This window comes from Lathamus discolor, chromosome 3, assembly GCF_037157495.1.
Source record: "Lathamus discolor isolate bLatDis1 chromosome 3, bLatDis1.hap1, whole genome shotgun sequence".
Lineage (NCBI taxonomy): Eukaryota > Metazoa > Chordata > Aves > Psittaciformes > Psittacidae > Lathamus > Lathamus discolor.
The window spans coordinates 63,470,948-63,537,677 of record NC_088886.1 but is presented as its reverse complement, the minus strand read 5'-3'; the positions used below and the strand labels follow the sequence as shown (position 1 = coordinate 63,537,677).

Here is a 66,730-nt window from a genome sequence, read left to right as displayed (position 1 = left end):
ATTTGGGAGCCTCTGCCCCACAGGAGTCAAGGAGGCTGTGTTTTAATTCTGAGATATGTTTCTCCAATTCTGCCTATTGGTGTGAAGCCACTGTGGCTCATAGAAAGAGCAGGATGTTTGTAAGGATATCAGGGGCTGCATCAACAGCGAGTGTGAGCAGCAGATCAAGGGAGGTGATTCTGCCCCTCTACTCTGCTCTGGTGAGACTCCACTTGCAGCACCATATGCAGTGCTGGTGTCCTCAACAACAGCAGGACATGGAGCTGTTGGAGCAAGTGCAGAGGAGGCCATGAGGATGAGCAGGGGACTGCAGCACCTCCTGTATGGAGACAGGCTGAGAACATTGGGGCTGTTCAGTCTGGAGAAGAGAAGGCTGCGTGGAGACCTCGGAGCAGCTTCCAGTGTCTGAAGGGGGCTACAAGGATGCTGGAGGGGGACTCTTCATTACAGACTGTAGCGATAGGACAAGGGGTGATGGGTTCACACTGAAACAGGGGAAGTTCAGGTGAGATCTCAGGCAGAAGCCCTTCCCTGTGAGGGTGCTGAGGCGCTGGCACAGGGTGCCCAGAGAAGCTGTGTCTGCCCCATCCCTGGCAGTGTTCAAGGCCAGGTTGGACACAGGGGCTTGGAGCACCCTGCTCTAGTGTGAGGTGTCCCTGCCCATGGCAGGGGCTGGAGCTGGATGAGCTTTAAGGTCCCTTCCAACCCAGACCAGCCTGGGATTCTATGATATTGGCAATACACAGAGGTGTCGTAATTAGCCAACACCATAGTGTGCTCACAGAAAGGATGCTTGATGTTGCAGTCCAAGCTCCTGCTGCCAGCATCTGTGCTGCTGTGGTGTTTATTCAATACCTAGGAATTTTAGTTCAGATTATTTCAGCTCTCTGTCAGTGAGAAGCCCTTGAATGTGTGATCCAAAGCTTTGATTTCTTTCTTCCGATGGGTATTTCCCAACCTGAAAGTATCAGTGAGAGTTTGTTGCTCACCCCTCCTGCAGGAGCATGACCAGCCCTATGAAGAGCTTGTCTGGCTTATGGGACTCTTAATAAATCACCTAAATTTTAATACATTTACATGACAGAATTTTTTACAAGGTTGTATTTTCTGTGGCATTATAGAAATATGTATTTGTTCCACCTTACTCCACAGCCTGTAACTGAGGTTTCCTCAGTGCGTTGGGGCTAGTAATTTTACTCCTTTGGCAGCATTTATCTGACCTTCAAAATGGGCCCTGATCCTGAATTGAAAGGAATTTATGGTAAGATACCACATAATCTTCCCAGGAAGGGGATAGGACTTCAGTCTCAGAATAAGGAATAAAAGATATAATTTCCCTCGTGATTGATAAGCCTCATTTGTAAATGAACTTGCTTTGTGGGAGGGTGAAAAATGGTTGGAACAGTTAAAACATGGATCGAATATGGAGAAAATACTTTCCCATCAGAAAGATTATAAATCTGTCTTTCTGTGGAATGTGGAATACGAAATGATTTTTAGACATTAAATTAACAAATTAATTTGGCTGACACAACCTCCAATTTACATAGCAACTATTCTTTCTATTTTCCATGTAGACCATTTTCTGTGTTCTGCTGTGACTGAGGGAAAAACAAAGCAGATGAGTCCTTTAAGGCAAGAGGAAAACATCCCACAAGTCATTTCAACTCATTCCAAGAGTTGTGCAGTGGGCAGGGATTCAGGGAATGACAAAGGCATGCACAGTGATGCCAGGGTAACAGCTGGTATCTGAAGAAGCCCAGTTTACTGTTCCCTTTAGGATGCTGTATGGAGCCGTTTGGCTCTAGCAAGGATGCTGCTGTGGAGCTGCTGGTCTGACACTCGCGGCTTGGTATGTCCCAGCTGATTGGGATCAGGACAGCAAAATCAGATCCTAACCCCACACTGCCATGGAGAGGTGAAAAGCCAGGTCTGGGTGGGAGTGACTGCACCAAGGAAAGGTCTGTGTGCGTGGTGGGCTTGTTTTAGTCCTGCTTGTATGGTAGACATATTCACTAATAGGCGGACACACGCAAGCTCATCTGTGTTTGTCTGTCTCTTACTGATGTGGGTTAGGGATGGCCTTGGCAGACAGCTGGACTTGATGATCTTAAAGGTCTTTTCCAACACATCCCAAAGCTGAACAGCTGGGGAAGGCCAAAGATCCATGTTTAAGGCACCAGTTCCTCAAGCAAAGCACAGCACAGTTACGTAATGTGAGATGATAACAAAGTCCTGCAACTTTTGACACAGGAGGAATCAGGTGAATGTCTCAGCAAGTGCAGCTCATTTGCACAAGCAGAGTCCAGCCCCCCACTTAATTTAACTCACTCCTGTAGGGACATTTCAGACGGAGGATAGGGAAGGATCCATGAATCCAAAAGACAATGTATGAAAAGTCTAATAAATATTTCCAATTTCTTCCACTAGCAGTTTAAGGAAAAAAAAAAACCTGTTCCATAGCTCTGTGCTGCTTGACATTGAAGTTCAGCAGCAAACTATGTGAAATCAGCCATTCACATTTCCTGTAGCCAGAAATGACAGTGTGAAGATACTGAGAATAGAGAAGCAGAGATATAGGTTGCCCATTCTCCTTCCTTTCATCCCTTGCAGTTTGGCAGAGATTTTGGGAAGGGGCTTTTTGTCTCTTCGGGGAGAGACGTAAACTTGGACCACGCAGCCTCAAACTCTGCCAGCTTGTCATTCAGCTCATGCATTCAAGATGTTGCATATTAATAGCACTCCCTGATGGCTGGTGGATCGGGGTCTCTCCACCTATACAAAACAAGCCTTTTGGCACAACAAAGTACAAAAGAGGCCCACGCAGGAAAAAGAAGGTTCACTTGAGATCTGGTTTGGAGAAGTTCTGCACAGATGCTGGTGTGCAGATGCATATTTCAGATGTTCTTTTCCTGATTAGCATGCAGCAACCTCACCTGGTTTGCTGCTGAGAGGAGTCACGCTAGAAATGGAGAAACACCTGCATGAGTTCAGTTCTTTCCTCCTATGAATATGATTTCCACAGCACCCTCTTTCAATTGCTCTTCTGTGCAGCCACTGTGTGCTCTTCAATCTCCTTCTTGGACGTGCCTACTCCAGCAACCACAGGGTAGTACGTCAGGATGGAGACTAAGCAGGGGACCGCACGCCAAAAAGAAGAGAAGGGAAGTGGTGGGTGGACTGGTCGCATCAGCTCTTACTGTACTGAGCATCACTAGGGATGCTTAAGCCAGATGGGTTCTGGCATGGCTGGGAGAGGAGGATGAGCTAGTCAAGTCCAACCGTTCCCCAGCACTGCCAAGGCCACCACTGACCCATGGCACTGAGGCCTCGTCTCCACGGTGTGTGCACACTTGCAGGGACGGTGACTCCAGCCCTGCCCTGGGCAGCCTGTTCCAATGCCTGAGCACCCTCTGGGGAAGGAATTGTTCCTCAGCTCCATCCAAACCTGCCCTGGTGCAGCTTGAGGCTGTTTCCTCTTGTCCCATCCCTTGTTCCTTGGGAGCAGAGCCCAGCCCCTCCTGGCTCCATCCTCCTGTCAGGCAGTTGTAGGAGTGATAAGGTCCCCCCTGAGCCTTCTCTTCTCCAGACTGAACCCCCCCAGGTCCCTCAGACGTTCCCCATCACACTTGTGCTCCAGGCCCTGCACCAGCTCTGTTGCCCTTCTCACACTGAGCTCTACAGGCAGCTCCTATGTATGCCAGTGCAAGAAATCTCCTTTGTGCTCTGCTCCCTTGAAGCTTACTCCAGTGGCAGAAAGCACAGCTCTGTTCTAACCATGTCCCATGTTCAAATGAGCCGCAGGAGGAGAAGGCAGGGAGAGGATTACTTGTACATGTGTATCTGATGCTCTCCACAGTGTGAGCTACATTTTGCCGGGTATTTCAGCGTGCACTGGGAATGACACTGAGCACTCCCAGCTATTTTCAGAGCTGACAGGTTTGCTTTTCACTCCAACAATCTCTTCTTCAATACGCTGGAGTATGCAAAGTGCTTCAATAAACTTTTCATTGGAAGTACCCGTGAAACTAAGAGGAAGCTTTAGCCTAAACAACGGCTGAGCTCAGCTCATACCTGTTCTGAAGCTTTTTAATATCTTAAAAGAGATCTCACACCTTGGCGTTGGTTTCTGGCAAGGCAGAAAGCAGGAGTCCGCAAACAGCCCAAGAAAGATTAGGTTTATGGTACTCTTGACCCAGGAGAAGCCTGCTCTGTTGGGAGCCATGGGCTAGCGCAGTCTGGATGTAGCATGCTCTGAGTTTAGGGATTTTCCTAAACCAAACTATTCCAAATGTTGGAGGCTTTTAAGAAGCCTGAAATCTCAGCTCCTCACACCAGAGAACAGATTACAGGCAGAGGTCTCCAGGTAAATCTAGGATGGATTCCGCTGCAGCGGCTCTTTCATACTCTTTGGCTGAAGCCTGCTGACTGACACCAACAATGTGAATAAGCAGTGGAAGGGGTCTCCCTTTTTTCCTAAGCTGTCTAAATCAATTCAGTGTTTGAGGCGTGGTGGTGTGTTTCCTGGGAACTTCCTTTCTTTCTGCTACCCTCCTGACAAAAGTAGCTGATCCCTTTGGAGTTTGCAAAGGAATATGCGCCCCACAGAGCTAATGTTGTGTGCGCTACATGGGGAAAAGGTGCATCTAACAAAAGATGAGACGTTATGGATCAAATAATGCTGCGGAAGCTACTCTCACAAACAATGAAGATCATTCTGGATGCACTCCAAATATTGTTACTATTGCTTAATTTCAACTCCAGTGCTGCATCTGCTTAAGATAGTGTCAAAGATGATAATCTCACCAGACAGATACAAAGCACGAAACTGAAATGATGTTGCTCCATTATTTTATTTAGTAGTGGTGTGAAACTCCTGGTTTTGTCTGAATCATGCAGGAGGGATTAAACTCCCCTGAAAATGCAGCAGTTTAGCATCGGCACCTATTCCTTTCCAGATTACGCCACATGAATGAGTTTGATCGAAGTCACCATGGTGAGGAAAAGATAATGGAATTTCAGGTAAGAATTCTTCATAATGAATTCCTTCCTTACCCCGTATTAACGCCCACACACGGAATTAGGGACCTTTGTAACACAATGCAACAATTTATTAGACAGCACAAAACACCAATTATAGAATTGGACTGAAATTGGCCGCCAAATCCTGCCTTCCCTGGTAAAGGAAGGATAGGTGAAGTCATGCCAGCACATTTTAACTCCTTCCTAAAAATCCACTTGGGACCATTGTGTGATTTCTCAGTGATACAGAAGTAGATTGACTGCAGTGCTATGTATATGATATGAAGTGCAAAGCAAAACAGAAATGGATAGGTCACGAACAGCGGTGGATATGAACTCAATTTGGATCATATTTATTTAAATAATCACAACAGAGAGTTAAACTTGGAGAACCTTCTGATTTACACAAGGGGAAAAGGAAAGAGTCAGCTCCTATATTGTATGTTTAGCTTGATAAAAGCAAGGCAGCCTGTATGGATGAGGCATGCGACTGAGGTTCCTCAGCTGATATTTGATAAAAGCACAATTAAATGTCAGTGTTTTACAAAGAACTCTTGAATCCTCAGACTGAATGTTGTCTGGTTTTACTGGGAGCAGCATACCAAAATGTAAGCAGAACTGAGCAGGATCTGACTTTCCATCACAGACAGTTAATAATTAAATCAAACATTATATTCAACAATAGAACATATGCATCAGCTTCTTTCAAATTGCATTTCCTTCCTGTTAGATCCATTAGTGTAAACCAGACTGCCTTTAGAAAACCCCTTATTGCTGCTGTCTTTCAGCACAGTTCCTGAAATGGATAATGTGGTGCATATTATGGGCAATTACATAGAACTCCCTAGTGATAGGGTTTTAGAGTTTTAGAATAAAACAGCTGGAACTACAGGGCTGTAAACTACTCTGAAAAAGAGACAATAGTAAGACAGTTAATGCACATTGTTAGAACATGGACAAAGATGAGATGTGGAATACTACGTTTCACCATACCCGTGGCATCACACAGCATCTTCTCTGCAAAATCCTGTTTAACTCTTGAAAGGCAAAGCAGCCAAAAGGCAAAGGTTTTGCCATGAGAAAATGCACCCACAGCTGTATATCCCAAGCTAATTGGAAACATGAAAGAAAGAAGTCTTGATCCAGAGCCCTGCTTTTCTCCTAATGGCAGCAGAGTTTGACTCAAATCCAGAACCCTATTAAAAATGATAATTTATTAATGAATGCATAATGAATATACACCTAGATACACTAAGAAGCTATGTCTCCCTCCCTCTCTTACTGTTTCAATATGCTCTGAAAATGTAGCATTTGGGATGCAAAAATTGGACACATCAAGACTACTGCTCCAAGACACTGCACTTGGTCCTCCATCAGTTCAAATTGACAGCAAAGCTCCCATTAATTTTAGTGATACAGCAGTGGATTTTTAGGAGAGCACATGCATCATTTGGAAGCACAATGACCATGATTACATGTGTAATCATAGTAATTGTGCACACAATTACTGGTTGGGTATCTCACTGCCTTTTCAAATCACTTGCTCCACTTGCATGTCTACTCACAGCAGTCGCTTGTGCAAATACAGCGCAGCCCAGAGCATCCCTACTCTGTGCTCTGGGAAATGATACAGGAGAGAGCTCTGTCTGTGGCAGTATGTGGGGTAGGGAAGCGTACGTTTATGCTGTGGTTGTGTGAGCAATAAATAAGAAGGGAAGAGAAATGGCTGCAGTGTCTCTTTGGGGAAGGAAAAATGTGAAATCCCTTCAACTAATTTTTCAAAGGGACAGAGACTGATTTTCCCCCGGCTCCTTTCTTGTGAGGCTCCTTATCAGCAGGGGCCAGCAGGCATCAGCGAGTTGGCGTTTTGTAATGCTGTGTCAAAATGAGCAAATAATTGAGCAAATAACAGCCCCGTGCTGCAGTAACGCAACGAATGAAACAAACAAGCAAACAGAACCCAAAGCTGGGTAAAATTGTGCGGCTTCAAAAAGTCAGAAAACCGCTTTTCCACCGAGTTTGCTGTGAGTTTCTCACATTGCACAACCTGAAAGCCAGTGGTTGTGGCGAGCTCCGGTTGAAAAGGTGACTCCTTTTGCTCAGAAGATTGATTTTTGTACTCATAGCTGTATATAAAAGCACATCCTCTGTAGGCAGTGATAAGAATTCCGGATCCATCCTTTTGCACAGCAAAACGGTAGCAGGACAAATTTGACACAAAGCATCTTATTCAGCTGTCCCTTACAATCCTGACCTCCCTCCTTCCCTGGAGACCGAAGAGTCTGTTTTCCTTTCCCAACAACAGCTTTACCACTTCACATTCGAGGGGAACAAGGAGCTGGGGTGGATGTGATGGTTACAGATGACACATGCTGTCCAAATGAGATTTGTATATAAAAATACCAGCGTGTCCAGCAGTATCTGAGGTCTCAACTTCCCTTGGTTTAGAGGCTAAAAATTAGATGCTCATCCCCATTTGTGGGTTTTAGTCCATCAGCCCCTCATGTCAGGGTCTGGGAAGTTTGGCCCTAGGCTCTGATACACTGGGGAGATGATGAATGCACAAGCTCTGTCAGGCAAAAGAGGAAACAGTGTTCAGATGCTTTGAAAAATGTTTGCTCTGCTACCAGAAATCTTCAGCACATTTCCACCAAACAACATTAGCTTGCTGCTGAACAAAAGGCCAGGGAGCACTGTCCTGTGCTTCCCAGTTTGTCAGAGCCCATGGTCATATCGGCTTGACAGGTTTGCAAAATAGCTCTGAGTGAAGCTGGATGCTGTGTTCTACTGCCACAAATAGCTGCTAAACAACTGCTTAAAACTTTGTTGTAGTACTTGCGCAGAATCCCAGACTGGTTTGGGTTGGAAGGGACCTTAAAGCTCATCCAGTCCCAACCCCTGCCACGGGCAGGGACACCTTCCACTAGAGCAGGGTGCTCCAAGGCCCTGTGTCCAACCTGGCCTTGAACACTGCCAGGGATGGGGCAGCCACAGCTTCTCTGGGCACCCTGTGCCAGCGCCTCAGCACCCTCACAGGGAAGAGCTTCTGCCTTAGATCTAACCTGAACTGCCCCTGTTTCAGTGTGAACCCATCACCCCTTGTTCTATCGCTACAGTCCCTGATGAAGAGCCTGGTTCTCTACAAGCATCCTGCTGCTAATTGAGAAAGTTTTGTTCTTAGTTTCATTAGAGCAAACATGAGGTAACCCCACGGAATTCCAACCAGAGGGAACATTGCTTTGAGTCTGCAGTCTTGTATGCAGGAGCTGTGCATGTGGCCTGAATTCCTTATGAAGCGTCGAAAGCTGTCTCTTTTGTAATTAACATTAGAGAGCTACAGGAAGTGTTGAAGCTAAGAAATCCCACAAGCCCTGTAGAAAACATTTCTTTATACAGATCTGAATGAAGTGTTATTGAAAGGAAGTCACCCTAAAGGGTGGACAGCTGCTGGGATGTGAAGAGTGTAAAGCTCTACAGGTTCTTGTGTGACATGGTCTAGTGGGATGTGTCCCTGCCAGTGGCAGGGGGTTGAAACTGAATGACTTCAAGGTCCTTTCCAACCCAAACCATTCTGTTATTCTATAATTCTAAGGCTGTAGGTTGGAGAAACGTTCCCTCAGAAGCATACATTTAGTCTCTGATACCTTTGGTGGTAACGTGCTGCCTTGTCTGCCACCTCTGCAAGTGTGGCTTTACTTTCGCTGTTATTGCAACATGCATCAAGTGAAATGAAAACAGGAATTTGGGCTAGGATATAATTAACCTACTTGTGAGTGCTAACCTTAAATATCATGCTAATTATCTCGCTAATTTAATTACTGCAGATCTCAAACTTGTTTGTTAAATACTGAATTCTGCAAATCGTTTTTGATGCTGAGGTGTGGGGAGCTTGCTGGGAATGTAAGTTACTCTCTGAAACTCCTTGCGAAGCCATTGTATGTGAACAAACCCCACTGTCAACAAGACTTTGAATGGAAATCACAGAAACCAGGCCCTGAGGCTAAGAGAGACAGTGTCCTCTTATTTGAAAACCTAATGAACATGTTGTGCAGGGAGTAGACACGGGTAAATTTCTGCCTGCACATCTTCATGTTCGTTTCTACAGGAGTCTAGACTGGAAAGCTTTACTTTTCCTTGTTTCTCTGGTTGCAATGCAGCTGTAGGGTTGTTTCTGATCTATTCACCTCTTGATTACTCGAGTAACTCAGCAAATTATGTCCTTGATCTTCAGCCCTCCTTATCAAGTGACTATTTTGTGCTGAAAGTAACCTAAAATGTGTTTAGATGCTCCAACACCGCCCAAAGTGGCTCTAATTATTCCTGAGAGGAAGCTTTTGAATTTGGGAGTGTTTGTGGAGAAGATGAAAGCTGGGTGTTTGTTCCTGCCTCCCCAATGGGAGGGGGCCATGCTGGCACAGCCTCCTGCAAGCACCCACGAGGCTCAGCCAAGCACAGCTGGGGCAGGGGCATGGGAAGAGGTGATGGGTGCCAAGGAACAGCCAAGCCAGGATGAGCCCTGGAGGCTGGGGGTACCCTCATGCTCTGTCCTATGGGAATGTGGGGGCTCTGTGCTGTGCAGCCCCATGTTTCAGGCTGTACTCATGTGGCAGTATTTCTTCAGTAGTATTTTCTTCATTTTTGTGGTATCTGTCTCCTTAATTGAGGAAGGAGGTGCAAGGCTGGGGTTGACATTGTGTTTCTGCACTGTAATTCTCCCTATTATCAGAGGAAGGTGCTAAATACAGGTGATGGCTCACAGCAGACCTCTGAGAGAGGCTATTTGATTAGCGAGGTGTCCATATAAATACCTATTTGGGATTATATTGTTACCTTCTCATATATTATTCAGAATTTCCTCCTGATTGCCCGTATTTATTTATTATGATCTTGCACACACAATTCATCCTGTTTAGTTCATCCCTGGCAATAAGAAACAAATTTCTGTGAATTTAGCTGAATAAAGCTGTGTTTGTTCTTGTTAGTCATCAGAAGTCTGGTCCTTTCTATGCATTATCTCAATTTCTGGGCATTTTTACCCTTCATTTACTCCCCAAATGACTTCAATACTAATGAATACTGAAAGACAGCCAAGACAGGATGAACTTTTGGACAATTTATGCAAACAAAACAGATGAGAATAGATTTACTATAAACATGTCAGGCACAAAAGACTTGACTGCTTTTTAAATACAGATACTGGAAGAGATTTATGGATATTTTCAACTGTTCATTAAAGAGAAAAATATTTCGAAACTATAGGCACTCTCCTTTTATGCAGTTTTGCCTTCGAGGCTCAGTTGCAAACCTTTGATGTTTTCTTCACCAAAAAATAAAAGTAGTTCTGAATTTATTTCTCCCAAGCACTTTCATTTTTGTGTCAATTTACAGTTTTTATTACATAGCTGGCACTCCATACGATGGTGTTTGGAGAGCAGTTAGAGTCCACAGCTCAGAGTGTTCTCAAAATAGGGATGAAGTTCACTTAATGAAGCTTTCTGGCCAGTGTCTTTCTTCTCCTCTTTTTAGTAATAAAAGGTTAATAAAATCTATGAATACTTTAACTGCCTGCCAGAGCAACCGACCAATTAGAGGTGATTCTAATCGAAATGACTGGAAGCCGCTTGAATTGAGAAAGTTAACATGCGATAGCTAGAACCTGCTGGATCAGATTCACGACATGGAAAGGCTTAGACATGGAAATAATGCATAAATGTAGTCCCTGCAGGAGGCTGAAGCATCAGTTCTTGCAGTCAGACAGGCATATATTTAACAGTGTATGTTCAGAGTCTGCTTCTGTGCCCTTACGAATCAATAGTAAGCCTTGCTTTCAGCACCAGTGCAACTGAGGTTGTTGTCGGTCAACGATTTTGCAGCATGGGATTGAGACATTGGAGTAGTTTCATGGAATTACTGGATTCTTTCTCTCTAACATAGTTGTCCTGGGTTTACCAGGAGCCGTTTTTCTCCTTCTTAGTAGCTGGTGCAAGCTCTGTGTTTTGACCTCCAGCCTGGGCAGAGAGCTGATAACACCGATTGTTTTTAATTGTTGCTAAGTAATGGTTATTCTGGCCAAGGACTTTGGGTCAGGTGTCCTGTCTCTGCTTCCTCCCGGCCTCCCCTCGTCCCCAGCAGAGCATGAGACTCACAAACTAGCCAAAGAGGTATTCCATACCACAGCACGTCCTGCCCAGGGAGGTAACTGGGAGTTACCTGGAAGGGCATGGTCTCTCTTCGGGGGGGAGTCAAACTCGTTTGGCAGTGGTATTGTATTCTCTTCTCTTGTTATTTTCTCTTATCAATATTATCATTGGTGGTAGCAGCAGTGATTTGTGTTACACCTTAGTTACTGGGCTGTGCTTATCTCAGCCCGTGGGAGTTACATTCTCTCGATTCTCCTCCCCATCCCTCCAGGACGGGGGAGGGTTGGGCGGGGGGGGGGGGGGGGGGGGGGAAGGAAAGAAAGAGGGAGAAAAAGAAAAGGGGGGGGGGGGGGAAGTGAGTGAACGAGCTTTAGTGGTTGGGTTTAAACCACGACAATAGTGTTAAACTCATCTAGGTAGCAAGGAATCTCAATGGGAAAATATGTGCCCTTGCATTGCTTCTTAAAGAAATTGTATCTTGTCAAATCTCCCATGAAGTCAAAATTGCACCGAAATGGTAGCAGGGAGGACTGTGCAGTGCTTGAAGAAATAAACCTGCATACTTACAGTGCTGATTATGCTTTGGCTCTTTGAGAAGGTGGAGAAAGAGCAAATTTGGGTGGAAAAGAACACAGTTTTCATTGCAACCTTAGGAAGACATTGGCAATTTTGTAGCAGAATGATTTGAGCGTTGGGAGACCCTTCAAAAGAAGGCAGGAAGCTCAATAAAGGCTTCATTTTGGAAAATGGGGTAGCTGAAATGTCATGTTTTAACCATTTTTTAGTGGACTTGCATTTCCAGCCTTTTTTATTTAATTGAAGAGCCACAAACCAACACACATTTATAAATAACATAATGCAGTTGGAGATAATGCAAATGTCTTTATAAATAACACAGTATCACTTAAATCATTATTTTTAATGCCTCTATTTTTTGTTCGTATATGAACAGGTCTGCTCTGGTCTGCATTAATTAAATTTAAGTAGGATTTCTAAGGCCAGATCATCATTACTTCTGTGTCCCTGATTTAAATCTGCAGTGAAACATTTCTCCATTTAGTTTGGTGCTTTTGTGTCATATTTCATACACTAGTTGTCTCTTAATTAAATCCATGATGGCCCACCAACACAGACTATTAAAATAACTATACTTTGCACTTGACATATTTATGAGACAGATTCATAAGAGTATAGACTGATACTTGAACTACTCACTGAGAAATGCTAATAAGATTATGATGAAGGTAAGATTAGAACATTCGTCTCCTTTTCTCTTCTCCCTTCTTTTTAGGAATTTATTTTTATAACTGCAATTCACTACTTCTATTTCAGGCTCTTTGATGTTGTTGTATACACCAACAGTTCTTTCTGTGTGGATTTATTGTGTCAATGAAGAGTGGGGAACTGCTAATTCATATCACACCACTAAAGCGCATAAGTATTGTGGTCCATGAAGAATGAATGTTAGCAGATGTCTGTAAAACCTTCACATGGGATTGACATGTTCAAGATAGTGTATATTGAGGAGTTAGTCTACATAAAGGTGAATTGGGTGATGTGAAATATGGATTACCATGAACTGCTGCACTGTTTTACCTTTATTGCCTTATACCTTCAGTGGTCCTGTTGGCTCGATCTGTTCTTGCATGAGGGAGAAGGCAGTGATCACTTGCTGCACGATGTTGGGGCAGGCAGGATGTGGCCTTATCCATCTCTCAGCTTCAGCACAACGTGTTGGCATCTCGTGGACTGTGCAGTTTGCTCTGTGTGGTTTGACTGTCACTGCAGTGTTGGGAATTGTGTGGATGAATGGTCTCAGTGGTTAAGGAATACAGACAAGAAAGCAAATCTACAAGCATATGGCTTGAAAGGTTGCTTTGCATATACGCTGAGATTTGATCATTCACGTTTATGAATCTGACTTCTTGCATCTAAGATGCTGCATTGGACAGGGCTTGGAGCAACCTGGTCTAGTGAGTAGAAGGTGTCCATGCCTGTGACAGGGGGTTAGAGCTAGATGATCTTTAAAGTCCCTTCCAACCCAAACCATTCCATGCTTCTAGGATTCTAGGATCTTGAAATGACTTCTTTGAAGCATTTATTGACAGAGTTGTCGATATCTGCTTGATAATTGTGTTAATAACTTGGATGTGGAGGGTTCAAGAAACTCCATATTTGAGAAAAAAAGCTGTTAAAGTTTTCTATCACTTTCCAGGACCAAGACATTCACCTCTCAGGGACCTTTTCCCTTCCTTCTTCCCTCCCTCCCTCTTTCCCTCTCTCCCTCCCTCCCTCCCTTTTTTCCCAGTCACATCCTTTCACGGAAGGGCTCCTGTACATCACTGCATTAAAGGTCCAAGTGTGGGTATAAATGTGGAGGGCTCTAAATACATGCAGTTTGAAGGGTATTTACATTACAAGTGTGATGTATTTCTATGTATAGAAGCCCAAATCTACGTGATGTTCAGTTTTTTAGATGATAATATGTTACTATGCTTCATATGGTATTCTCTATGAAAGCAAAAAAAGCATCAAATGTTGGGATTTCAATCTTAGAAAGTAAGAACAATAAAGATACATTCAATATTTCATCGTCTACAGAAATAAAGCAGCCACAGTTCAGGGAGCTTCACTAAACACATTAAGTCTAATAGAATCGCCTACACGTCCTCCTGACACTAGTAGTAATTAAAGTAACTTGTCTCAAAAAACTGGGCCTATACATGAATACTTATTGGCAATTATTTCTAAGTTCTTCAAACCAAAGCTAACATAATTTGATTCACACACAATGTTCTTGTAAAAGTAGTTCATACTGAGGTTTATATGCAGCTTAGGACTCTTAATTGCCATTCGGAGCCTCACAGTAAAATAGAGTTCAATGTGTCGCTTTGGCTGAAGTATTGAGAAGTGTTGGAGAAACGCTTGTCTCAGGCCAATCAACTGCTGAATAATTTATTCCTGAGCCCTACTTTTCAGTACGAGTAGATCTGACTTTTCTCAGAGCTTTGAAAGTCGAATCAACTTGTTACATTAATTTCATTAATGAAATCTGTAATGAGCTGGGATGGGTCTTGTACCAACAGGCTCCTTTGGTTGTGTAGAATTGGCCTATGCTCGTTGTGAATGTGGTGGCAGTTTTTTATACTGACAGGTAGCTTTTACTAAACAAATCCATTCTTTTTTTTGCACAGGTATAGGTCAATATGAATGAAATATAAACTGTTTTCTGAGCTGACCCAGCATCCAGATCCCCTCATACATACAGCTGTAGCTTCCAGGCAATTCTCAGTTCTGGAAGGGTTACAAGTGTTCTTCTGTGCTTTAGAGAGAAGGAAGGTAGAATCAAGGTGTGACATACAAGAGTGTGGATAAGAGACTGCCTTTGTTCAGTCAAAGTTCACCTGAAAAAGGTCATCCCAGTAGAAGATTAAAACACTGACACAAGCTTGTGGTCAGGATCCACACACCATGGAGTATGTGGAGGGGTGAGCTAAGGATGCTGAGGGTAAGTCCAGCCTGAAGAAGTTTTTTCTCATTTCTCTGAGTAATCAGCATCCTTGGAAGGAAATAGCTGGTAAAATAAAGGGCTCATTCCTCGTATATGCATCTTTTATATATTAACTTGCAAGTAAATGTTTACAAGTCCATCATTCCTCCCATCATTATGTGACATAAGGAACATCTTTTATTAAAAACAAAGAGAGATGCTGTGGGGATTGACGCATCGGTTTTTTCTCCTTATGCTCAGACAAACTCTTCAGCCTCAGAGAAAAGGTCTTTGACCCTGGCCTAAAATACTGTCCAGTGCTTATGGGGTGTAGTAATATGAAAATCATCAGACTGTCCTTGGCAGGATGTTTCTTTCCATTAGTTGATTAAAATGGTTTATTGTTGCCTACAGCACCGTTGCTTTATATGTATTTTTGTTACACAGAGCAGATGTGCCCAGGTTCTGCACTGCTTCTCTTTGTGTGGTTTTTGATGAATACAGAAGTGAAATCACAACCTGGGCAGATCCCCCTCCCCGGGAAGAGGGAAAAGAGGGAAAGGTGAGGGGCTCAGTGGTGGAGCTGGGGTGCCAGCTGCATGGGGAGCAGCAGGGGAAGGCTGCACTCGTGTTGCATCAGGATGAAAACCTTCCCTATCCTTCTGCTATTACAAAGAAAACAGGAAAAGTCCAAGTCTTCAGGGTGAATCTGATGTTTCTTTGTTTTCTTGTTCCACCCATGCTTGATGGGGAAGCTGGACTCTCAATACAAATGCTATTTCCAAGTCCAGGTTAATTTCAAGCAGTAGCTTTGACACAAGTACCTTTCCATACCACCCCCCTCACCCCCAGCACAGGTTTTTCTAAGGCATGTTGTCGTGTAATAGTAATATGGTCTTTCATTACAGAGTCACAAATCATTGGGCATGTGATCTTATACTCAATAAATATTTATTTGAGAATGATAGGTTAATTAATTTCCATTGTTTCTGGTTTAATTCTATACATGCTTATACTATACAATTAGAGAAAAAACACAGAGAACCATGAGTAAATGCTACTCATGCAAAATGTTTCCATTATCCTTTACTTTTAAAAGCATTAATAGATTATTATGAGATATAAACATAGGAGACCATGGATCATATTTGCATGTTAATGAAATCCATGAATTATACATTATTTGCTGTGGAGAGTACTAGAAACAGTATTCCTCCTTTCTAATAGCTATAAAAGCTGGCGGTTTCCTGGAGCACACATCACATCCCCTCTGCAATACCTTCTAATAGAAAAGAAAGAAATCCAGCTCTTCAAAGCAATCTCTCTCTAAATGAAATAGATTTGTTTGTGTTGCTTTGCAACACACCAATGTGACAGTTCATTTTTAAACAAAATAGTTTTAATAATGTCATTACTAATATCTATTTGGTCATCTCACTGAAAAATGGTCTTTTAATAGGAATGTTTCATTTTAATAAATGGCAGAAGAGGCAAGCTCTGCCCTGAGTCAGCAGGAAGTGGATATACACCAGAGAACAGGCTGATTGTGTTAGATTCATCCAGAACATTGAACAGCACACAGACAGTCCAAGAAAAAGCAACTGCCTTTATTCAAATGATTAGTCTTACTGCTACGCTGTAGCACAGATTCACACATTCTTCTATTATTCCTTGACCTTGTGCCAAAACCTCCCACTTGAAGTAATAATTAGAATTAGTGTTTCCAGTGCATGCTTCCATCTTCCTCACAAACAGTAATGAAATGTGGCTTTTACAAAATATGCAGTTAATTAAACTGGTTTTTGGAGCATTGTTTGATTAATACAGTTCCCCTGTGCGAGCCCCTCATTATGCCCAGCTACCTCTACCTGATATTGGTGAGATGGAAGAAAAACACCATTGATGGGATGAGGGAAAGTTCAGAAATATGCACTTTAAAATTGCTTGTGGGGTTGGTTTGGTGTGTTTTTTTTCCGTCTTGTTTTGTCTCTGTCATGGAATAAACTGGAAAATTGGTCATTATTTGTAATCCTGTCTTTTAAGCCGAGGACAGTATGTGTATTCTCTCCAAATACCTTCAGCATGAATATGTAGAACACATATATCAAGTGATACGAGGTAATAAGTGGATTTGGAGGCAGGATTCTTGCAAAGGTGGCTCAGCATTGTATTGCTTAATAACACCATGCAAATAGAAACTCGGATTTCATTTTTTCTTTATTATTATTTCATGCTTTTTTACTGTCTCCCTTAATTATCCCAATGCTGAACAAGTGCAGTCTTTTGATTGATGAGAGTTCCACCCCTTTACCCACACCCCTGGCAGATATGAGGCTCCACAGTTTAGTACCATAAATCACTGTGATTGTATAACTTAACTACTGTATGATCAGGAGATCACACACAGCGTTAGCCTGAATATGCATTCATCCTTCGTTATGGATGTTTTAGGGCTAAATTTATTCGGGATGTTTGGAGCAATAAGACATTTCTGCACAGAAGAAAGCAATGCATTTTAAATAAGCAATTCTTTCAACAACTGGAAATAATCAGAAAAGTCTTCTATTTGCAATCTTCATTAATGTGAGTTATGTCATCACATTAGGAGAAATCCTCTCTGAGAAAAACAACAATTCAGCCCCTTCACTTCCCTCCCCCAGGTTCTGACAGCTAAAAATCTATGGATCAGCCAGTTTAGTAATTAACCACAATTCCTCTGATTTGTGAATTTCCAGATGATAAGGCAGGAAGCAAGTTATATATCGGAGAAATTGCCCTCAGGAGAGAGGAAAAAACTACTGCGAGGTTGACAGCACAACCTTGTACTGGCGCAGTTTCCCTTCCCTAGTGGTTCAAGGAGTTCCAAGCACCCTCCTGTAAATCATCAGCTCACATCTATTTATTATCTTCCAGCCCAGTGCACAACACTATCTGTTACACACGGATACCAGCAATATTACAAGGTGGACTCAAGGGATAAGAGACAGCAAACCCTGCACACCTCCTACGCCTGAGTCACACTGGTATGAAGACAGGTTCTCTTCATAAAGTACATGCTATTGCCAGAAATGAGACAGTATGAACTGTTATGTTTCAGAGTAATCTTTTTTTTTAGTGATTCTCAGCATCTTATCAGCTGGTATCATTGCGTTATTACACAGAGACAAAATTTACCTGCGTAGCAATGGACAAAATGTCTGAACATATTGCTATTCATTCAATGATGGTTGTTGTATTTGGAGTAGGCACCAGCTACACTCTGTGATGCTTGTCCTGGAATACCAATAAATAAATCATAAAAGCCAATGCTTCAAATATTGAAAAATTCACACTTCAAACTGTGTTTTGAACTACACTGAGAGCAATGTCTCAGATTGTCCTTTTGCTTTATGTGAACAGAGGAAATTCAAAGTAGGAGGAACTCTCTCCTGGGATTTGGCGTAGGGGAGTGCCACAAACCATCAGCCTTCCCCTCTCTGCTGTGCCAGAAAAGCCTCTCCTGGGATGTACCATGAGAACCAGACAGTGTGTCTGGGGAGTTCGTGTGGCTTCAGATGAAATCATCTCCTGCAGCATCCACCTTGCCTGATGCTTGTGTGTATGCAAAGGAGCCAGGCAGTGGCAAGGAGCAGGACAGGAGACAAGAAGCAGCGCCTCCCTGTGACCCTGTTGGGCTAAGTGAAGTTCCTTGCACCACAGCTTCATGGTGTTGATGAAGGTGAGACATCGCCACTCCTTTATTTCCTTCTAAGGCCTGAATTTGGTAAGAACCAGCTCACTGAAGTCTCCACCCTGTTGCCCACTTGTAGTGCTCATTGGTAATGGTAAATGATATGGTGTGAATGACAACATTAAAAGGTGAAATGAGGGCAAATGCCCTTCTGAAAGGTATGCTCTAGTTCAAGCACTGGTTTTGGGGCTGATGCCCAAGTTGCAGAATGATTTCCATGCTTTGCATTGTGCAGGGGGCCACAGTGCAATTCTAACGGTTCTTTTGCTTTTTGAAGCACTGAAATTAGACGAAAGCTACAATTAAGAGTGGTATTCTGTAGTTTAATTGTAAATGCAAGGCTAGACCGGCACTGGAAATCACTCAGGTACATCTACTCGAAGGCTAGAAGAAGCAGCACTGCAGGTATTCAGTGCTTTATCTGATTAGAAAACAGCCTGGCACAGATGTGATTTCTGCTCCATATATCAAGCTATGGCAGGCTTTTGCTGCTTCATTATGAAAGCATCTGAAGTAAAATAGGTTTTGGAACATAAAAAATGACAAATTTGGAAAAATATCTATATGCCAGATGGGTGTAGGAAGAATCCTTGTGACAAATATATTATTAAGGGAATATGCATAAGGAAAGAAACTGTGCCCAACTCTTCCAAGGATGGACAGGCGGGAAGGTAGCGTCTCACTGTGTCTAATGTATTCTCATCTAGTCTAAATCTAATTAATTACGTTGCACTGCTGACATCAGATCCAGGCACCACACACAATAAGCTGCATCGGGGCTTCAGCAGGACCTGATGGTTGCTCTGCCCTCCCTGCTTTTGTTTGCTTTCCTCGGGGGCTGCGGGTCAGGGTGACGACATCTCTGCTGAGGAAAGGCTAATACAAACAGATGAGGCTTCTGCTGCACACCAGCATGAGCTCATCCTGGTCTCCAGAGTTACCACACTGTGTCAGTCTCCTCCAAGGATGCTGCTAGGAGGGGTTTTATTGCAGGCCGTGTGTGCTCCAGTTCAGCTTCTCCTTGTGTCTCGCAGAGAAATGGGAGCACTTCAGTAGTTGCTGGTTTACTCCACTGATGCTTCTGGGGCTGAGTTCAATGTCCCAGAGATGAGGCCTGGACTGATTGGGAAGTCAGCTCCTGGCTTTCCCGTATAGGAAGGGGTGGTATCTGTAGCTCTCCTGCTCAGGGCACAAGGGGTTGTGAAAGCAGGAAAGTCAGTATTTCAGACTAAAAACCCCCAAAGGATAGGCAGTCCTGCATCTTTGTGGCAGATCAGATCTGAGACAGTATGAATGGCATCAGGAGGTGCCGCCTGCAGATATAAAACACAGCTGAAAGAGGCCTCAGCCTTTGGGTATTCCCAAAGATGGGATACAAACCTGGCTTGGATTCAAGGTGTGAATGATCTAGCCATGAGGAATGTGTTCAGAACTGAAAGGGAAATGGAGGCAGTGAGGATGGGATGGCAACCTTATCATTTGGCTTCACATAATTTGATTTCACTGATGCCCCCATCCACTATGTGATTGCTCTTTTCCTGTTTAAACCCAGACAAACCAGGAGGCTTTTGCTCATGGGCTTTTAGTACTATTTTATTTGGCAGTTATGGAATAAAAGAATTTTAGTATTGCCTTAGAGTTTCTCCTGGCATCTATCACAACCAATCCAGCTCATATGTGGGTGAACTGTGCTTTGATCCAATTATACAATTCTATTGGAGCCTCGTTACATTCTTATCCCGGGTGCATGTTGAAAAACTCAAGAGCAAAAGAAAATGCCACAAAACGTTTCTCATTTACTGCAGGTTTGGAGATCCAGGAATGCATCAGACCGGCACTTGTGGAGGCCAACAGCAAACCAGGAAAACAACATGCTCTGCAGGGCAAAATACCCACCCTGTTAAGCATCGGCAAGATTTAGAGGGAGAGTAGCACAATCTGCATGTAGGTATTATTGTCCTTGGGGAGGCAGCCTTACTTTTGCTAATTGTATCAGCAAGAACTTTGTTGGTGTCCATCACTGTAGTGACAATGACAAAGGAGCTGCCAATATGAAGACATTTCTAAGGATGAATAGAAATGACAAACCTGAAGAGAACACAGACACAAAATGACCAAGGCAACATCCCCATGGATTATAATGACTGTAATACTTAGCAACACAGCCACTTTACACACTTAGTACCTCTATGGCAAAAATGCATTATTAAATCAACAACCCATGTACCATTTGATTACCATGATGCAGTAGCTGATCTAGGATATTTCTGGCTTCCACTGTCTTTGGGCTACAAAACATAATAAAGGGAATTAGGTGTCTCCCTTGCTCATCTGCTATAGAAAGCCATGCAGAGGCGTAGCTTCACAGTGCTGCTCCCAGGAGAGGAAATACACTTGCTCCAAAGCTTTGTGGCTCCATCCTGGTGTTCTCCCACACACCTACAATCAGAATCCCCATCCTAAAGCTGTGTGATGAGGGAGATGCCAGGACCAAGCCTTACGCAAGTGCAGATGTGCATGTGCGCTTGCAGAAGATGTGAGATGCAGCAGGAGGTAATAGGAAATCAATTCCATTGTTTCCCTTTCCTGTACATTTTGGGCCAAATTCTCCTTTCATTTTGCCATAGCACAGTTGAAAAGCAGCTCAACTGAATCATGAGGACTGTGCCCAAACTGATATAAGCAATGGGCATGTTAAGCTGTTGCAGACTCTGTTGTTTGCAGTGTTCCAGAGGGCTGTAGCTTAGTTGATGGACTGTCACTTTTTGTGTATTCATTCTTTATTATGGTTATTAAAAAAGAAACATTAACAGAACAGGGCATAGACCACATTCAGGAGTCTGTTTTCTGCCCTTTTCTCACTTGAACAGCAAAAATTGGAGAAATTTGGGATGAGGATGATATTGCAAAGCAGCAAAAAGGTCAGAGAAAGCCTTCATAAGAAGAAAGACAGAAGGAAGGCTAATGGCACTTATGGAACAGCACAGGGTTCCTGGTAGAATAGAAGACTTTGAAGCTTATGTTCAGAGGTTTGAAAGTGATAGGACAAGGGGAATGGCTTTAAGCTGACAGAGGGGAGACTGAGATGAGCTCTTAGGCAGAAGCTCTTCCCTGTGAGGGTGCTGAGGTGCTGGCACAGGGTGCCCAGAGAAGCTGTGGCTGCCCCATCCCTGGTAGTGTTCAAGGGGCTTGGAGCAACCTGCTCTAGTGTGAGGTGACCCTGCCTGTGGCAGAGGCTGGAACTGGATGAGCTTTAAGGTCCCTTTAACCCAAACCAGTCTGGGATTCTATGATCATTCCCAAGGCTGCTTGGTGACATCAGTTTTGCCTGCCTGTGATTTCAGCAGTTTAACAGTCCCTTTTTCCCTTATTCCTGAGGGTACAGACAGGTTGTTGGTCTCCAGCTCTGGAACGCCATCTGTGTTTCTGCTCCCTGTGGGAGGCTGACAAACGTGGCACCTCTCCCCGTGCCTTCCCCCGGTCACTCTGAGCCCCGTCATTAAGCTCTGCCACAGAAATCTGTTTAGTCACAGAAGCAGATTGCTTCCACGAAGCACAGAGATGTAATTTGCCAGCACTTACACTACAATATTAAATACTCGCACGAAGCTCCTTCACCTTTTCAGTTCTTTATAGCAGAAAATACTTGGTGTGAAATCCTGCCTAGACAAGGGTCAATGATAAAATCTGCCTCAGCGACGGAGCAGCTTCTGCCCTTCCTATGGTGAGTGGTTTTATTGGGTTTGCGTTTAAAGCTGTTCCAATACATCAGTGCTTTCATTGCTGGTCTAGAGCACTTGGACACACGCAAAGCTGCTGCGGAGGGACAGCTAGGATTTAAGGACAGCCCTTGCTGGGATTTGCTTTCCCTTGGAAATGGATGGCTCCGAGGCAGAACACACTCCGAGTGCAGCCGTAAGCCACCACGCCTCACCCCAGGCTCCAGCCCGCTGTAGTTAATCATTAAATAATTCCCCTGGTGATGTTATCCGGTGCTGATAAATGACAGATTTCATTGTTTTGCCTGGAGCAGCTTTAAATTGTGTTAATTTCATCAAAGATTGACACTGGCTTTTATTTCCTTTTGCTCCCGTTGTGTCCTGTAAAGGCGCCGAGCGCCGCAGACTGCAGATTGCTCATAGAATTGGTACAATAGATTTTTCCTTTTTCCTCATATTTAGAGAAAAATTGTAATCAGAGCCTTGGAAATGCCAAGGACTTTTCGATCAATAAACTACTAATGAGAGTGTATTCAAAGAGGAATATGACCACAAATCCAATGGCTTTTAAAACAACCTGAGTGTTGACTGTGTTTGTTTTACATGTGATCTCAGAAAGATTTCTAATTTTATACAGCAGTGAATTTATTCCACCTCCAACACACGTTTCTGACACAGGGTTTTCTCCAAAACTGAAGATAAAATACATTATCCATCTTCCTGATGAGCCAAGCTATCGTTGGGCTGATTCTTTCTTTTGGCAATGGGAAAAAAAATACCCCAAGGTAGCCCTATTCTGTTGATGCAGAAGAAAAAGGCAGTTTTACATCAGTAGGATCTTGATCTTGATTTATGGCGAATTCCACCTATTTTGGAACAATGAACGTAACAGTTCGATGTGTATTGGATAAAGCACATGGAAAAAAACAGAGCTGTAATTTGCAACTACAAAACTGATATTAAGTATTTTCTGTACCAGCAACAACGTGACAGAGCACAATAGTCTGCTGTAGTAAACAAGGGGAGGTTTTGATCGTGCACTGTTGTAGCTCCCTGTGCAGAATGCTGGGTTTGACTAGGAAACAGTGAATAAAACTTCTTATCCCAACTAAGGCTCCATATCACAGCTGGTAGTTTTAATAGGGGCCTCTCTCAATAATTTCACTGGGGTACCTGGGCTTTGTTTTGGCAGCTTTTCATAATTGTGTTGGTGTATTCTCTTTTTAGGCACGTGGCATAATGCAGTCGAAACACTCACTTAAATGTGGATACAGATGAAATGTGTGAAAACACACTGCGAATGTGGATAGAAATGAAATGACACCGTAGGTCAGGTGTCCTGAGGCTCTGATTGTTGTTGACGGCCCTGACAAGCCTCATCTGGGATCTCCCAGCCCACCCATGGGCCGGGAGCACTATTTAAGCTCAGCCCTGGCTACTTTTCTTCTTTTAGAGCAGTGTTGTAGAGGGGTTGGTCTCTTGTTCATTGTCTCTTTATGCTGCTCATCTGCTCTCTGGTCTGTGCATGGACCTCCTGGCTTGGTGACAGCCTCTGGAATGTGTCTGATCCTGACCTATGGGCTCACCATCACGTTGGCCTTGGAGTTGTGTCAGCCCCTTGAGTTTGTCTAGTAGGAGCCTGTGGTTGAAGGTGCTCTGCTGTCCTCATCAGCTATTGTGGGACTGGCTCTGTCCTCGGCTCCCGTCTCCCTGCCCTGCTGGAAGAAGACATGGATTAGTCAAGGTAAATAAATCTGTTAATGAAGTTTACTTAACCTGGAGGAGCCTGCCCTGGACCATGTCTGTACCCCCTATTTTATATTAGAAGAATGGAATTTTTTAAGAGAATAAACAAGTAGCTACATTTAATATCCCAGAGCAATTGTTCTGCCCATGTCAGCTCATGTGAGCATGGGCTAGTATTCTGTATCTGCTTTTCAAGCCTTTGAGCCCCAGAAACATGGGTACAGGAACTGCAGTTCCCCCAGGGAAGCTTGAGCTGATGCAGAGCTGCTGTTGAGCTCTTGCTCTCAATTGGTCTCCTCTGTGGCCAAGGGGTGTTTGTGGTCATTGGGGCCCATCTGCTTGCTCACCTGATTGATCTCGTGTCTATCTGCTCCATGTGCAAACCCAAGTCATTGTTCAAGAGTTTTGTAAATCAAACCATGAGCCTCCTGATGTCCATGGCTGTGGTAAAAGTGATGGGGGTGGTGGTTGGGCACTGAAAAGAAGCTGGAGGGTTTGCCTCAGCTTGTTCTCTTCAGGACTGTGTGTTAGGCAATGAATGAGTTGATCCAAATCCCATGGAGGGTTTCCAAAGAAGAGCTATGGTGATCTGTAGCAGAATGGATCAGGTTAAAATTCCCCTGAATAAATACCCAGCTCTTGAGAAGCCTGTGGCACTACTTCAGACATTGAGCAGAACAACACAAATGTGTAGGCCATTTAAAGAAATGGAAGAGAAAAGCACTTTATGTTGTGAAATATGGACAACAGTGTCATCTATTTCACCTCTAAAGAATCTCCTTTTGTCCATCTTATTACTGGGTTTGATCCAGAGGAAGGCAGGAAAACTGCCTGTTCATGTCACGGATCACACTCAAGCTGTTCAACTCCATCAGATTTCCCAAAAAGTTTTAATTTCTCAGGAACTGTGGAAAAAAGTCTCTTTTTTTCCAGATAGAGTGAATTTGAGGGAGAAGCAAGTGTCTGCCTATCTGGGATAGGTGCAGTGTGTCCTTCAGGGTATCTGCAAGTGAATTTGGATGTGTCCAAAAGTAGTGTCACTGTGAAGGTAATAGAAGAACATGGGCTTCATCCCACAAAGCTGTAACCTGAAGCACTTGCCAGCTCAGACCATTTACATATGGGGTTAATGGGCATAATCTCTACATGTTTGCTTCCAACTGCTTTAAAGATTAAAACCCCAAACTTGTGGGTCCTTGCAAGCACTTTGAGGATAACACATTCTCATTTTGAAAGTCCTCTTGAAGGTACTGAGTGAGGGAAACAAAGGCAGGAAAACAAGCCTTTGGAAGCAAGGCAGAAAGTCACAGTGTTTGTTTCCTGATACATCTGGGATCTCGCCACCTTGAGAAGCAGACCTTTGAAGCAAAAATAGCAGGGCAATAAAACAATAATAGTAAAAGGCATTGGTGAGGCGCTTGAAAAACCTACATTTTACAGGAGTGTAATCATGATTTAAAAATACAAAAACACTGTGACTCAAGAGGGAGAGTGTGGGTGTTTGCTGGGGATGAGTCAAAAGAGAAGAAATCACAACTCCAGAAAGTGAATGCGAAAGCTGAAGCTCTGCGAGCAGAGCCTGCAAAAAGGCAGGCCAAATTTATGCGTTTGTTCCGCATCCAGAGTTCACCTCCATGCGATGCAGAAGTCATTGATTAACTGACATTAGATTGAAATGGGGCAATTAGACAGAGGGAAATGTCTACAGCATAAATTATACAGGAAAAGTGTCTGAGGAGAGCCTCCCCTTTGTCTTTAAGACTTGCCAGCTGTTCCTTTCCTGCCTTGTGATTTTTACCTTCTCAGATAAGCATATTCCTGTTCCCTAAATCAATCTGACGGAGCAGAGTTGGCTATACATCCCAGGGTACAGCTGTATGTCCAGATATGTTTGTAATAGGTCAGCCAGTGCAGTGGTAAAATAACAGTGAATCATATTAGCAGATGAGGAGGCTGGAAGGCAAATGATGCTGTGGAAGCACCTGCAGCAGACATTGCTGCACACTTCCATAGCTCTGATTTCTTGGAACACTTTGTCATGCGCTTAATCTGAAGCGTGTCCTTTGGTCCCCTTTGTAGTGGGTACTCAGCCTTATACAGTGTTGAAAGGTAATCACAGGAGTTAGAAATCCTGCTGGTTTCCACTGTAAATAGAAGTAAATCACTGATTCCTTGCAAAAAGCAAGTCTGGGCAGTTCTGTGTCTATGCTGGCTCGCTGATCTGGGCTTGAGACAGTGCAAGGCTTAATGTTGTGGGGTTTGGGCTTTTTTTCTGACAGTAACAATGAAAACTGAGGGTTTTCTTAAGAAATAAATTACTTTAAGACTACTCTTGTGGCTGTGGCAAGCATAGTGTGATCTGAAAACACCTTAGTAGTGAATTTAGCTTACTTCTAAACCAAACCAACTCTTTGCCATGGTTTTAAGGCATGGCATGAGCTTCCATTGCGTCTCATCACACTGCCTGATCAGCAGGTGTTTATGGGTCCCCCTTCAGTTGCGCACTTCTACAGAAGCACAGAGTTGTTGGAGATGAACAAAATGTGCCATTTCCACCTGCGCTTTTACAGCACATGCCCATTGACCAAGTTTAGATCTGACTGAACAGGGATGGTTGTGGCTATGGCAGCATGAGAAGACTCTGGGTTGTACCTTGCTCCCTGTGAGGCTGCGCTGAGCTCCTCAGCAGTGTGAAAGGCCGCCTGCCCTGATACATAGGGTCTCAGAGATGGGCATCCTTGGCAGTGCAGTGTGTACAGAGAGCATCTGGTGGCCTACAGCTGGTCATTTTGTCCAGAATAAGGAAAGAAAATCCACCTGTCTGAGCAACAGGAAAAGATGCAATGGCTGTGCTGTACAGTGATGTGTGCTGGGCTGTTGGAAGTAAACTGGGCATTAGGCACTGATCTTCCTTTTACTCGTGCTGGCAAGATTGATGCATGAGCTCTTCCACCATAGAATAATCCACAGTTTATAATGTGGCCAAGTGAAATGAACTGATCTTGTGTAAAGCTCGTGTCACTGTTTATGAAGTAGAGAGTATTTAGAATAGCTCTTGGCCACTGCAGACTGCAAGCATTCAGTCTTCTCTCCCTGTGTTGATGGCAAAATCTGACAGTGAACTTGACCTGGTGCTAGGTGCTGGATGACTTCTTTGAGTTTGCATTTAATATTCCATATGTTGCCCACGGAATTCCAGTGGTGGTTTCATCCATTCTTTTACAGTATTTTCCCTAAAAAGACTGTGTTTTTATTTCTTTGTAGTCCCATCATGGCACTGGCTCAGAGCCACCCGCATCTGATGGCATCTCCCCTCTCACCTGGAGCAGTCACTTCCTGACCCCAATTCCATTGGTAGGACCCCCTCGAGCATGGACTTGCACAGGGAGCAGGGGTTTATCATACTCAAGTTTAATGTGCAACACTGCTAAGCACAACCAAGCGAAAGGGAACCAGGTAAACAGTTACTGAGTGGTGTTTATATGGTTTTATGTTGGGCTTTATCTGACTTGTCAGACACCCACTTTGTACTTTACAGACACGTTTCCCAGCCTTCAAAAATGCAGATTTATGAGTTTGAAAATATTTTACCAAAGCTGAGAGCATTTAACATTCCATAATTGGGTTGGAGGGTTGCGCATATCTCACCCGGCCCAATCTGAAGGGAAAGGGAAATGCTTCCATTTTTCATCTATAGGCCGTGAAAATGTGAAGGCTGATTCTAACAACACATAAACCACAAGAGAAATGCAAACCAATACAGCCTCATAATATATGTGCTTGTTTTGTAATTTCCTGGTGGTAAGGAGTGTTTGTACAGCGCTGAAGTTAAAATATCTGAATATCACCCAGACAGCATGATGGTTTTGTACAATGCACTCCTTTATAAGTCATTTGAAATGAACCTGTCAGTCATCATTAATGGTCTGTGAAACCCTACCCCAAGCTGGTGCCAAGTCTCCTTCAGCACAGTTACATCATGATAAGCTCTGCTGTGTTCACAGTAAATCAGCGAGTTTCACAATGAAGCTACACGATAAGCTTTACCATATTGCACAGTAAATCACTGTGTTGAACAATTACACAATTAAGCCTCCTTAGTTTTTTCTTTATGGGAGCATCTCTCAGTAATGGATAAAAGTCGATATGAGTCTTTTTCTCCCCCTTCTATCACCTACCTCAAATACAATTTATGGGTGCTTCTTAAGGTTAGTGATAAGCCCATGGTGTTAGGCTTATATGCCTGCACGTGTGATATGATAGAGTTAATAAAGCACTGAGGAGCAGTGCACAAGAAGCCTAGAGAAATCTGAAGCCGCATATGAGGCGGGGTCAGTGATGGGAAGGGTATCCTTGGCTTTCAGTGGAGCTGTGCCAGTTTACACAAGCCAAGTCTTTGGTCTACAAGAAGACATGTACTAGAACTTCCTATTTATGCAGTGATTTGTGTTTGCTTTGCTCCATCTTGGTTTTCATTGTCCCATTCAATTTTTATTAGTCAACACTGCTATAAGCAGCATCTTCCCTTTTAAACTCTATTTTATCGATTCTTGTGGTTTACAGGACCATTTCTCTCCTTACCCCAGTTCCTCTTATGTGATTTAACCTGCTGCTCTTATTTGACAACTCCCAACTCAATCTATTCTTTACTCCATCCCAGATCTTCAGCTGTCTCCCAGACATCTCCACACTGATGTCCCCTTGTCCTCTAATGCCACAGGCTGGGACTTGAGCTTGCATTTCCTCAGGCTATTGCCCTGCCTGTCTGCATGGCTCAGACTTGTTTTGTGATGCCTTGGTTTCATCTCCTCCTCCCTCCCTATGTCTCACCGCTTCCTAGATACTTGCATAGCCTACTGCCAAGTGCTTCAAACATGCAGTTTGCATTCTCCTTGCTTGGCAGAGCCTCCAAAACTCCCACAACTACAGCCTTTGTGTGCCACTTCAGAACTGCACACCTTCTCATCTAATCTTGACAAGATGAAATAATAATAATAAAGGCTTCTGTTACCATTCCACTTGGGTCCCTTCAGGTGTATGAATTTTTGCAGTCAGGTTATAAGAGATGTCTGCTAAGAGATGTGTCTGCCTTTCAAAGAGCAGGGAGTTGTGTCTGCATTAATGCTGCCTCCATAAAGCACCATGTACTGAAAAGGGCTCTCACGTACACCAGAGCTGCAGGAGTGAAATCCCCATCTGCAGCACATCAGAAAAGCTCCAGTAACATCAAGGGATGCAGCTTGGGCCTGTGCTGGCTGAAGGTCTGCCCTTGAGTGGGGACTGTGTCATGTAAGCAAGGAGATGGCTAATGAGGCTATTTTACCTCTCATGGAAACCCACTGCAGATTCATAACACATTCAAGAGAGAATGTCACTGAAATGCGAAACCCAAGCACAGTGCTTTGTGTTTCCAGAACTACCCTTCCCCTTTGTTTTATTGATGAATGTATTGTTAAATACAACATTTTTGCATGAGGTTAAAGGTGCTGCTGTCTTCTAAACCCTAGTGTGAGGCATTACCCTCTATGTGTACATGAGAGCTGGTGGTGGTCAGCTCTCCTGTGTAGCGAAGTCATGAGGGAGTTCAGGTCTCTGCCAGCAAAGGTCTGTTGCACTTGCTGAGACAAAAGTGTGCCATTTTTATCTGCTCAAAGCCATGCTATTGTCTTATAGAAGTTCACTTGAGGTGGTTGGGAGGTTAGGAAGATGAGAAGTGGAATGTTTTCTAGTCTGCATGCAAGGCAGATCACTTACGGTATGCATTGCTAGTTTAAAAGCCCTCAAGAGGATGCTGCAGGGCTCTGATGTAGTAAGATATGTGCAAAATCAACATTTGCTGCCCTTATTTAAAATGTCATAAAGCTGGGATGTCTGCACTTTCTGCAGAAGCAGGCTGTGTAGTCTCCAAGAGGTATGTTTAGGTAGTATATTACAGCCCTTTTCCTCATATTCATCTGTTCTGTGGCCAAAATACAGATTAACTGCCATCTTGTAGCAAGTGAATATAGTGGCACATGCTGTAGTATGAGCATCCTCCAAACACAGCATAGGATGTATGTTCCTGTTATGTAGGAAAGGTGCCTTTGTGTTGGGATGCAGGAAACCTGCACTTCAGGTTCATGATGGATGTATGGGTAAAATATGATGGGGGAACCCAGAAGGCTCTCAAAGCTGAAATGGAATGAGGTTGTTGGGACAACTATCCAGCCCGTATATAAATCCTCATGTTGCAAGTGACATATATGTATTAAAACTAGCTTCTAAAGGCAGGCATTAATGAGTTAAGAGGCAAAGTTACTGAAGGGTTAAATACTTGAGGGCTGGGCATTTGAAGCTGTTGTTCCTGCCTTTTATAAGACTTGGAAGACATGCTTGAAGTTGTAAACTGCCTTGTCATCCCTGGAATCACATCTTCCAATGAGGAAGAAGTCTTTTTCCTGGAAAAACATGCACTCCCTGAGTCTTTTCAGATCCCATTTCTATTTGTGACAGTAGCTTTCTCAAGGAAAGGAGCAGAAGGTAGAACAGCATGCTGCTCCTGATTGTACATTTCTTAATATGCTTTAGGAATACACACACTGGCAACATTTTTTTTTTTACCAGAAAACGCCTCATTTTTCATGAAAGAATGACTTGTAGAAAAAAGCTTTGACTTTCTCATAGCTGTGTTTCATTAGGCATGTTTCACACTTTTCTAACATCACCTAAATGGCAAATAGTCCTGAGTAACATCTAGGAGAGCAAATAGCTTTAAATGCTTCATTTAGGTGAATTTAGCAATTTTGTTCTGTATATAAACTGTAAAGGTTTCCTTAGCTTAGCTCTTCCACTTGCCAGAGTACAGGTGTGTAGCTGTTGGGTGAGATCACGCCTAGACACATGCTCTGTGAGGCACTTCAACAAAACCAAACATTCTAGCTAAACGATGGTTTTAGTTACTTCAGAGACACTGTACTTGGGCACTACCAGCAGCAGGCAGGATTAGATTGTTTGGTAGTAATGGGGGGAAAGCACCTGATTTCATCACGTTTCCTATCAGCTATTGAAGAAGAGGAGCTGCAAGTGCTGAAAGGGATCTGAGTGAACACTAACTCCAAGGTAGCACTGGAAGTGATGTTCTGAGTATTTTAGTTAAATGTTTTTCCAAAAAGCCATCTTACAGCTTTGGTACTCCTTCCATGCCACTCCGGTACTCCTTCCATGCCACTTCTAGTGCGAGTTCCTTTGATGCAGAACAAAAGCACTAAGGAGTGAGGAAAGCCAAGACCCAAAAGATTCACATCAGTAGGCTTCCCAATGCAATCATACTGTATTTTCAAGCAATGATTTCTCTTGCTTCCCGATTACCCTTCCTTACTCTTCCTTTACCCTGATGGTTGAATTAACCAGTATACAAGTGCTTTTCTTCTCTGAATGTCCTTTAATTTGACAGCCTTGCAGCCTCAGTGCCCTCCTTTGCCAAATATTGCTTTTTCATAGACACGAGTTAATTCCTGTTGTATTGTGTGACAGGGTTGAGCACAGTGAAAGCCCAACTTCCAAGCTGCCTCATTTCTTTCCAGCCCCTAAGGAGTTCTGGATGTGCCAGTAAGAGCAGATAAAAACATCAGTGTGTTCCTTCTGTTTCCTTACTTCTGAACATTTTTCTCAGCTATATCCTAAAACATGGGGTGGGTTTTTTCATTTTATTTTCCTCACTCCTTGTCTCTTCCAGTTTCTTGCCATCTTCCCCATTTCTCACCTCCCCTATAGGAATGCAGTAGCCATGTATCTTCACTTAGACTCCTTGCTGCAATTTGTTTGCGTGGCCGGAAGGAAAGTATACTGTCACTCATGAGCCTTTACACCTGCCAAAGCTAATGAGCTAAGTTTGACCCTCATTCTGCTGTTTATTTAGAGCTTCACACTCCTAGCAGATTTCTAATGTCCCAAAGGAGCATCTGAGGTGTTACCACAAAGATTCCTATTAACAAAAAGTGTATTTAATATGCCTTTCCCTCTATAGCAGCTTCCAGTGTCTGAAGGGGGCTACAAGGATGCTGGAGAGGGACTCTTCATCAGGGACTGTAGCAACAGGACAGGGGGTGATGGGCTCAAACTGAAACAGGGGAAGTTCAGGTTAGATCTAAGGCAAAAGCTCTTCCCTGTGAGGGTGCTGAGGCGCTGGCACAGGGTGCCCAGAGAAGCTGTGGCTGCCCCATCCCTGGCAGTGTTCAAGGCCAGGTTGGACACAGGGGCTTGGAGCAACCTGCTCTAGTGTGAGGTGTCCCTGCCTGTGGTATGGGTTGGGACTGGGTGATCTCAGGGTCCTTTCCAACTTAAACCAGTCTGGGATTCTGTGATGTAACTACGATTGAATATATTCTATTTCATATCTAAATTGCATTTTTTTGCACTGCATATAGTTATAAAAGTTTCAAAAGTAGAAATAAAATAATGGCATTTTTACTGGCCACTGACACTTGAAAAGTTTATTCTGAGCAATGGAGGAAATGCAGCAACAACAGCTTCTACCCAGCCTGACCCTGGGGTCCTGTCCTTTTCTTTTTGGTGTATGTCCTCAATGCGTCCCTGATGGCAGTGATTTAACCCCTGAGTGATGGCTAACCGAGGTGGGATAGCTGGCATAATTCCATGATGACAAATAGGAAAAGGAGATGGGTGGTTGTACTAAAGGCATCAGGTGATTAGTGGTTGGTGGCATGATATTTGTAGTCTGATGAAAAAAGCACTCAAAAGACTAGACCCATGCTTCCCAAAGCTCTTGTCTGGCAGGAAGGGAGCTGAGTTACTCGTGGGGAGCTGCTGACTGGATACAAGAGGAGAATGTTTCACAATGAGAACAATCAGCCATTGGAATGTTATCCGATGGGAAGCGGTGGATTCCCCAGCACTGGACATTGTTCAGATTCAGCTGGACAGGGTGCTGGGTTGTCCCATCTAGGTCATGTTTTGCCTGGAAAGGTTGGAAGAGCTGATCCCTGAGGTCCCTTCCACCTGGGATTCTGTGATTCCATGAGGAGGTGCCAGTGGTGCACCCTTGGACCTTCGCCATGTCTGGGTCCATGGTGGAGGTCAGGAGTGCTGTCAGTGCCACCCTGCAGAGGCAGGCTGATGCTCACCAGGGGTGCTTTTCCCTCTGAGGACAGCCTGTTATTTGACAAGTAATTTGCAGATTAAGGCCTAGACAACCCATAGAGCCTTTCAAAAGCTCCACAACCCCTCTGAGCCAGCGCGTTGTATTTATCTCTTAAGGAACCTTGTCATTAGGCTCAAATTAAAAACGATCTGTCAGTTTCTATTAATAATTAATGCTGAAATGTTAGCACTTTGAAAGACTGTTTCAAGTGCAACACACCCCATTTAATGCTGAGCAGTTTTATATTTACAGTAATTCCACCTTTCATCCCTTAATGTCAACTTCTAAATCTTTAATGCTTTAATCACACTTCTTATTTTGATATCCCAAGCGAGCTGTTCGAACCTGCGTCCGCTCCCTTTCGATAAGGTGCGCATTTTAGACTGGAAGGTTAGTCAGCAGCACTTGTTAATTATTAAGGAAAACAAAATGCTACTGCTGGAAAATTATGTTTGTTCCCAGCAGTATGTGTTACCTTTAATCTGTACTGACAAGAAGCAAGAGGAATCATAAAATAATCAGAGGAGCCAGGAGAGAGGATTGTTTGTGAAGAACATTACCCAGCAGAAATGTAGACAGCCTTGATTTGATTCCATAAATGAACCTAATTACTGGGTAATGTATTGTTTTATGGAAATGACATAGTTGGGAAATATGGAGTTAAAAGAAGGCTCTGTCAATTGGAACGCAGATTATTTCTGCTTTCGAGTTGTGCTCCCTATAGCATGTTCCTGGACAGCACTGACTGACTGAGAGCTTCTGTCATCTTCACTAAAAGAAATCCCCCAACCTGCAGCATATGTCTGAGGCAAGGTCTTTACTGTAACCTTCCCATAATGAATAGGGAAGAATTCTGCAGGGAAACAGCTGCCTCCATGTGCAGCAGAGTTCTTACAGTTCTTGCTTTGTCTCCCTGTATGTATCCCGGAATACAATAAGAGAAATACTTGGAATTTTCTTAACTGCCGGGCAGTTAATGGCTATCCTGAAGACACCAGAAAATGCGCTTCAGTGGCTTGCAAAGGAAAGAGACAATTTTGAATGTGTGGTTATAAAACACATCATTCCAATTTGTTTGGGTTTTCCTTGCTGTTTCAGCACTTATCCTTGAAATGAGATGTATAAATAGTTCATGGTATTTGTAACCAGGTTTACATTACATTAATGGGTTACAGAGGGATATTAAACTCTAACCTACATTTTAATTACTGAGAATGAGACTTTTTATCTTGCACCTGGCAGATTCATGTGTTCTGATGTATTGCTACCCATTTACACTATGAGTTTGTTACTCAGGCACATGTTTTCTGGGATAGATGCTGAAGACTAATCCGGTTGCTCCTATCTGCTTCCACTGGTGCTGTTGTATGGAGCAGGCAGATAGTTCCCTTGTAACAGACACCTCAGCTTGCCCTTTCCTCTGCAGACACTGATGTATGTTGCTCTGGAGGGTATCTGCTACGGCCTTTGCGCCCCCTTAGTGATGAGCCCCCTTAGTGATAGCCCCCATAAGGCTGTCTATGGGGCCATATCATATGTACCTTTCAGCAGTAAGATACCAAGATGACCATTCTTTAATAATAAGTGTTATTTCTTTTATTCCCCCTGCATCCTGAAGCATGTACTCCTTTTCTTTCACCTTTTGTGGGCAAATTTCTCACCCATGAAAGGCTCTCCTTTGGCTTTGCACTGGTAGCAAAGAGTTCAACTTGCAGCAAATAGTACCTTACTGCATGAATATCCATTTGGAGTCAGGGGACTGTTAGACTGAGACACTTCAAAACATCTCCATCCTCTCTGGCCTGGCCATTCCCTCCCAAGCAAGCAGAGTACTATGTTAATAGGTGGTATTTTGCACCTATTTCACCCAAGTGCTAGTGAAAGCATGATGTGCAAAGTGGTGAAGGATCCAGGCTGGATAATGACCAATTCTAGCACATTTCCACCTCAGATGCATGTATATCAGTAAGACTTAACTGGAATAAAAGATGGTAGGATTTTCTCAGCCTCAGAACTTTTGCTTGTATTATCAGCTCTCAGCAATATTATCTGCTTTTATCAGGCTCCCATTGACTGGGCTTTTTTCTAATTACATGAAGAGTGGATGAAGTCCTATTAAGTTGTCTGTGACTAGGAAAAGAATTACTGCACTGCTACTTTCAATCCTCAGTGGCTTGTAAAAAATAAAGGCATTCAGAGTTTAGTGAACCTCTACCTTGCACATCAAAACAGAAAGAGGAAAATTCCTGCTGTTACATTATCATGCAAGCATCCAATTCCATCCTTCCACACTGTGGAGACATGCACAACATGCAGGAAAGTCTTAAATATCTTTGTTAAGACGCCCAACAGGACAACCCAAAAGGATGTGTAACTTACGTGTATTGTTCATTACAAACGTGATTAGTGTGTGTATATAGAATAGATGTGTTATTAAAGCACAGTGGGCTCTTCGAAGTTTTCAAGTTTGTTATGGATTGATTTATTCATGAAATGCTTTGTTTCTATGACAACTTTATTGGTTTGCCTGTGGTCTAAATACATATAGGCATGGCAGGAATTCCACAGTACAAAACAAATTACACACTACCACCTGAATGGCTTGGTGCCCTTAGGGAATGTACAGAAATAGTCCACAATGAGGGCAGAAATCACCATAGACTTTGCCAGTATGAGAAGGCTTGCTTAATAAAGAAAAATGCTTAAAGGTCCTACACAGCTTCTAGCTCTGCGATAAAAGGGGAGGGATGGAAAGGAAGAAAGGAGTCTGGCAGGAAAACATAAAAGGCACCCAAACCCCAACTGCAGAGATAGTAGCATATTCAAGAAAAAGCCACAGATCAAACACCGGCACTCTCTCCCACAAATAATAGAGCTTGGGAGAAGCTATTAATATTCATAACAGGTCTAGAGCTACAAAAGAAACTGGAGAGCTATTGTTTAGTAAGAAATTAGTGTGAAAGTGTAGGGCATTAGTTGATAAAAGGATAGGGAGGCTCACTGGGACAACACAAAATGGGATCAGAGCTGAAAGTCAATAAGTGGATCAAATGACAAAAGGACAAATTCTAGAATACAAGAGTAATAATTAAGACAAGGGCTCGGAAGATGACAACTGTTATGGAGGTCTGAGACCTAAACAAGGTAATAACATGTTTTAAAGTACAATAAGTGCAATATAACAGGGTTTCTGTGACTGATCCCCATGACTTTAGCATCTTAAATTATGTTAAAATCATGGTGCTTTGGCTGCTTCTGTCCTGTGTGCTACAAAGCTCCTTAGGAAATGAGAAGCAAGACCAGGGGAGTTTGTGAAACAGGCTCTCCTGCTCCATCACCCACAATCTATGTGCTATTCAAAGCCATAAACATCAGAAGAAGCTGAGAACACGCTTCCATTGCAAAAGCAAGTTTTCTGGCAGTGTTTTTAAATCTAAACAAAGCTGCCCTGCATTTTGGATTGCATGGAGCAAATGTGCATGGGAATTTCAAAGGGAGGAAGAATCACTGAGCATCCTCTGCCTAGCCTGAAAGCCAGCATGCAAATACCTTCCATTAGAGAAATCCAGGGCAAATGCAAGGCTTTGCTTGGTAACCACACTGCCCCACCAGCTCTTCTGCCTCCATGGGGGTCCTGTGCTGTGTTGGAGGTGATAATCCTTCCATGCTCACTTGGCTCAGAGCAATAGCTTGGATGTTGGGGTGTTGTTCGTTGAAGTGGTGCTGATTCCACCCCTTAGCATGGAGTGTGCAGAGCCTCGGGGGTATGATGGGTACATCTGGCAGCAGAATAGGCTTAAGGATGCAGTTGCCTCCCTCGTGCTGCAGTGAAGCCAAGCTGCAAAGCCAACAGGGTTCAGTCACTAAGATTTGGCTTAATAATGAGTTCCAGATGGTGCTTCAGCCAAATAACCTTTTCTTATTCATTAACTAGGTAAACTCTGAAAGGCAACCAGGCTGACACTAACAACAGCGACATGAGAGCCAGGGTCCTGAGTCCAGAAAGCACAGGGAGAAGAAAACAAAGGTAGTGAGATGTGAAGCCGTGCATGGCTCTGTGCTGGGCAGGCACTGCCACTCTCTAAGTGCCTGAGCCTTTTGACTAATGTGACATGGAAGCACTAATAAAATAAAAAGCTTCTCCAATTAGTGCATACTCTCTATTATTTCTGACTTGTGTTCTGACCCGGTCCCTTCCATACTCCTAATTGCCTGTGCTGCACTAAGTGACATCGCCTTCCATGCACTTTGAGCCATAGTCTCCTGCAAACGAATTATCTGTCTCAGCCTCCATGATTGATCTGAAATGGCTCTTACTGCAGATGTATATTTACAGCCTATGGAATATTTACAGGGATAGGCTTCAGAGGGAGGGAATGGTTACCTCTTTGGACAGAGAGCCTTATCCTCAGCTGGGCATCCTTTGGTGTCTTGCTTGCTTCGCATGTATATTCAAATTGACATGTATTTTTCAGAGTGATCCCAGAGCAAATCATTATACACATGCCGCTTGTAGTTACAATGGGCAAGAGAAAGGGTTTGCTGTTGTCATTCTGTTCACTGACTGCTCTCCTGCCTTTGTGAGAGCCTCACATAAATAAAGGAAGTATTGGCAGTGGCATTCTTGTGCATTCTCAAAGAAAACCTGAACCAGAAAGCTAGAAAATAGCTTTAGATTATTTCTTTTTCATGATATCAGAGACGTTTTTGTGCTGCTTTAGACATTTTTGGTGCCTTTTGGGGACACTTCTAGCTGCTAGGTATTTTGGCCTTTTCTGTAGACAAAAAGGTCTACCTACCAAATCTCTCAATTAAGGTTTCTTTCCCCACCTTATTTTAACATGCTCCTTGCTTGAGGGGCATTAAAACTTCAAGTGACCTCTTGTTTTGGATGAAGTATGGCCATGTCCCAGATCTGCTGTTCATAGTAAGCAATGGAACATCAAGTCTAGCAGTTATCAACAAGAAAGCCATCTTTACCTCATGGGTTTTTCTAGGCTGGAAATTAGCCTTGGGAGAGAAAGGAGAGTTGACATCAGTCAAGTAGCTCCTGACTGCACCAGACCTCTGGAGTTTGAGAAACTGAAGCCCTTGCTGCTGTGCTGAAAGAAAATGGGGTTTGGTTGGTTTTTCTTTTTGCCTCAGTTTCAGCATGTAGTTTCATGGTTGTTCTTTCTGTTATTTAATTTTTCTTACTAGCTTAACCCTTCTCTGGTATGAGTAATACATTTTCAATTCAGCTTTGGTTCGAAGAAAGTACGTAGGCTGGACAGGGTGCCAGTGTATCCCTCAAGGCTGACTTAAACTAAGGCAAGGAGCCAACAGTAGTGCTAAATCTCCCTTAATGGACCGGTGGAGGCTTCACTCAGCACTTCTGAAGGATTTTCTGGCTTTCCAGCACTGTTCCCAAGAACCACAGCAGAGAAGGAGGGATGGTGAGAGACAGCAGGGTGAGGATGCTGCTTTGCACCAGGTATTTGGCTGCCAGAACAACCCCAGGAGCCAAGGTACGTGGCCAGAGCCATCTGGTGTTGGACCCAAGGGAGATGGGCAGCCCAGCAGTGCAGTGGATCTCCAGCAGCCAAGTGAGTTTATGGTTCACATATGGTATCATCAAAATAGTTCTGGTTGTACCACTTCACTGCTCCTGGTACCCAGTGCATGTGTTTCAGTAAAGAGTATCTTTTAACAGACCCAGTTGGCAGTGAATTTACAAACACTTTCCAGAAGTCCTTCCTTCCTCCCTTCCGTCTTGTGAATGCTTTTAGGGTTCTATTTGAATGTTATCTGAGCTGCATAGGAAAATGTCATAGTTCATCCTGTAACTAACCACAATATTTAATTATTTAGTGATGGCCATAAAACAAGTGTAACAAAGGGAAAACTGCTCTGAACTTTCTTGACACTGTATTCAGCAAATATTGCTCTTTATCTGACATGCCATCATTTACTCGCTCAGCCCTCGGAGAACAGCGGGATGGCTGGACTATCGATAGTGCAGAAGAAAAATCATAGCAAGGAAAGTAAATTCTGACATTTTGAAACTAATGGTGTAGTTCGTCGATGCCTCATATTCAATAAGAAATCTAGAGGGAAGAGCTTAATGCACCTCTTAAAATCTCCGTTGCAGTTCTAGACTGTGCGATGTCATATTTATGTATGTATAAGGATGTCGTATGATCTGATGTGATGAGCTTATGCAGACAATACACATTCAGATGCTTAATAAAACTGCTTCTGTTCACTGCCTCTCAGGGGCTGGGCTTGCATGTGTCTGCGTATACATGCATACAGAAGGGTTATGAACAGATACCCTCTTTCATTAAGCAAGTGACATTTTCGTGCTGGTGCAGCATCTATCTGTCTTCTTTCTGGCAAAGCTGTGTGCCTTTCAGTCAGCATCTGACTAAAGATCAATGAGAGAAAGCTTTTTGAAGGCGCTTTCAGGTCCTGCGGCAAGGGAGATGATCAGAAAGCTGCCATAAGCTTTGGACCCACTTGACAAATGAGGAACTATTTTGGCGCTCTGTAAACTGCTGTCACATCAGTTAGAAACACTAATTAGAACTACTTTGCTGTTGAAAGTGTCCAGTGCATTAAATACCACTTCTGCTTATTGCAATTAGCTTATCCATTGACTTACACTTCATACCCACAAGACTATCAAAGATGGAAATGCATAAGGGAGGGTTTAATAATTGATGAGGGAAATTAGAACTGAATGGCAGAGTTTTTGCCTGCTACCCTTTGACCTTCTCTTCTTGCAGGCCATGAAGCTCACATGTGAAATGAGCTCCTCTGTTTTGTCTGGCTGGACAAGAGTCACCATCCAAAGACGCCTAGGTATGCAAGCATCGGTTTGACAGCTTTGACTCAGTGATGTGGAGATCAAGTGATGTGGGTTGCTTCAGAGAAGGAACTGGACATCCTGGTACACAGTGTGTAAAGCAAGATAATTTTATGCTCTCCCTATATTGCTATCCAGAATGATTCTTACTATTGACAAAGCATCAAGACTTTCTTAACTAAACTATACCATGTGGGGTTCAGAAGAGGGGGTTGCGAGTTTTAACGTGCTTTTTTTTCTTCACAGGGCGCATTAGTAGGGGACAGAATCTAGTAAAAACAAAAAGCTAAGTTGTTTGTAGAGACTGACAACTTCCTAGTTTTGTTTTAGAGTTCAATTGTGAGTCTGTAGTATTTCAACATGCCTTAGGAACAAGGAAAGGAAGCAAAAATGTTCTCATGCCACAAGACAGCAGTGGCCCAGCCATTAAGGATGCTCTAATTCTACATTGTACACAGATGGCTTTAGCTGAGAGGAAAGAATATAGCTCTAAATAGCTGGCTTGCAATCTAGCACACAATATAGTCGTGAGGCTGCATTCCTCCCCTGCACTTGTTACCTTGGTCTAGGCACTTACTCTTTCTGCTCAGGTTCCCATTGATAACGGTAGTCTTAGTTTAGTTGCCAGGGTGCTAAGGAAGAGCAGGGTTTGTAATTTGGCTTAAATATGAGATAGCAATCTTACCACCACTTGTATTTCTTAAGAGCTGGAATGATTGTCTCCTTCAGTGATATTTTTTGTTCTTAAATCTTGTTTTGCTCTCTGAGACTAGCTCAAAGAGTGCCTGTGTTCTGCTCCTCAGATATCAGTAACTTGGGATTGTAATGCACATTTTAAAGAAGCAGACGGGAAAGATAGAGCTGCAATGGGACAATTTCATCTGAATGCTCTTAAAAATCGCCATTAATGATCTGATTGAGTACAAGAAACTTCCCGTTTTCCAATTCCTAAATACTTTTAACAAAGGCATAAACGTACATACACTCACCCAAATGCCAGTATAAATTACAATGGGAAATGGTCTGGGTCTTTGAATATATTTACAAGTCTGGTTTTCTTCTTTAGGAAAGAAAAGAGGAGAATGAAATGACAAGATTTCAAGCCATACCATGAGCCTCCTCAGTCTACTCCTATCCAAAACCAGCGTCCTTTTTTCAGTTTTGATATCTGTAACTGGGAGAAGGGAGAGAACTTGTTTGTTTTAATTAGATGCATTTGAAAGCCAAAAGTGGTGCAACATCAAATCTCAGCCTGACTGAGGCTTAGAGCAGATCAGCTCTCTGGTCCCTGGGGCAAGCTGCAAAGTACCCCTTTGAGTGGCCTTGCTCTTCTCACTTCCATAGCAGGAATGTGATTGAGGCATTACTTCTTCCAGAAACTCACTGCAATGTTGAGAGTTTCTGGCCATTATGGATGTAAAGACCCGACCTATGGAGCACTTTTGAGGTTCAGCTGTGACTTTACCACTGTAAAGATGCTGGTGGAGCCAAGGGGCACTGTCTGTGAAGGAGGAGCAGGAGCCTGTACGTGTTGTCGCAGCCTGCAGCTTTGCTTCCCTTCCTTCCTAATTGTCTGCTGCCTTCTTTTAAGTCTGGTAACCTTAAACCAGAGGGGAAAAAAAGAGGATTATTTTTAAGCATGATGAAATTTAACTTGTAATCACTGCTTCCACAGCAGCCAATTGAAAGGTAAGAGCAGAGCTTTACAAAGCAGCTTCTAATCTCTAGGATTTACAGATGCTTGCAAATGAGCAGGAAATCAGGGCCACAATGACCTGGCTGTGGTGCAAGTGCAACACATGCTCACAGATGCCTACACTAAAGACAATGCTCCTAGTAAATTTTGCATCACTTGCACAACTTTGATGCTTGTGTCAGGTTTCACCCGGTGTTAGTAGGACCCTGCATTGCATTTAATGTCAGTTATGGTATCCATCTGCTTAAGACAGGGTGTCACAATAGATTCCATTGCTGGCAAGTTTCGACAGGGAAGCAGTAACTTATGCACCGACTGTTTCCCTGGAGGTTTCATGCTCATGTAAAAGCAGACATTTAGAATAAAAGCAGTATTAGTTTAACTTTCACATGAAACTGCTAAAAATCCCTGTCAGAAACCAGCACTTCCGATGTCTGGTGCTGTAGGATGGGCATCACAGTGCAGTATTTTAACATCCAGCACTGATTTTGGTTTTTCCTTTCTTTAAAGCCCCTCCGTTGTGGCTGGCTGAAATTCTTCAGTTCTAAGAAGGGATCTGGTTTTCTTCTTCCACACAAAGTAAGTAAAAACACGCTATCAGGTATGTGGTACCTACCAAAAGCATCCCCTGGCAAGAAATGCCGTATGATAGAGTTCAACCCCTGCTCAGCTGCTTGCTCCCAGCCCTGAACACAGGGATACTTGGTTTACTGTCCATTGTGTCTTGGTGATGCAGTTACAGCATGCTGGCTGCTGAAGGCCAAATCTTAAGCATGTTTGGGCTCCTAAGGACTGATTCAGAGCTGCTCTGGGGTGAGCATGGTGTTTTCTGTACTAGAACATCTGTGATGTGATACAAATTCACGTGTGTTTTTTCAGAGTGATCCCAGAGCAAATCATTATACACATACCACATGTAGTTACAATGGGCAAGACAAAGGGTTTGCTGTTGTCGTTCTGTTCAGTGACTGCTCTCCTGCCTTTGTGTGAGCCACACATAAATAAAGGAAGTATTGGCAATGGCATTCTTGTGCATTCTCAAAGAAAACCTGAACAAGAAGGTTAGAAAATAGCTTTAGATGATTTCTTTTTTTATGATACCAGAGGCGTTTTTGTGCTGCTTTAGGCACTTTTGGTGCCATTTTGGGTCACTTCTAGCCGCTAGGTATTTTGGCCTTTTCTGTAGACAAAAAGGTCTACCTACCAAATCTCTCAGTTAAGGTTTCCTTCCCCACCTCATTTTAACATGCTCCTTGCTTGAGGGGCATTAAAACTTCAAGTGACCTCTTGTTTTGGATGAAGTATGGCCATGTCCCAGAGCTGCTGTAGGGAAGGGGGAGCTGTGGCCATGCAGGTTTGTGCCTGAGGGGGCATGCCTGGGTGTGTTTTGCTTCTTCCCCCTGTTTTAGGGGGCAGGATGTGTTTAGGGGGCCCTCTCCAGTGCAAGTTCCCCTCCTGACTGTCCCCAGCTCTTGCTATGGGGTGTTGCTGGGCATCCTACCCCTTCTTCTGCCCCAGCAGCTGGTAGGATTCGGCTGCTTTTGGTGCTGCGGAGGAGCAGCTATGCAGGAAGGTTATTTTCAGTCTTATAGAAAACAGGGCAATATATGAACTTTGGTTCATTTAACCAATGTATGTATTAAAACTCCTGACAGAGGCGCATGTGGTTAAAGCAGCCCAGTTAAATGCAGTTGGCTTGGAAGGCAAAGGCTGCTCCTAAATTAGAACTGGGCTGGAGGCAAGTTGGTTTTTGATCTGAATTATTAGGCAACCAAATTCTTTGTCTCAGCTTTCCTTGCCTGAGAAATGCTCTTGTGAAGTCTGGTTGGACTTAGTCCCTTAAAACTTCTGTAGATGGCAAAATTCCAGTCAACACTTTCGAATGGTATTTGAAAATAAATATGGGGTATATAAAAATACTTGATAAGCAGCTGAGCAGGAGAAAACTCTAAGAAAAATTGCTATTGTGTAAAGATATATAGTTGCAGCAATAGACTGATATCCAGTAATTTACTACTCCTAAGTTCTAAAAAGCAGATGACTGCAAAGTGTTTGCTAAACTATTCTTTTTCATCTGACATGTGGTTGGATTATGTGAACTGACTCACCATTTAAATGGGGCTACTGAGATTGGTGTGTTATTGATTCAGACAATCCTTGACCTCAGGGATAACACTTGCTCTAACAGAGGAAACAGGCTTTTAGGCTGGAATCCTCCATCTCTCTCTGCATGTCTGTTATTTGACGATACTGAAAACAAAAAGATTAGGGAAGCAAAGCAGGAGTCAAGTGGTTTTCCCTGGGCTGCTGCTGATGATGAAAATAGTGCTGGTGTTCTCCAGAAGAGAAGTCCGGAGGTGCTGAGACTTTAGTCCTATGGATTCCATTTTTCACCCTGGCTGCTCTGCGTGTGTGTATATGCACATGTGCATATGAACATACACCTGTCTCACAGCACTGATGACTGACATGCTCTGAGATAGCCCAACTATACACCATGCAAGGACTGCATTCAAGCCTAAAATGGGAGCTTAGTCTCCATAAGCTCACTGTAGGGTCAGTGGAGAGGTACAAGCTCTTCCACAAGGCAATTTAGAGCAGGTACCTATGGAAGGAGCCTTCTCTGCTCACTGTGTGCCAGGGAGACCAGGTCTCCCCAAAATGGCACTTACATTAAGTAACTGACGGCACTGGCAGTGTTCACAGAGCAATAAGCACTATTGGTTCACAATGTCACAGTGCCTACTGCAAAAGCTGTGTTGCTGCCAGAGAGGGAAGTGCGGCATGTGGAGAAAGGGGTCTGTCTGTCCAGAGTGTTGGGGAAGGAGGGCAGCAGCCCAGGCTGGCTCCACAGGAGCCTGTGGGGCTCAGACAAAAGCTCGTGGACATGGTCCAGGATGGCTTCTGGACCCTGCACACAGAGTAAATGAAGGAGGGAGAGAGTTTTGTGTATGTGTGTGTGGTGGGAGTTACTGTTTTATTTGTGTGTTGGGGTTTATTACTCCCGTCTTTGTGCAGAACACAAACGTTCTGGGTCGCTGAAGAGGGAATTATGACTAGGGTACACAGGCGAAAGCAGAGGGCGCCTGGGATATGGGATTCTCAGGAGGTTTGGATGCTTTGGGGTTTTCTGCATAGCTCAGGAGGAACTTTGTCCAGAATCTGTCAAAGACAAAGCTATCAGAGGGCACTTGTCGGGATGCCTTCAGGACCTTTTCTTCGCAGAGAAACCTCAACATAACAGATGAGTAACACAGCAGACTGATCACAGTCTTCACTTCAGACCTGCAGTTTATGTTTCTGACGGTATCTTCCCTAGGCCTGTCTGTAGTCCAGGTACTGTGTGTACATTCCCAACCTGCCATTCATCACATGCCTAACAGTTGTCAATCTCCAGATATTAAGCAGATAGCCTGGCACTTGCCCAACAGGTACTGTGTGATATCGCAGCTGCTGAACAAGTGCTTCATCAAAACATTTCTGGCTTTTTATCAGCTATTTCAAATCCCAGGTTGCAAATCAGTTGCTTCCTTTTTAGTTACATGGAAGCAAAACAAGATGCACCTGAATGCTTTTAAAAACAATTACTTCTAATACTATTTACCAATGCAAACATCCCTCCATCCTCAGTCTTTCCTCTGTAGACTGTAACACTCACTCCTTTCTTACTCTTTCATATGCAAACACTATGTTATAATCACTGAGCACGTCAGAGAAAAGTAAAATCTGATGTATTAACAATGAAAATATTCTTCTTAATAAAAATACAGGTTACCATGGGATTTTTCCTAGAATTATACTACACTCAATATGATTAAGAGCCTCAGAACCAGACTCTGAAAATCTTATTATTCTGATCAAAGTGAACATCCCATTTTTCTATGCCCATACGCAGGTTAGAGAATGATCTCCTTGTATCTATAGTATTTCCTAGGCGCAAAATTTCACTAAAATCATTTGGGGAAAGGGAAACCGGCAATGTCTCAGGGTTGATCTTCCTGTGGTCTCTCTTCCTGTACTGCTATTGAAACAAGGCGCAGAGGGAGCTTGTCTTTGGGAGCCTGAAATTTCACCCTAGGAACAGTATTGTGAAAAGAAATCCCATTGTAGCTGCATGGAGTGGAATGATGTGGTCTCTTCTTGCAGAGCAGCAGCTGTGTGTTCATGCTAAATGGCTGGTAATTCCATAGTGGAATGGCTGGTAGTTCCATAGTGGGATGAAGTCAAACAGGGAGCCCTGTGTGATCCATGTATACTAGCCTTTGGAGACATTTCCTTTCCATTTGCAGACAGCTTCAAGCCATTTGCTGACTCTTGGAAGGTTTCCTAAAGCTGTGAATCAGAAAGCATTGGTGTGAGATGCTGATAGTATGGAATGGGTTACATACAGTAAGCTTCATTTGCTTTTATATGTTTAGATGATAGTCCACTAGTGCCAACTGGTAGCAACCAAACAACATATCAAAACTGGGTATGATGTGGATGCCAGGAAATGCCAAGCGTGCAAAAACCTTCCTTTTCTCTTAGGACCCAAAACTCTTACTGTACTGATATATGTCATACAAGAGGCCTGCGCCTGCCCCAAAAATGCAATGGTCATGTCCTACTGAGATCTGTAACTTACATCGGGGTACAGTCAGAGAGCATGGCTTAAGTGTGGGGCTTTTTTCCAGCAGCAAAAGAAATCCAGTGAAGTTTCTACAATTATTCCTAGATGGATCAACAGAGTGCAAAATAGTGCACAGGTCATGAGTCATATTGAATCTGAGTCCATGCTGACAGAGAATTTCCTCATTTCCTATGAGCTAGATTATTTTGTCTGAAATTGTGGACACCAAATAAGATGAGTTTAGCCTTTGCCTTTGTTGCTGAACGTGGCAAACGGAGCTGTGAGTAATGGAGCAAACAGAGCAATCTGTTCCAGAGCCGCCGTGAAATCTTCCATTGTTTGGGGAACGAATCAGCCCATTCTCTGCATGAAAGGGGAAGTCACGCTTCGGAACTTGATTTGTTACAATGATCTTCTTTAATGCATTGCACTACTAGTGACATTCTTGCCGCTCTTGGGGTCCTTTGTGTGCTTTGTCTCAGGTTTGCCTTCTTGTGGGGGGATTGAAACACCTCTATGTGTAAGGAAGTCAATTTTTGATTCTTTTTAGCCCAGAAGTGTGCCTGCTACCACGCTTCAGATCACAGGCAGTGTTCCCAGTGGCACAGAACCAGGGTGCGAAAGGTTTGCAAATGATTTTACCCCATCTTCTTGCAGTGTGGAGTTTCACCTGAAAATGAAGAGGTTTGGGGGAGCTCGGAGCAGTGTTTGGAAGGGCACGGCTTCTACCACACTCACATGGTTGCTAGATTGGAGCTCCTTGGATACTTCCTCTAACCTGAGACAGGACTAAGAAATATCTAACTTGTGAGTTCATGTGATTTAATCAGTACTAACCTGAATACCACATCTTCCCCAAGATCTGGTTTTACAGGGATTTCCTTCCGGGACCATGTATCCCATAAATCCCAGTGTCCTCTCTGGAGGCTGGAACTAGGTCCTGAGCTGGTCCTGCTGAGCCTAATTCCTTTATAGGTTTGAAAAGGCTCAGAAATGCACCTGAGATGCTGCTGCTGATGGGGAAGGGGTTAGTTTTGCCCTGGTTTTTCTTACTTTACTCTTAATTTTCTCTTTGCTCCTCAGAGGAATGTGGGCTCAGTTTACAAGGAGTTAGGACTAGGCCAGACTCTCTTTTTAGACAAAAGCCTGAAGTTCCATGGAAGGATTTTACCCCTTTCTTCTGCTTTATCTGTCATTAAAAGGAGAGGCTGAGTTTCAGCTGCAGGACTATCACAGAGGTAGAAACGAGCTCTAAAGCTTGACTCTGGATCCTGATTTCCTCCAAAGCCTGTGCTGAAATTCAGACATAGGCTGGCATAATGAGTGCTGCTTAGAAATAATGCCATGCAGAGATTTCTGGGCTAAAGTTTGGTGTTAATCTCGTGAAGTGCTGTCTGTGGGGTGCTGTTTCAGGGGTCATTCAGCAGCGTCTCGCCACAGAGAAGAGCGCTATTGAACTCCTTGGAAAAGCTATGAAATTTCATACACTGGTTGCAACCCCAGGAGACTAATCCAGCCCCAAACACTATCACTCTTAGATTTGTGTTTCACTCAAGAAGTCATGAAGCAATCTATTTTGCCAGGGGAAAAGGAAAAAAAAAAATAGAAAATCATTATTTTATCATCCTGAGTACTTTCCATGTATCACAAATGCCTGAGATCTTTGAGAAATCTCTCAGTTGTGCAGAAAAGCATTACCCTGGCTGGCAACTCAGCCTTTCTTTGGGTATTTCTGCTTGTCATTTTTACTTACATACAAATATTAATGAAGACCTAAATGTGCCCTTTTCCTATTGCCCTTTATGTTTTGATAAAGATGGCTCATAATCCTACAGCTGTCTTTTTCCCCACTTTAAAAGGTTCTGGCTTCTTATTGCTGTCAGGATAATGCTGCATCATTCCACCTAACCACCAATAAATAGAAATGCAGAGCCATGACTTCTATTCGAAAGCATGCAGGCTCCTTTGTACTGTTTCTGTATATATAAATCTATCTCCCAACTTGTAGCTGTAGTACAACATCTGAATTAAATCATGACTTATTCTTTCTATTAAAGCTGTGTTGTCCTTGCCATTATCCCCTTTTCCAGTAAACGAGTACAATGAAAAATTGATTCTAGCTGTATTGGACTGCAGCAAAATAACAAGAGATGATTGTTACATTATCAAAGCCCTCTCTGCTTCCATAATATAGGAATCGAAAGCACCTGCCTTTATCTTCTCAATCAATATTGCACCTGAGTCACATTTTCCAGGAAAACACTTGAAAGGTGTCCACTGTATGTTATTTAGATTTAACAGATGCATTATTCAGGCTGTCTTCATTTGTTTTGATTACCTGAGATTGCTCTGCCATCCCGGTGAGTTATATAAAGCCTGATATTAAATGCCACGCTAGACTAGTGTGTCAGTAACAATATCAGATGACTTCTCTTATGTGAAGCAGTGTGACAGCCAAACAAGTACACTGGGTGAAACGTATGTAGAAAACTTGGGCTCAGTAGGGACAGTTCATTGCGTGCTGTTCCCTGCCTAAAAGGCAGAGCAGGACAGAGAGCTTCAGTTAATGGTTGCCAGGACAGAATGACCTCACTGGGAGCAGGTTTGGGGAGAGAAAGAGCGGACATTAGAGTCTGCATTTCCAGAAAGGATGAGCCCGTGCTGGATGCCTAAAACTGTTGGCTGCGCTTTACAGCCTTGCTTTTTAATATTGTTAACAGGCAATGCTTAAGAGCAGCTAATTTACTGCATGTCTTGGTAGCAGTCTGAAACTATCGAGCAGCTAGTAAGAACAGAGAAATAAATGTGCAGCTCTAGAGGCACGGCCATCATTTCAACGTGTGCATTTGCATATTCCAGCTAATGCCTGAAGTCAGATGCCTAAAATTAGTAGATTTATTTGGATGTGTGGAAATAATTGTAATTTGTTTCACAGCAATCAATTTGTGCTGCTTTGATTTCCCTTTCTACAGAATTAAATTATTAAGGGGCAAATATGATTTTCGAGAGACTTTTTATCATTCCCTCTGCTTGAAGTTTTGTCAAGTTTGACATTCCACAACCCAACATGCAGCCACGAGTAATAAATATTAAAAACCTGCAATCAAATAGAAAACAAATTAAGGATGAGGAATGCAAAGAAATGAGGGACAGCAGGATAGTACCTTGCCAGGAAATGTCATCTTAATATGTGCCCCTTCGCTTTATCCACTGCTTATCTGCATTGTTTCTGGATGGCAACGCTGCTCTGAGTGAGGAGGCTGTGCCTCACAGGCTCTGTATGGGGCCATGTATGGAGGGCAGGGAGCAGGATGAAGGGTTGAGCCATAGTGAGACCCCACTATGAGCACTGCCTGTGGTGCTGGTGTCCTCAACATGAGAAGGACACGGAGCTGTTGGAGCAAGTCCAGAGGAGGCCATGAGGACTATTGGGTGATGAGGCGCTAGCATAGCTGTTCTGGGCATGGAGATAACTCAACACCATCTGAGGTTCACCTTGGCTTAGATGAGATCATGAGTGCCAGGAAGCCTATGTGAAGTTTTCAACCTTCAACCAGCAGTATCGCTTTGGTACCTTGGCTTTCTCAGCTCTGCTGCCAGGGCAGCTTTGCTGGTGGCAATTTGGAGCTTCTATTCCTGATCCCAGCCAGAATGAAGGGAAGAAGAACAAGAAATTAAGTGGGAAAAGCATGCTGGGCTTGGGTAAAGGCTATTTCCATTGGAAGTCGACCTCTGAGCATCCCTCCCTCTGCATGTCTATCTCCTGTATACAGTTGCATGCCTTTGCTGCCATGAGTGCTCAACAGGCTCTGCCTGCACCATGGGGTGGTGGGAAGGGGCTTTATAGCTGGGTCTGTGAGAACCTGCAGTCCTACTGTCTGCAGAAATGAGCTGCTAAGCTGCTGCTTAGCTCCAGGCCTTAATGCATTCATATTTCCCTGTAAATATAACCACCAGCTGAACTAAAATTTGAGCTTATGATGGGATTCTGGCTTTCATTAAGGAGTTTTGTACCTATTTAAAAAATATATGCAGGAGCATGTTCTGATTATTTTAAGAACCTATGCAAATGTATTGATTTGCAGTAGGAAAAGCTCGCTGTGATGTGTAAATTAAGCCACTTAAATCATCCTGTTTGGTAACCGAAGCCCCAGCTCTGTTTGCTCCATGGGTTAATACCCTATTACCCACCAGAGTTTTATAGTTGCACTTGTGGTCATTGCTGGCCTGAAGGAGCTAGCTGGCTGTGCCCTTGGTTGTCTTTACTAGCAGAAAACCCTCCCACTGCTTGGGCTAGGTTTTGGTTGTTGCTGTTTTATGGTGGCCCAAAGTGTGCCAGCTGCCTCATCGTCCTCTATAGGCAAGGACATGGTGGCCTTGTGTTGGTGGCAGCGGCCATGCCAAACTCTGCTGTTGATTGCTACAGATGCCTTAACAAATATTTCTCAGCAGGCAGAGTTTTCACCTAAATATTTCTGCAAAGCACCATTAGGGATATATTCTGTTTCACTCTCACCCTGAGTCAACAGTGGGGCAGATGTAATTGAAGATTAGACAGACCCTAAATTTCTTTCATGTCCTTGCACATGAACGTTTAGAGGCTGCTTTAAGGATAAACCAAAGGATATATTAACACATAAATCCTGCAGATTGTTGTATTGGTTCTCAGGCAAACACACACATGAAAGGGTGCTCAAGCATTGGAACAGGCAGTGCTGGAGTCACCGTCCCTGCAAGTGTGCACACACCGTGGAGACAGGGCCCTCAGTGCCATGGGTCAGTGGTGGCCTTGGCAGGGCTGGGGAACAGTTGGACTCAATGATCTCAAGGTCTTTTCCAGCCTGGCTGGTTCTATGGACAGGCAGCCTGTGATACTTGTCATACCAGAGCTGGGCAATTGAAGTACATAGGTGTGCTTGGAAATGTTTGTAGATACATGGGGTTGAGGTCTGAGATAACATAAGCCTTCCTAGCTTGGGGCCTGCCCTGAAAAGTGATGCTCCAAAAAATAACACATTAGATAAATGAGGTTCCTTTAACAGGTTCTCTTAATCAAAAAGTTGAGATGAACATTTTCTCTGGTGCTTTGGCTTTTCCCTACACCCATGTTTGATGCTACCGTCATTTAAGCTTTCACCAGCTTTCACTTCAAATCTGTTTTTTCTTAGGAGTAGAAAAGAATCACTCAGTAATTGAGGGATTATTCGATGCAGGAATAGTGCATACATCATCCATCAAGGCAAAACCACCTTGACTTTTGAAAGTCTTGCACACAATGCGTGTGGTATTTGCCCATTTAAACAACTACAGGTTTCTCGGTCAACAGCCCATTGTTTGAGCCCACTGGTACTACCTAGCTCAAACCCATAACAGCCCTGGTAGGCAACGCTGCATCCTTTCAGGGCAAATACAGTGTCCTAAAACTTCCAGATGAAACTGGGGAAGAAAACCTCAACAAAACATTAAATGCAAATGTGAAGATGCATGTTTTAGTTCTCACATTTTACAAATGTAAGAGGTGCTGGATTTTACTGACAGTTTTCTTGGCAGCAAGTGAATGCCAAAGATGCACATGCAAATATTTGTCAGAACTGAATTTTCAATTTTGCATGCAGAAGGATTGCTCCAGAAGTGCTGGCATAGTCGCTTGCTTGCAGAAGAAAAGCAGTGTCATGGAGCACGTCTGGCCAATCCCAGGAAAACTCTGTATTTTCAATTTTAAATATTCTGATTAATCCATAGAGTAAAAAAAAAGTAAAATATAGTGAAAAGAAAGTCACTGAATATATTTGAATAACAACTAAATTCAAGATGGTGTGATTGGCTTATATATATTCCCTGAGCAAGGAGAGACAAAATTAATCAGATAAATTATTCATTTTGAATTATTTGTTCAGCTCTGTTTTTACAAGTGGAGGCCTAATACTGCTGTCTGGAATCTGCAGTTCACTACCAAAACTCTCCTCTCATGTGTCCTATTATCCTGAGGGCCACTGCTTTGGGTCTGACTTCTTCACACATGAGCACTGCATTTGCTCAGAGGACTTATTGTCTGTGAAAGAGTTGCTAAAAGCAATTAGGCCTTGAGTAGCATTGAAAGTCTTAACGTGCTCGTTGACCAAAAAGCATTAGAAATGTAATGTTGCCCATTTCTACTAAATCATTGCAACACAAATAGCTGCTCTGCCTTGGCCTTTGATCAGAATTAGATTCAGGTTAGAGTGCACCAGCACACTTACCCCGAGAAGCACTCAGCCCCGCTGTCCTAATTGCACCCCAGATATCTAGACTGTATTTAGAGGATTTAATGGCTCTACTACCAAAAGTCTGTTAGCCTTTATTGCATTTATTTTCAGCAGAAAAACTAATCATTGTGTTCTCTGAGATAAATACAGTAATTAAAATATAATTCTTCTTCCTTTGATAGCAGTGCGATGTATGGTACTCGTCTGCAGTCTTGTTCCGAGCTCATACAGCAGGGGGAGGAGAAAGTTGAACTATTTAAGCACACATCACTCTTCTGACATTAATAATTAGAACCACAGAATTAACCGGGTTGGAAAAGACCTTTAAGATCATCAGGTCTAACCATCATCCAGCACTGCCAAGGCCACCATTAACATATGTCCCAACATCCTCATCACGGTTTGTGAACAGTTCCAGGGACGGTGATTGCACCAGTGCCCTGGGCAGTGATTCTATGGACAAATGGTGGAATGACAATCCATGCTGCAGCACCGTCTTGCTGAGGGGAATTTGAAGTACCAAATGATACGTCCTCTCTCCAAACCTGTGTGTGAGCCTCAGGGCTTTGGTCAGCGTCTCGTTCTCATGTCCCACTGCCCGGGCAGTGGCTGTGTGGGTCAGCCCCAGCCTGGGCAGGGGCCAGGGCTGGTGCAGGAGAGGGTTGTGATGGGACCTGTGAAACCTGGAGCAGTATGGTGGGCTCACTTCATAAAAGCCACCAGATGATTGCGAATTTCGTTGCCAAACCTGCCTGTATTTGAAATGCGAAAATACACGAATGTAAGTAGCGCTGTCAGCTCCCGAAAAATCACATCTTCTGCAGTCTGCAATACTTGTTCTGTTCCATATGTGGAGGGATTTTTGTGCAATGTTCCAGGCAGAAAGTGAAAAACTCTGCGGTGTACTGGCACGATGAAGCTATCTTGCGTGAATGCAGTGCTTTCCACTTAAAGTGACTTGCAGAAGTGGAAATATTATCCCCATTTTGCTGATGAAGAAACTGAAGCCCAGCGTTTCCTTTGAGTCGCATCCAGCGAGCACGGATAAAGCCAAGAATGAATGTGCTGACACACAGGATTTCCCAGTGCCACCAGACAGGTTGTCTCCACTGGGAATGTTTCATTCTGACTTTTATAGTCATCTCCCTGATTAAAGTAGCATCTTACTAACCATTTGATTTCCATAGGATAGGAAAAAAAGATATATGGTCTGCCTTTGCTCCAATCTGCTCTCCAAAGCATCTCACAATGTGGTGGGAGACTTTGCAAGCTTTACTTGCAGTGATTAGGCACAGCTAGAAGAGGCTGTGTCCTAAATTAACTGATGCAACTGGTGCATGCACTAAATCTGTAAATTTGCAGGTCTACAATATACAGAAGCCAGCAAAATGTGGCTCCTGGAAGCCTTATGTTGTCTGTAAGGAATCATTACAGCTTTGGTTAGAATTGTTAACAATTCAGCCAAATGATATGAGACGTAATTAGGTGAGTTATTGATCGATGCATATTAAGACCGACCTCCATTTCTAGGTTATTATGAAGCGTTACTGGGGCCTCTGAGCACATCAATAAAATCATTTATTTCTTCACATGGGTACTAAAGAAGACTTAGAAAGATGCCATGTGCAGAAAGCTGCTTGTGCCAGTAAATTATATTTACATCTGCTGCATATGGATAGGCGGGATGCAGGCCAAGTATATGATGGTAGGAAGCAGCTTGCTGCTTCTGTTTTGGGAAAGTTCATCACGGTTGAGATTTTGGACAAATTGCATTCTGAATCAAACTACAAGAGAGAGCAGGAGATGAGCTCAAAACTTTGCTCCAGAAACTCCATTCAGAGTAAGACACCACCTCATGTGTCTTAGCATTGAATTGTTTAGGTTGGAAAAGACCTTTAAGATCGAGTCCAGGCATAAAATCATTCCATCAGAGTTTTGAAGATGTTTTTTTGGCTGCTGATGGGAGGAGGGAGGAAGAGAAGATCTTGCACTGGAATGGATTAAAATACAACCTGTTTCACTCCGAGTTTTGTGTTCAGGAAATTGCAGGCATACAAGAGGTCCATCTTCACTGCAATTGGGTACAAAAGTATTATGAAGGTATGACAGTCAGACTAAGCCAGTGGTGAACCTAGGTTTCTGTGCTGGTTTGTGCCCAACCTCAGTATAGACAAGACCAAACAGCTTTTGGGCAGAGTGCAAGGTTTGGATGAAGGATGCAGATACAGAGGCAGATGAGTGCAGTGATTTCCCTGGCACAAAATCAGAGCTGAACAGAGCCCCCCCCAGGAAGGTCCCTTTGCCTGTTTTTGCACCTCTTTAGGCTCCTGTCTCACTGCACCTCCCTCTGTGTGGCAGGGAATAACTTGGGGTGTTACCACTGGGGGCTGAGGTCTAATCTCTGCCCCAGTGCTGACCCCTCAGGAAAGAGCTTCTCCTGGGGCAGGAGGGGTCTGGGAAGGGGCTGCAGGGCAGAGAGCAGCTTTTGCCGTAGTTGCTTGAGCATTTTGCTCTGGAAGAGCAAGAAGCTGGACCCGCATCATGGTGCTGTACAGGGCGAGTGCACACTGACCATTGGGTCTGGCTGCTGTGCATCAGAAACCCAGTGCAGTCTCTGCCATTACTTTGCAGTGCAGAAAAAGCAGCCTTTTTTTCAGAGAACAAGGCGAAAAATGGCTTCTGCTTTGTCTCTAAACCACCTCAGGTTGGCTTAGAGACTTGAGCAAGCAGAGGCACGGCCCTGCAATGCAAGTGATGTCTGAAATGAAGCTGGTTGGACATGGTTGGACCACTCTTCCTGCAGTACTCTCCGAACTCCTGCAAGTAGCAGTGGGCATGGGGAAAACTGAGCATGGGAAGGAGGACAAAAAGAGAAGACTTTCCTGTTATTGTGCTGAAATTTGTTGACTTGTAGTTGTTAATACTGGCTAAAAGGGTGTCTGCTGTTTTCAGGCTTGGCTGCTGACAGGCTTGCCCAGCAAGCGGCTTGCCTGGCTATGTCACAAAGCCAAGGACACTTACTGATCCCTATGCTTTCCCTCATCAGAAAGTCTCTGATCCCAACTCAGAGCATTCTGTTAAGATGGTACTACCATCCTTTGCTGCCCCAGGCCCTATTTGTGGGTTGCCCCATAGCACACACCTTTTTCTTCTGCAGCTAATTCACTTTATACTGAGTCAGTGACAGCTTGGTATAGTAGATCTCAATGTAGCAGATGACAGCCACTGAAGACGTTGCAACTCTAAAATAACATTTTCCTGCTACAGATATGGAATGGAGACCAAAGGTGACTGACGACCCTTTCCCAAGAGGCCAGAGTGACCCTGACTCTTCAGGCTGGAAGTAAAACTATAGCGAGCCCCACATCAACTTATAAAGGTAAATATGTATTTCACCAGTACAATGCAGATGTGCCTGGTGTAGTCCGCCACAGCAGAGTCCTGCTGCTGTCCTTGTTTGTGCCTATCCAATTTTGGATTATGTTTGCCTCTGCAATCTAATAATTTTGACAAGTTAATTGCAGCCTGTTCTTGACAAGGCTGAAGCTACAAGGAATAAAGGAAAGAATGAAAAATAAAATGCTCCAACAATGATATTGCATGGTGAGCTACTTAACATATAGACTATTGAAAGTGTTAATATCAATGTGTATCTTTTTTGCCCAGAGAAAGGAACATAACATCTACTCTGCTGAGAAATGACTGAAGATCCTGGAGCAGCCAACTTGTGTGCTGTTGGAAGGAGGTCCATTTAAGCTAAAGCAAAGGGCCTCAAAGGTAAAACAACAATAAAAACTCCCAGATTAGCCTTTTAAGAACCTGCTAGAGATTTCCTTTCTGAGTCTTCATACACTGGTTACAGCACCTCAAGTCAGCCCAGTGCAGGTTATGCAGCCAGAGAAACCCCCGGAGCAGCTGATCCTGCAGCCCGATGTGTCCGTTCCGCTCCATCCTTCTCCTCAGTGTCTCTGGCCACACTGTTCCTGCTAAACCCTGCTAACAACTGAGTTACATTCTACAGGTGGCAAATACTTTGGGGCCTAAATTAAAGGAAATTTAAGAGAAATTGGCTAGAGAAATTAAAACTGCCTCAGGCAGCTTAACTTGTGCGACACATACAGTACTTAGCACCCTAGATTTCATTATTCTTAACAGCATAACTGGAGTCCTATTTTCACACATTAAATATTCTTGGAGTTTTTTTCCCCAATGAGCAGACATACGATGTTTTTTTTCCCTCTGCCATCAACATGCGTGTTTTGTCCTTTCAGAGACTTTCTTCAGATTGGAATACAGATTAGTTTTACCTAGGATTGAAAGAGCTTGACTGCTCGGGAAGGCCTCAATCCCTGTTTTTTATGGAAATGTGTAGCTTTGGGAGCTATGTGGAGCTGCTCTCTGCTTAGCACTTCTGAGAGGAGATCTGTGCAAGACTACACCATCTTCACATCTCTTGGATTTCACAGACAGCGTGAAATACGACTGTTTGCCATGAAGAAAGAGTGTTTCTTAAGTAGGGATGGGCATGCTCCTATGCTCCCCCAGGCCCGGTGTGCAAATCCCTGACAGCATGAAGGGAAAGGAAATATCAAAGCCTTACAAGAGGTAGGGACCAAACTACCAAGGCCGGTTGTAATGTGCCTGAGGTAGAAGTTGAGGATGTATCATTAGGAGACTAGCAATATCTGAGATGTCTGCTTGTCACTGGGAACAGGGAGGGGGGAAAAAGGGGAAAAAGGCTTCCTAGTAAGCCCCATGGCAGACAATGCACCCAAGGAACTACCCACTGGGGCACAATAGCTCACCAGAAAGCCATTTGCTAAAGCAGACTGGGGGAGGCCAGCCTGGATATGGTGAGTTTTGGCGACTCCTGTCATAAGCTTTGGTGGGTTGCCAGTATTGCCGTTGATAATCTCTTCACATTGCCACTTCTTGGGTTAAGACAGCGTGTCTCATGAAACCTTGTGCTTCAGGGCTGCTTTGGTCATGGTCCGTGGAGGCAGTTTCTGCATGCACACACCTGCCTAGATCTTGCTGGGCTCTCCCTCGTTTTCTTCTGAAGCCCTACAGCCTTTCAGGGTGGGATTTGGGCAATGGAGAGCTCATCAGCAGAGAGTCTGCCAGCTCACCAAGCATTGGTGTCTGCTTGTGGGGGGTAAGCATCTTGCTAGACTCCCAGTGTATTGTGTATAAATCCCTATGGACAGCAAAGGAGGCTCAGAGACATATGTGGGGCACCTAGACTTAGGTGTCTTAGTGTGGGGCTGAACCTCATCCTTGAGACTCAATGCAGCTGTAAAACATGGTCTACTGACACTTGTCACTGCCTTCACCCAACACTCCTGGGAGTGTGGGTCCCTGCTGTGCTATCCTGCATTTAAGTGGACTAAAGTGTCAAATGTCATCAGGCATTTACGGTTAGGGACCAGCATCCTTCTTTAATTGCCCTGGGACGAGAGTGGATGGGTGCTCTGATGTGGAGCATCATCTTCTCCAAGATCATCTTCAGGTGTCTGGGTCCTGCTGCTTATTAAATCTAAAGCCTCACCTGCTGGGATGATCTAGCCATAGCTCATCTCAATAATTCTTTGCTATTGCAGGGGGCTTAGGTGTTACTGGCAGCTTTGTCTGTCTTGTACTCAAGCAGTGGAGTACAACTTAATCTGAGGACTTGAAATACATTAGTCTAATGAAGTCTTTGAGTGTAGTGCACAGGTGAACTGTAGTAGTGTATATGGTACAAGAGGTCAAACTGGATGAACTCATAGTCCCTTTTGGCTCTAAATGATGATAATCAAAGAATGATTTCTAATAATGAATGCATTTGTAAAACTTCGGTGCCTTCTCATGAATAATCTGCAACCAGAAAAACAACTTGTTTTGTTAAGCAGACTGCGACAAACAGTTCTTCCAACTTTATGCTATGCAGACATGTATTTTTGGATATTCTTTGGGGGAAAAATCTACTGCAGCCAAATCTACATAACCTGCGAGGAAAAAAAGAACCTGAAACAAAACAAAAGATACGTGTAGATTATGAAAGGTAGAGAATCGAGTTTGAATTCTAATGTAAATGTATGTCATTATCAGTAGAGATCACTTGTAAAGCACTATTTTAACTTGAAGAGCTAAAACCTGGAATATTAAAGCAAAAGTCTTTTTACATGTGCATTTAGAACAAAAGCTACCCTGTCATTAGAAATGATATCTAACAGTTGGATGAGGGTTGTTGTTTTCAGTGTTTAGTTTAAACACAATAAAGATGAACAAAATTAAAACGTGTTCACTGATGCATGAGGATGAAGTCAAGATCAGAAGTACCATTTCCTAATTTTTAGATGTATTCAAAGGCCCTTCCTTTGTATTAACTCCTACAGATGTTTAATGAATGCTTAAAACCAAACACCGCATTCCCCCACACACCCCCCCACTGTGTTCAATGCATTTCATACAGGCAACCTGATAAAAAGAGTATCTGGGAGGAGGGGAAGGCAAAATCAAAGTTGATGTATCAGAACATCTACTGCATATCTAAACACAATGAAATCTGAACTGTGTGGGTGTTTTCACTTGTTTTAAAGAATGTTCATTGATTTTAGGTTTATTATGTTTGGAATTGTGGTATGTTACACAAAGACCATTTTACCGATCTTTATGATTCCATAAAAGCCTACAACAATTTGGAGAAAACTGGCTGCACTGTATTTTTTCCCTTTGTTTCTGCTGTTAGACTTTATGCTTAGCTCTAGGTATAATGAATACTTCAGGCTTTGCCCTCACTCACTGAAAACAATAGGAGCATTGCTACAGACTCTGAGGCATCCAGCTACAGGGTGTATCCTGGACCATTCAACAGAGATACCTGGTTTGGCTATGTGTGGAATTGCCTACAGACAGCACGAAGCTGATGTGAAATGGACCTGTAACAACAACAAATGAAGAGAAAAGGGTATCAGTATGTAGCAGGTACAAGCTGGTAAAGATCTGTGAGCAAATTTCCATGAGGTCTCAGAGATGCTATGCCCTGTTCTGATGAGATTCTCTCCTACAGCTTCCTGTCTGACAGTCCGCTTCCTGGTGTGCTCTTGGAAAGAAGGATAAGCCTGATGAAAAGGTGAGTCAGTGTCCAAGCAAAACTCTCCTTTTACCTTAGAAAGAAGTGCATTGTAGTGAGAGAAAAAGTAAGACACAGTGTCTAAGAGCGTCAGGTACAGCCAGGGAATGGTGAGAAGGACTTGTAGCAGTGGAGTGGGAGTCCTGAGAGTTGGGGTCTATTTATAACTCTGTAGAGATCCCACTGTGTGGACTTGGACAGAATGCTCCAGATCGAAAATATCAGTAGTGATACGTAAGACCCCTGTTGGCTTCCAGAAGCTTTGAAGTATGTTTGAACCAGACTTCAGTGGCTCAGTACGTACTGCACTGCCTGCTTGTGTTCTCCCAGGCTGAAGCGCAGACCTCCTGCACGGAGCTGTCAGGACAAAGCTTTTTCTCCCAAAGACCAAGAGGAGGCAGACCAAGGGTGGCAAGAGAGTGACTTTTTGTGCTGAAAGACTGGGCTTACTTTCTGCCATGAGGTGAGACCTCTTGAGCCTTCCCTTCTGGTTCTGCAAGCAGCTGGCAGTCAGGAGAGCCTCAACATCAGCCACTGTGGGGTCTGCACCCAGCCAAATCCATTGGGTCCTTCTTCTACAGGTGGGTAGCTCTGTGTGGGAAGCCTTTGTGTGCAGCACCGTGTGCAGTTCTGGTATCCCCAGCATACGAAGGACATGGAGCTGTTGGAGCAATCCCAGAGGAGGCCACGAGGATGATCAGGGACTGGAGCAGCTCTCATATGGAGCCAGGCTGAGAACATTGGGGCTGTTCAGCCTGGAGAAGAGAAGCTGCGTGGGGACCCCAGAGCAGCTTCCAGTGTCTGAAGGGGGCTACAAGGATGCTGGAGAGGGACTCTTCATCAGGGACTGCAGTGATAGGACAAGGGGTGATGGGTTCACACTGAGACAGTTAGACCTAAGGCAGAAGCACTTCTCTTTGAAGGGGGCAGGGGTTTGGAACTGGATGATTTTAAGGTCCTTTCCAACCCAGACCATTCTGTAATCCTAAATCAGCAGTCCTCATGCAACAACACAGCAACTATATTTTCCAAAAGAGACTCTGCAGGCTTCAGCCTGAATGTATTCAGCCATGAATGCAGCCAATGTATTCAGCCAATACATTCAGCTATGAATGTATTTGTGACTTCCTGTAGATGAAGTCTTTCAGGACTCTGTGTTCTTCAGAACTGTTGAATGTTCCATTTAACCCTGAAACAATGAAGTAGAGGGCTATGGGTTTGCTTTAACTGACTCATGAATGAATTCTTCATCACCACCTTGTTCCACTGATTGCCAAAACAAGGAGCTTGTGCTTCAGGGCGAGGATGGACCACCCTAACTACAGTCTTTCAACTGGAATTTTTAAATTCATTGAGAAAAGTAGTGATTCTGTCCAGTTTGAAAGGCTCCAATTTCTTTTTTCACTTATTCAGATTAACCTTAACTTTTTGAACTAGTTTCATTACTACATGGAGTTTGCATGTGCACAACAGGGTGCTCAGTTTCCTTTATAGACCTTTGCTATTTTGCAGAGCATATGCCACAAACCCTACAGAATTGTGTATGATTTTGGATAAGCAACCCTGGCTTATGTGAGAAATAGCCTTACCTTTGGGGATGTCCATCTCTATGGCCAGTCAGAGCTGTGGCATGTGTGAATTACGTTCTTAGACCAGCCTTGGTCTGCAGTCAGAACCTGGATGTGTGAGTGCTGTACAAAGGGACACTCGTCACGTAGACAGCTCCCATGGCTTTTTCCTTGCTGGGGTTATTGCTGTATTCTGTGACTGAGAAGCCAAGGATGGGAAAGTGCTGGTGCAAACTCCATTAAGCAGATTTCCAGGGTGTTGGGGTTGTTTTTTGTTGCTGGCTGTGTTTAAACCATGACACGACAACATTGTCCTTTGTATTCACTTGTGCTCTTTGAAAAGCATGATGTTACGGAGAGCAGTAAGAGGTAATATTTGTGTTAACAGGATTCAAATACCCTGTGGCTTTAGTCTCAGTTTTGTACCTCTATTTAATTGTTCCCAGATTTTTGTGCCTGACTATAATTTACTGCTGGGTGTGAATGTCAAGATGTAGCCGTTTAGCTCACTGATTTGTGGGAGCAATGAAGTAATTTTATACCTAGGTCCTCTCATTTGTACCTGCCAGCAATGCAGAGGCAGCCTCTCCTAATCAGGCATTAAAAGTTCTTTTTGATTAATCTCTGACTTTGCTGAAGACATTCCAGATTTAAGCCACTGTAATTCATTTCAGGATCAGACCCATTAAGTGTTTTCCAATGAGTAATATACTGTGTCATTCTTCTGCTATTAAGTATTTCTAAGATCGCAGAAGGATTGATGCAGATCTGGGAGATACATGGCTCTTGTGCCTCCACTCATCCCTTCCACGACTTTCCAAGATTTGTCTCCAGGTGAAATTTCTTTATTTCCATTTCTTTCTGTGTTCAGCTGGAAGCATTCACGAACGGTGAAGGGTGATCCTGTCAATACAGTGCTCTGTGTGGCCAGGCAATCAGGACAGAAATAATTAACACAGAAAGCAGCCTTCCAGTATCCTGCTGAATGAAACTGGAAGGGGTTCAACTACAAAAAGATTTCTTAGCTTACCACTTCTGGGGTACACATAGCAATAGCCATTTGGAAGGACAACTGCCAGCTTCCATTTCAGATTGCTTGACAGTGCTAACTAGAGCACTAACAGCATCACACCATGTCAGCAGGAGATGCGAGCCAGATTTGGGATGCAGAACATTAGTTCCAGACAGAAGAAGAGATCAGAGAGGGGATCAGGTGCTGCTCTGATGTGGTTAATTTCTCTGAACGCAGGAGGAGATGTGACATGGGGAGTGCCTCTGGTTTCCAGCCTTCCACCACCTCCATGCTCCCAGTCCTGTCTGTCCTGACCTGTTACCATGCAGGGTCGATGCTGAGCTCATGGGCGCAGCCACACACTGTCACCCAGGCTGTGTTGTGGTGCCTGTTCATGTAGGGTGACACAGGGAAGGGGCTCCTGCAACTCTCTGAAGACCATCCTCCCTTTCTTCTTTCCACCAGATTCAAAGATGGTTGTTGGAGCATGGAACAGAACAAATAGTGGCTGTATAGACTAAGAAATCTTCCTTAGGATCAGGGATGTCTCCTGCTGGAGAGGTGATGATCCCCTCTTCTACCACTGTGTTGGCTGAGCATCCACAGCCAGATTAAATCACAGAATCAGCAGGGCTGGAAAGGATAGTTAAGCTCATCCAGTCCAACCATTCCCCAGCCCTGCCAAGGCCACCACTGACCCATGGCATTGAGGCCTCGTCTCCACGGTGTGTGCACACTTGCAGGGACGGTGACTCCAGCCCTGCCCTGGGCAGCCTGTTCCAATGCCTGAGCACCCTCTGGGGAAGGAATTGTTCCTCAGCTCCATCCAAACCTGCCCTGGTGCAGCTTGAGGCTGTTTCCTCTTGTCCCATCCCTTGTTCCTTGGGAGCAGAGACTGACCCCACCTCACTACAACCTCCTTTCAGGTAGTTGTAGAGAGCAGGTATTAAAGCCATGTGTGTTCAAGACCAGGTTGGGCAGAGCCTTGGGAGACATGGTCTAGTGCAAGGTGTCCCTGTCCATAGCAGAGGGGTTGGAACTGGATGATCTTAAGGTTCTTTCCAAGCCAAACCATTCTATGATTTGTATGTCACCACTCTCTTTTAGCTCTGTCTTTCCCTCCCATCCTGCAGATCCCATGCAGAGAGTAAGGAAATAAAGCAGAACTACAGTGCTCTACTTGCTGTAAACTGGGTATCTACACTGATAAGATTGCTGCTGTACAGGCTAAAATTAGATCTGTCCTGGCAAGCACAGAAGCTGCTGCGTACCTTTCATGCCCTACAATTAGCACTGCATTGTCTGCCTGCAGCAGGAATATACTTGGTGCTTTCAGTGTTTTCAGAAACGACAAATGAGTAGATGAATAGGAGAAACAAGAGAAGACAAAAATAAGGAGTAGGAAGCCTATGGAATGGTTTTCCTCTGGAAATTGCTCAGACTGGTGGGCTGAGACGCCTGTGGCGAGACAGCATTACTCTGTGGTGCTTGCCAGTTTGCATATACAATGAGTTCTTCCAGGATCCCTGGTTCTGCCTTCTCACACTCAGTGATCCTGAGATGGTCCACTTGTACCTCTGCCACTGGTATATGTCATGAGCAAGCTATTACCCCAAGCTCTTATAGGCAATGACCTACTCTGTAGAGGCACTGGAAACCCAGAGCTATGCTGAAGATATGCATTGTTCATGTTTACAGGTTTAGTCCTGCCCTTGCTTTACTTTTGCTTTGTGGTTCGTCTTGCTGAGCACAAAAATGATGATCAGCCTCCTCCCTCTGTTGTGAGGGGTCATGATGGAGGCCAGAAGAAGCACTGGGACCTAACTGGTTATTAACTTCAGAAAACGGTTCCATGAGCTACGTTTGACAGTAGTATTCCTCACTGACATTACATCACTTGTTTCCTATCAGACAAGGTCTGTTGTCTTGGCCCGGAGGCCTGGCAAATCTTGTCTTTTCCTAGACCTAGGCATGGCTCAAGATGGTTTTTTAAAATAGTGCCACAATTATGATGAAGAATTTCACTTTTTCCATGGCTTCCACCGTATCTCTTTTCAAATTTGTATTGAGTACATGGACTTGGATTTTCTCATGCATCCTGAATTCAAGATTTAAAACTGACCTGGTTTAATTTGACCTTATCTAGCTAATTTCTCAAGGGCCTGCGTTTCTAAACCGTATTAAAGAGAGCACGTTTCCTTCTATCTGCCCAAGTAACTAAGTCTCCTGCAAAATTTAAACCATTAAAAGTGAGGGTGATCAGGAAAGCTTCAAGAAATAAGTGAACTTAATATAAATATTCATAATCATGTCAACTCCACATTTGAAACCATTTCTGAAATGTTAGTTTGCTCTAACGGCTGGTCAGAAGCACAAAGGTTAGGTTAAAGCTTCCTTCGTTAATGGTTTGGCTCAATGCACCCAGCAGTATAATATATTTTATCAGTGAGGGAAATGATATTGGTTTAAGAGGTTTCATGTAACAGTCATATCCTGGCCAAATGTAATTTTGAAAACAATCAGGGCCATTATGGCTCACACAGAAAGAAAGATAAAGACAGATAGCTGTATATGGGTTTTTAATAAGTAATTCACCCTGGGTCTTGAAACATCAGATTGCCAAGTAATATTATTAATGTATAAGCATGTTGGTAAAATCATGTATTCTTTCCCATTGGTTGACTATAGATATGTTTCTGATGCAAATATCATGTAAGTGTATCGAATCCAAGCAATGTAAATAGACTATATAGTACATCCATCAAGCGGTTGACTTGATTATTCCACACACTAAAGAGCATTTTCTGACATCAATCTACATTCTGCCTAAATAGAACATTTTTCACCAATGATATTATGCATCATTTACTGTATATTTGATACTAATTGTTCAGCATATCGATCACCCGTCACTCTGAGAGTTTAGTGATCTTTGCAACTTGCCCTGGCAACTTGGAAGTCACAAGCAGTTGGTTACCTGTAGCCTGTAGGAGCAGACTGAGATTCCCTGGATGAATCTTGCTCTGGGCAGGCAGCATAGAGAAAAGAATTAAGGGATGAGTAAGGGCAGCCAAATTGGTACTTGAAAGGCTAAAAATGACAGCTCTTTGATTTTCATCAAGATTAGGCTACAACACAGTGCAAAGATTCACAGATATCACTTACTCTGCACTTTTCTGTTTGGAAGCAGGGGTTTATAGAAGGGTCAGGATGAGGATGACCAGTACAACAGAAAGACAGGGAGGGATTCTAGGTGCTGGGTCACCCTTTACTCGATGCACTGTGACATTTGGTTTTATGATTGCAAGATGCAGAAACTCTGTCAACTTCTTCTCTTGCGTAAGTGGCTAAAAAGAAGGGGGTTATCCTTTCATATGCAGAGCCTGCATATGTGGTAATCAGTTACCTGTCAGAGGACAATTACATCGATAGCTAAAGGATATGGCTTTAACTATCTGAACAATTTCAACCACCTGATAAAGCAGAATCTCTTTTAATATATGTTGAACTTTCTGATCGATTTTAAACATTTGCTTTGTATATGAAAATATGGAGATTTTAAAGTAAGTTTAACTGCAGCGGGAGGGGGCCTCTTCATATTGACTGTTCGGTGTCTGTCACAGTACATACATTATTGAACTAGAAAACTTCTGGAAGCAAAGGCTTTAGAGATAGGAGAAGAATATATTGATTTAATCATTGCATTCATTCAGCAGTTCTTTTACGACCTTTTTTACAGTATGGAGCGTGGTCTGTCTGCTTGCAACAGACTTTATTCCCTGAGCCTGTATTTTCCTTTATAACCCCTCTGTGTTCCAGGCTTTTCCCTCTACAGAACATCAAAGCTCTTATTCAGATTCTCATCTCTCCACTGGCTCAACTACCATCATTTTTTTCCCTCTATTGTCTTCCTCAAGCCTATTCTGCTAACAGCCTCCAATTCCTCCCTTGTATCCTTGTCCTTACAAGCTGGCCACCGGTTTGCCCTTCCTCATGGAGGCTTCTCCCCATTAGCACCCAGACTCACGATTCACCCCATTGCTGTTCCACTTGGACACAATATTCCCACTCCAGCACAAAAAAGCTTTCTAGCAAGATAGCCAGATTTCCAGGTGGCAGATTGGTTGTTTTGTGATAAACAGGAAAATTTCTGGGGATTAACATTTCAGGAGAAAAAAATGTGGAAAAGGATTCACTTGAATCACAACTTTGTCTTGTGTGACATGGTGAGACGTGACTGATCCAAACTGGTTTTACCCCAGTGGCAGAACTCAAGGTTGTGTTATTTTCCCAGCTCTACCCAGTGACCCACTGGTGACATGCACCAACTGTACTGAATGTACAGACTGGTTGTTTCCCTAAACTTCAGTTGTCTGTCTTCACTCCTTGCCTGCTTTTTGCCTTTTTATTTAGCTCAACCCCTTCAGATGAACGTTATATTCTTCTTACCAAAGGACTGCGCATTAACTCGAAAACTGGGACAAAATCACTAATATAAAAGAACAGGTTTGCAAGAACTGATAGCAGCATCGCAACAACTTTGCTTTCCCCAAAGGCATGATCCTATGCTGCTTGTACGGAGAAGCGGTCTCCCTCCTGCTCTGGAAACTGGCAACTTCAAAGTGGTGGCTGTCCACATTTCTGATTGATTCC

At 43.5% G+C, this 66,730-nt stretch overlaps 2 long non-coding RNA genes across 3 annotated transcripts; both read left to right on the top strand.

The window, feature by feature from the left end:
* Positions 1 to 23,570: 23,570 nt before the first annotated feature.
* LOC136011023 (uncharacterized) lies at positions 23,571 to 56,201 on the top strand. 2 transcript variants are annotated; one of them, XR_010611150.1, is made up of 4 exons: positions 23,571 to 23,845; positions 42,040 to 42,108; positions 55,651 to 55,762; positions 56,050 to 56,201. It is a non-coding gene; the product is annotated as an uncharacterized LOC136011023 (long non-coding RNA). The 2 variants fall into 2 exon arrangements; XR_010611151.1 differs by lacking the exon at positions 23,571 to 23,845 and adding an exon at positions 41,131 to 41,357.
* A 3,111-nt stretch (positions 56,202 to 59,312) lies between these two features.
* On the top strand, positions 59,313 to 60,058 carry LOC136011022 (uncharacterized). The gene is made up of 3 exons (XR_010611149.1): positions 59,313 to 59,349; positions 59,435 to 59,497; positions 59,828 to 60,058. It is a non-coding gene; the product is annotated as an uncharacterized LOC136011022 (long non-coding RNA).
* The last annotated feature ends 6,672 nt before the right edge of the window (positions 60,059 to 66,730 follow it).